This window comes from Tamandua tetradactyla, chromosome X, assembly GCF_023851605.1.
Source record: "Tamandua tetradactyla isolate mTamTet1 chromosome X, mTamTet1.pri, whole genome shotgun sequence".
Taxonomy (NCBI): Eukaryota; Metazoa; Chordata; class Mammalia; order Pilosa; family Myrmecophagidae; genus Tamandua; species Tamandua tetradactyla.
In genome coordinates this window covers 79,971,277-80,043,365 of record NC_135353.1, presented here as the reverse complement: position 1 = coordinate 80,043,365, position 72,089 = coordinate 79,971,277, and the positions used below count along the sequence as shown (strand labels likewise).

Below are 72,089 nucleotides of genomic sequence, written 5' to 3'. Positions count from 1 at the left end.
GCAATATTTCAAGTGATTTTTTCTTAATTTTTATAAACAGTAAAAATACATTACCTCTGAGATAACCTCATTTTGTCACCAATAATTTTGCCACCAATAACATGCATTTAGGAGACAGACTGATAGTCAGGGATACAATCTATTTTATTTGAGCAGAGAAATGTAACTGAACTTTCTGGAGACTGAATTCCTGAACTGGAAATGTCCTGGTTTGGTTTCTAGACATAATGGCTTCCAAATTCCAAGGACCATGGTTCTGATTAAGGTCTCTTTTTTTTTTTACTAGTCTATTGTAAAATTACAACAAGCCCCATTTTATATGGTTAGTTCAATTGTCTACAACTCTTTTTTTTCAGAGGAACTGTTGTTTATCTGCTTTACTTTTTAAATGTTAACATGTCTTCTGTCGTATGAAATGATGATGATAGTATATAGTAGCATGTGTTTTAAATAGTTTACTTTCTTGGCAAAATCAAAACCTAACAACCTAACTTCATCCCCTAAAGTTTTGAAGGATTATTTTATTTGTCTTTTAATTCCAAATTTTTAAGCACAACTAATGTCCCAATATTATAGAACACCAACTTCTATGAGATTTATAATAAACTAAATATTATTTATAATACCACTGAATAACTCTGCCTACCATTCCCAAGTCAACTAATCCCAGCAAAATACCAGATCATGTTAATGGCTAAAGTATGTTGGAATATAGAGAGGTGTCTATAATTTATCAATGAACCCAATTCCTTTCACATTAATAAGAATGCCTGCACAAAAAAAATCACTAACTTCATGGGACTTTCATTTCTGTCATTATAACCATTTAAGTACTGTGACCAGCCTTCCTCCTGCCTCCTGAAGAATGAGAAAACAAAGTAACATGACTGAGAATGAACTGAAAATAAGAATGAACAAAATATTGACCCATAAAGTCTTTAGGAACTGAAATTATTAAATGCATAATATTAAATTTTGCTTTGCACTTCAAAAAATGTGTGAGGCTTGAAAACATAGTAAATGGCAAGATTTATAAAAAAGAACACAATAGAACTTCCAGAAATTGCAAATTAATTTTAAAAAATTCTGTAATAGTTAAAATGATCAAATACAGCTAAGGAAATAGTTAGAAAACTGGAAAACAGATATAAATAAATATCTCTTTGTTACATAGAATGACAAAAAGATAAAAAATATTAAAAGGTTAAAGGATAAGGAATACAGAGTAAGAAGTTTTAATATCCATATAATTGGAGTTCCAAAAGAAGAGGGGGAAGAGAAACAGACAGAAGAAATATTTGAAGATTTAGTTACTGAGAATTTTTGAAAACTTATAAAGCACTACAATCTACAAGTTCACCAAGCACAATAAATCCTAAAGCATTCACATAGAACAAAATTCACCCTTAGGTGAATGTGAATAATACCACAGAAAATAGTAAAAACATCCAGAAAAGACAAATCACATAAAAAGGAGTATGGTTAAACTGATGACTGATTTCCAAAAACAACAATGCACACCAAAAGACATTGGACTTGTATCATTTTTGTGCTGAGAAAAAATAGATACCTACCTAGAAAACAATCCTTAGGAGAAATATATTTTGAGAATCAAGAGTGAAACCACCACTCTGTCCTCTAGAAAGGCTGCACCATTCTACTGCACTACCAATAGTGAATAAGTGCATCTCTTTTCCCTCATTTTCTCCAGCACGTGTATCTTTCTGGTTATTTTTAAACAGTTTTAGTCACACACCATACATTCCATCCCAAGTGTACCATCAATTGTTCTCACTATAATGATGTGTTTATGCATCCACCACCACAATCTGTATGAGGACATTTCCTTTTCTTCACAAACAAATAGGAAAAAATATGAAGAATAAAAAAAATAAAAGGAGAAACACCAAAAACAATGCAAAGAATCCCATATTCCCTTTCTGATATCCCCCTTATTGATATTTAGCTTTGTTACAATTAATGGAAGCATATCACAATGTTGCTGTTAACTATAGAACTTGGTTTGACTGTATTTTTCCATATCCCATCCCATTTTTCACACCTTTAGGTATTGACATTCATTTGTTCTCCCTAATGTAAAAACTTTCTTATATTTGTACATTTAATTATCATATTGCCTACTCTGTTTCACTAAGTTATGCAATCCCAGTCTTTATCCTTTGTCTTTTCTTCTGGTGTCACACATGCCCCTAGCCTTCCTCCTTCAACCATACTCACACTAGCTTTGTTCATTATATTTAGAATATTGTGCTACCATCAGATAGCATTGTAATATCCATTTCTGGATCTTTACAATCAGTTCTGTTGAACATTCTGTACTTCTTCAGCATCAAATGCCCAATCTCTACCCCCTTCCTACTGCCTGGTAACCTGCATTCTCAAGTCTAATGCTGAAAGTTTGTTCATTATTGTTAGTTCATATTAGTGAGACCATATGGTATTTGTCCTTTTGCTTCTGGCTAATTTTACTTCACATAATATCTTCAAGATTCATCCACACTGTTGCATGCATCATGAGCTTGTTCTGCTTACAGCTGCATAATATTCCATTGTTCATATATACCACAGTTTGTTAATCCATTCATCTCAGGGATGCACCTGGTCCTAGCATTATGGAATGGAGAAAACCCTCTTGACCAAAGGGGGGAAAAGAAATGGAACAAAATGATGTTTCAGTGGCTAAGACATTTCAAACAGAGTTGAGAGGGTATTCTGGAGGCTTATGCATTACAGAGATAATGCTTTTTAGTTTCCAGTGTATTAGAATAGCTAGAAGGAAATAACCGAAACTGTTGAACTGTTATTAGGTGGCCTTGATTCTTGAATATAATTATATAACGATATAGCTTTTATGGTATGACTGTGTGACTGAAAAAATTTGAGACTGACACTCTCTTTATTCAGTGTATAGACAGAAGAATAAGAAAATAAAGACAAATGAATAATAGGGTGGATAAGCCATATGGGAGGTTTTGAGTGTTCTTTTTTACTTTTCATTTTTGGAGTAATGAAAAATGTTCAAAATTTCATTGTGGTGATGAGTGCACAAATATACGATGATATCGTGAGCCATTGATTGCATATTTTGGATAATTTTATATATATGGTATGTGGATATATCTCAATAAAATTGCATAAAAAAGCAAGGGTTATTCACCCCTGTATTCCTGACACAATATTTGACACATAATAGGCTACCAACAAATGTTTGTTGAATAAAATAACAACTGATATCCAACATCTTTTTGATCCTCTGCTTTTTTGATGAGTTTCATGAAAATAGAACCTATCATTTTCAGTTGTGTAGTCAGATTTTGATGTGAAGTTTTGGCAATTGGACTAATTACAGTAAGCTGCCAAAGTTAAAAAAAATAAAGTATGAAATAAAGACAACTTCAGGCTTGTCAATATTTATTAAGGTTTCCACCAATGGCTCATCAAAGAAAGAAATGCCAAAAGGATTTCAAGGAGATGGAAAATTATCCCAGAGTGAAGGCTTGATAAGCAAGAAGGAAGGAAGGAATATCAAAGAAGGTGGTAAATACTTAACCCTATAAAAATAATGCTTCATGAGATTATAATATAGAGTTAAAACACACAATTATAACCCATGAGTGTGGGAAGGGAAATTTGTTATTAAAGTGCTCTGATTCCTTTACTGATTGGAGAAAGATAAAAATATTGTTTAATTTAGGCATTCATACATTAAGTAGGCTGATAAAATTTCTTGTGTTAGTCATTAAGGAATAGTGCAGAGTACAAAATTTCTAAAATTGTAGAGTAAAAAATTAAATGGGAAATATAAACCAAAGAAGTCAAGAAAGGAGAGAAAAACAAATATAGAAAATGTAGGGCAAGGAGAAGGCATATGTGCTGGTTTGGAGCTTCATATACCCCCAGAAAATCTGTGTTTTTTAATCCATTCTTTTGTGGGCAGATCTATTGTTGGGTGGAAACTTTTGATTAAGTTGTTTCCATGGAGATGTAACTCACCCAATTTAAGGTAGGTCTTAATACTTTTACTGGAGGCCTCTATAAAGAAAATAAAAGATATAAAGCACAGAAAGAGATACAAAGAGCAGTGAGATTAAACCAAGTGAAGGACACACACACACACAGAAATGCCCCAGAGAGGCTAAGATAAGATCCACAGGAAGCAAAGAGCTCAGATAGGTGTCCTGGGAGAAACAAGGAAGGACACATGAAACCTAAGAGCAATAGAACCTGGGAACAAAGTACCATCAGAAAACTTCCCATGTGACAGAGGAGCCCCTGGATGCCATCAGTCTTTAGTCACTGAAGATATTTTGTTGATACCTTAGTTTGGACATGTCCATGGCCTTAGAATTTTAACTTGTAATTAATAAATTCCAATTGCATAAGCCAACCCATTTCTGGTATGTTGCATTCCAACAACTTTAGCAAATCAAAACAACATAAAATAAGAAGGGATAGATAAATCCAAATATGCCAATGCTTATAATAAGTGGAAATAGACTAAATAGTTCTGTTAATGACAAAGATCAAACATTTTTCAAGTACCTATATGCTGTTCACAAGCGATACAACTAAAATATACAGAAAAAGAAGATTGAAAGTTATATCATGAGAAAAAATGACAAATACTATTCCAAATAAAATGATTTTAGCTGTATTAATATTTAAAAATATATACTTTATTGGAAAGGAATAAAAAATATAAATCCATAATGATAAAAGGTCAATTCACCAAAAAGATATTACAATTCAAAACACCATATACCAATTACACAGCTTTATATAAGCCTTGTTTATATCAAATCATAATCTGACAGACTTTTAGGGGAAATTTAAAAACCCACACTTATAATTGGAGATTTTTAATGAACATCTTTCTCATTATTTGTTAAATTGAAAACCAAGCATTCAGGTGGGAAGATGGCAGAGTAGGACACTCCAAGTGTCAGTTCCTCCACCAAAACAACTATTAAATTGGCAGGAGATATCTGAATCAACTATTTTTAATCTCTGAAGTCCAGTAGAACACTGAACAGCATCCAGGGAAGACAGGGAAGAAGAGACTGGTAAATTATAATAAATAACAGTAAGATGCTCTCTCCAAGTGGCAGTTGCCATCCATTATCCCCCACTCTCATGGAACAGCAGTGAGGTCTGGCTCCTGGGATAACATATTGATGCCAGAAAAGAACCCCAAGACTGGGGTTAGGGATGTAGACAGAGTGGGTTCGTGGGAGGGGTGGGGTGGACATTGGTTATTTCACATCACAATACTTTTCAGGGCTGGGACATTGTTTTCCTGGAGGCTGTGTATGCTCTGGCTCACTTTATGGTGGGCTTTCTCCTATAGCAAGGATTCATGGTTCCAGGAATCAAGGGGAGGAAATGGGAGTGGCACCACTCACTATTGTGACCAAGATTTGATTACTGAATCATTAGATAGATATTCCTTTTTACTTTATGGTCTATTGGAATACACAGAAAGAAATACCTGAAGTCTCTAAATTATAATCCAGCTGCCTTGATCTCTGATAATGATTGTATAGCCTTTATTTTGTGTACCTGTGATTGTAAAAGCCTTGTGATTAACATTCATTTGTCAATGAAATCTTTCAACCTTAGAATCTTTTAATCACTGAAAACAGCCCCTAATGTTTATTAAGGAAGGGTTTTGGGCTAGCCCAGAACTAACCCACCCCAAATCCAAAGTTATCTGGATAACTGGGACTGGATCTAACCAAAATGGGTCCCCCTGATATGCACAGTAGCTTGGACTTTAACATACAAGTCACCTATACTTCATTATAATATTAAAAATCACACTCAGGTGTATGGGTGGTTCAGTGGTAGAATGTTCACCTTCCATGTAGGAGACCTGGGTTCAATTCCCAGGCCATGCACCTAAAAAAAACAAAACAAAACACTGATCATCATCTTAAGGCTATCATTTTCTTATATTCTGTGATTAAATATGTAATTAATCTGTGCATACACACTAATTAGATCATATCTAATTACATTATCTGGAGCCACTGTGCTCATTAACCTAAAACCTGCCTTTCTTTTAATTATATAAAACGATCAGAATGACTGCAGTTCAGAGAAACAGATTTTGGACTGATAGGCCATCTGATCTCTTTCTACATTCCTAGCAATAAACTCTTTGTCTCTTTGAAATCCTGGTTTCTCTGGAATTGGTCACTTGAGTGGATCAAGCCAAAGAATCTATCACCTTTGATAACAACTACTACCCCTAGTGATCCATCTGAAAACCTTTTGCTTTCTGTCCCTGAAACTTAACTCTGCTGGTTTACAGATTTTAGTTCCAAAAGGAACTGTACTTCACCAGGAAACACAAAGATTCTATTGAACTGGAAGTTAAGACTGCTACCTCATCACTGTGTGCTCCTCATGCCTCTGAATCAACAGACAAAGAAGGGAGTTAATGTACTTCCTGGAGTGATTGACCCTGACTATGAAGGGGAAATAGGGTCACAACTGCACAATGGAGGTGAAGAATTTGTCTGGAATACAGGGGATAGCCTAGGGTCATATTTTAATACTACCATGCCATGTGAATAAAGTCAATGGAAAACTGCCACAACCCAATCCATGCAGGACTATCAATGATCCAGAAACTTCAGGAATGAAGATGTGATAATCCCACCAGGCATAGAATCACAGCCAGCTCAGATGTTTGCTGAGGGTAAAGGAAACATGGAATGGGTAGTGGAAAAAAGTAGTTATAGATATGAGCTATGTCAACTGACCAGCTACAGAAATGAGGACTGTAATGGGTTATGAATATTTCTTCCTTGATTTGTGATAAAGATGTTTGTATAGGTACATAAAGCAAATATTTTTATTTTCTTCCCTATCTTGTCCCTTTATCATATGGCTTGAAATTGTATTAGCTTCATGCTGTAGTGTTTAAGCTTTAGGATACCAAGTTTAAGAGTGAATATTACTGAAGGGCTTGCACCTGTTCTGGGGAGAGGATGCTTCTGGTTGTAGACAGGATAGTTGAGTATTGTTAGGTAAAAATATGACAGTTATTATTTTCTATTTAGATATTAATTATGGTTTAAGGAGATGTGTATGACTGCCAAGGTGACAAGGGGTAGACTGTGATGGCTAAGTTCAGTGTCAATTTGGCTAGGTTTTTGGTGTCCAGTTGTTTCGTCAAGCAAGCACTAGCCTGATTGTTAATCTGAGGATATTTCATGGGCTGAGATCATCATTACATCTATGGCTGATTATGTCTACAATCAACTGAGGAGATTTTCTTCAACAGTGAGTAAAATTTCATCCAAATGGTTGAAAGCTTTAAAAGGAGAAGTGATGACTTCAGCAGTCAGAAGAATTTCCATCTCTACCTCAGCCAGCCAGTTTCTCCTGAAGAAATCATCAAAAGCCTTCATTGGGGTTCCCAGCTTTCAGCCTGTCCTATGGAATTTCAAAGTGTCCATCCCTGCAGTCATGTGAGATAATTCTTATAAAAATCTCATATTTACAGACATCACCTGTGGGTTCTCATTCCCTAGAGGAACCTAACTAATACAGGTGATATATGGTAATCCTGTATTTTATGCATGATTCTTCTGTAAACACAATGTCTCCAATTTAAAAAAAAACTCAAAAAACATAAAAAGGAAAAAATCCATACAGTAGAGAATATTTGTGAAATATATTTAGCAAATCTGATTTGATGGACAAATATAGAACACTGCAGAATACATTTTTCAAACACACTTGAAAAAATATTTGCATTTAATTTAAACTTGTCTCAATAAACATAATATGTCAGTGCTGTACAGTCCAAATTCCCTAATGATGAAACAATTAAATTATAAATCAGTGACATGAAAATAAAGTAGAAGTATCCATACATTTAGAAAATAAGAACATTTGTTAAACAAAACAATAGTGAAATACTACAGACTAAAATTTGAAGGATGCAGTTTATGGTAGATTAAAGATTGCTTCTAGTTTCTTGGAATTCTGCCCATTGAGATGTGAGATTCATTTGTCTTACCCCTGAATCCTGTATAGTCTTGAATTACTTTGACCAATAGTGGTATGGTATAAGTAATGTTATGCTTGTGTTAGGCCTTAACTTTAATGTACTGGGAGTTTCTGCTTTAGTTTCTGGAAGTCCTGAACTGGAATGTAAGTCCAACTCTCCTGACTCTACTATATTGTGAAAAAGCCCAAGTAGGCAAGTTTGAGTTGTATTGTGGGTACAGATAAAGAGATGATCAGCTAGCATCCATTTGATTCAGTTGGGTTGATTTCTGAGACGTTGTGAAGCACAGACATGCCATTCCTACTATTTTTAGTGTGAATTTCTGACCCACAGAGTCATGAGATGTAATAAATATATTGATATATTGTTTAAAAACCCTAATCTTTTGGATATTTTGCTATACATAAGTAGCTAACTGTAATGCCTTTAAAACTGTACTTAGAAGGAAATTTATTCTCTTAAATGATTATATCAGAGAAGAAAAATGTTGAAATTAATAGGCTGAGCATCCAATTTAAGAAATTAGAAAAAGAATAGAGAATAAATGTAACAAAAATATAATGGAAAAGAATATAGTTGAGCAAAAATGAACTCTAAAGGAACTTTAAAAAAGGAAAATGAAAAAAATATTTATTTGAAGAGGCTAATAACATTGACCAAAAACAAATTAAAATTAAAATTAAAAATTGCAAAAGAGAAAGAATAAACACTGTTTGGGAATGAAAAAAAAACATGAGGATATGAGGAATAACTTTTTCCCCATAAATTCAAAAATTTAGGTAAAAAACTGAATAAAACTGTTTTCAGAATAAATATAATATCAAATATTAAAGAAATGGAATGAGCAGACAAAGGTATTCTCACAACATCAGTACCAAATGGTTATTATCTGTGAGAGCTTAGAAATAATCAATCAATAAATAATTGTAATTATTCACAAACTATCACAGCATATACAAAAAAGAAGGAACTCAGGCTCATTCCCTGAGACTAGCATAACTATGCTATGAGATATATACAAGGAAAAAGAAATGTATAGGCCAAAATGTCTCATGAAATTGTAGTAAAATAATAAGCACACTATCAGTAAACCCAATACAGCTCTCTACCAAAACATTATATATCATGACCAAGCAGGTCTGGTCCAAAAATATAAGGCTGACTTAACATTCCAAAACAATTAATGCGTTTGCCTTAATCTCTTTGTAAGGACTTGCATGAAATTTGAGGAAAGTAAAATTCAAAAAGAAGGAAAGCCAACATAATGAAGCATTCTCAACTTAAGTCAACACGGCTTCAATCATTCTGGGGCCATCCAAAATGCCACATAGAAATCATTTAAGACTCATGCATCCCAAGCAGAAATGATGAAAACATCTTTTGACTGGTTTTGGTTGTTTCATGGGATATTAACTTCCTCTCACTTCCATTGTGCAACTCCAAGCAGGTATCTAGAGTATTCTATAACATGCATTAGAGAAATCCCTGGGGCAATGAGTGAATGATAAGAAATACAGAATAGTGTTATGGGAAAAAGGCTATGGATTCTTCTGCCTGACACTTTCAATAACCTATTCCCAAGACTCCCAGGTTTCAAAGAGAGAAAGAGTTTATTACTAGTGGCCCAAAATCTGTCTCCCTGATTTTAGGGTATTCAGGGTTTTTAAGGATTTTATCAAGGGGAGATGAGGTCATTTTGAATACCAATTTCAAAGCAGAAAAGGAGACTGTGTTATCATTATCATTTTAATAGGAGAACAGAAGCTGAAAGGAGGGGAGGTAGGGCTACCTTTAGTACCTCAGGAGGAGTACTAAAGGTGTAAACCAAAAAGAATGAAGTAGTTAATGGCTGATTTCATTAGCATTAGGGCATTTGCCTTACAAGAGAATGACCAGATATAGGACATAACAGCTCTTACAGTCAAAAAGCATAGGATAAAGACTTTTACACTCATTTCAGATATCAGGGTAGCTGAATTATAGTTTAGGGATTTCAGGTATTCCCCTGTCTACTCCAATATCCCAGAAAGAAAAAAAAGAATATGATTCAGTATCAAAATCATCCTTTAAATCCTAATTTCTCAGTTACAATAGGTGAATGTCATCAGGCTATACCTGTGCAAAGTTATTTACCCTGCCTCCCATGGCAATGAGTCAAGTAAAACATGGACTGAAATATGTAAGAAGTGGCAAAGTGGTATCTAATATGATAAATTACTGTAGTAACAGACTAGAAAAAAAGATAAAACTTTTGGCAAACTAAAATAGAGAAAACTTCTTTAATCTGATATAGGATATATAGAAGAGTTCCTTCAGCATGCATGGTACTCAATGATAAGATATTAAAATTATTCCCTTTTGAGGTAGTTCACAAAAAGGACCTCAGTATTATTGTCATATTTCTTTACTGAAATGACTTTATGAATTTGTGTACTCTCAAGAATGTGTAAAAACATGTTTTCAGGAAAAGGTAGTGAAACAAAATGTCTGCTGTATTTGTCAAGTCATGTCTAGGAATGACTAGGAATGAATGTCCAGGCCTGCATGCATAGCAAGATGAAATATCTACTGTTCAGATAAGAAAAATCAATCCTGAGCCAGAGTTTATAGCATTGCCCCTGTCTGGTTTCCATGGTAACTCCCACCCTGCAAATTCTGCCTCTCTACTTCCTGTTTGCTGCCCTATATAATCTGGAAACAAAAGATATTTGGCACTCAGACTTTGGACAGAAGTCCTCTGAGCCTGCCAGCAATAAAAAGCTTGTCCACTTCTCAAAGACTCCAGTGCTTTCTTGTCTGTTGTTTGGAGCTTTTCCTTACTTCACTTTAAGATCAGGAGCAAGAAATGGCAACTGTTATAAAAAATGCTTTTGTGTCACAAAGTTCCAGGGAACCACCAGGTTATACACAAAGAGCTCAGCATCTCAGAATTTAGAAATTACACAACTCAGGAATAGATGTGACTACTGTAAAAGTTCACAATCTAGGAGCTTTTATAATAGGCTTTCACCTGATAACTTATGTCTCAAATGCATCTCTCGAAGTTTGCACATTATAGGTAGTCTGTATTAGTGAGGCATTAAATATTTGTCTTTTTGTTTCAGGCTTATTTCAATCAACATAAGACCTCAAGTTTCATTCACCTAGTTGTATGACCTTAATTCCTTCTTGAAATCACTCAATAGTCCATTGCATGTATATACCACCTTTCCACTCCCCTTTCCATTCCTCAATTGTTGTACTGTAGGTCACCTCCATCCATTGCAAAATGCAAACACTGCTGCCATTGTTGAAAGGGTCTTTCCCAAATCTGGTTAACAGAGGTCAAACTGAAGCAGGATATCTGTAAGTCCCTGGTTTCTTATTCAGCTCTGAAAGAATCAACAGACACCTGCAAGTCCCTTGTTTCTTATCTAGCACCAGATGAACTAATACAGAGCTTCAAACTTCAGCTGCAAACTTACTAGGACAAAGACTTCTCTAAAGCCCCCAAACCTCCCCCAAACCATTGAAACTCCCCCAAACCATAAAAGTTTGTAAATTTCTGGGCCCAAAGCAAACTCTTAGGAAGCATATGATCATAAAAATTGCTGTTTATCCAAAGACAAATTTTAAGTATGTGACAACAAACCATCTATCTCCTAGCTATCTCCTCTTAGAACAAAGACAATCATATTCACAGGTTACCATGGAAACCTGATACCAACAAAATTTTCCTGTAAAACAAGTAACCCACTTCATTCAGTGTGGGTCCCTCCCTTGGGGATGTCCATGTTAACCTCTTTAATGTGTATTCTTTATTAATAAACTTTTAATAGACTTTATTACTTATTCCTACTGACCCTCTTGTCTCTAAATTCTTTTAGTTCTGAGACTAAACAGACCTGGATTGGGGCTCAGTTTGCATCATGGTCAGCCAGGCAATGATTATAACACTAAACTACCAGGCTGAGGTGGAAACAGGTTTATTTATGTTGGCAGGTGGACTGGGGACAGTTCCCAAATCAGCCTTCCTGAAGTGATTGTTTTTATACGCATCAGAGAGAAAGATAATCATCTTTGTTAACAGTTAACAAAGGTCTGGAGAATTTCAGTAGTTTATTCTAGTTAATTCCTATTTCCTTCAGGATTGACATCCTGGACAGCTGGGAAATGTGCTTTAGGACCTAGGGGGATAAATTCATATCAGGGAGGTCTGGGGTAATACTCAGGTCTGGGTGCAGACTTTACATTTACATATTGCTCCTTTGTGAGACTAACAGCTCCCATTAACAGTCCACTTCCAGCTTTGAAGTTATATTCAAAGGTTTTAAGGGTTACATTCGCAGTTTACAATTTCCAGTTTTCTTTCAGTTTTAAGATTATATTTAAAAGTACCTATAACAATTTCCTCCTTAAAGCAGTATTTATTTCCAATCTTATAAATTTGGCTATTATTCTTTCTGGCCATTTCCTACTGGATTGGGATGTAGTTAGGGGATCACTGGTGAAACTCTTGACTTATAAACTTCAGATATTGTTGATTTTCTTTTTGAAGAGAATCTATCACTTCTGGTAGGAGTTCTGGAGGAGAAAAAGTTTCATATATGTTTGAGTTATACTTCAAACACACGGAAACAAAAGGCATTTAACTAGAACAAGAATAGATATAAATATCAGGAGCATTACAAGCATAGTTTGAAGAAAACTCCCTAACCATGACCTTATACCTGAAGGTAGCCAACTGAACAGAAACTAAAATTATTGACAGGAATAGTTATAGCTTCAACTTGAGTAAAGATATTACCAGATTCATCAGAATATAAGTACATTTTATTTTGATTATGGCACATGTTCCTTCTTGTGTAGCTGTAACTGAGAAATTAGGATTTAAAGGATGATTTTGATTGCTGAATTATTATACAGATATTCCTTTTTGCTTTCTGGTATATTGGAGTACACAGAGAGAGAGATATGACATCTTTAAATTGTAATCCAGCTGCCTTGATCTCTGACAATGACTGTATAGACTTTATCTTGTGTGCCTGCGATTCTAAAAACCTTTTCACTATTCTTTGTACCCAGTTATCCAGTTTTTCAACTTTAGAGTCTTGTGATCACCAAAGTTGCCCCCTAATGTTTATTAATAAAAGGTCTTGGGTCAGTTCAAAACTAACCCACCCCAAGTCCAAAGTAGTGTTGATAACTGAGACTGGATCTAACCAAAATCAGTCCACTTGACATGCACACTCATTTACACTTTAACCTACAATTCACCTATACCTCATTTCACTATTTTCTTACATACATTCTGTGACTAAGTGTGCAATCAATCTGTGCATACTCAATAATTGGACCATATCTAATTATATCATCTGGGACCACTGTGTTCATTTTCCTAAACCCTGCCCATCCTGTCCTCTAATAAAACTATCAGAATTACTGCAGTTCAGGGAGACAGATTTTGGGTCACTAGGCCATCTGCTGTCCTACCACATGCTTAATAATAAATTCTTTCTCTCTTTTAAACCACTGTGTCTCAGGATTAGTTATTGAGTGCATCAGGCAAAAGAATCCATGGCCTCTGTCTGGTAACAATTACATATGCTTTTTGGTGATCTAATTTTGTCCTGTCAGCTTGTTCATTTGGGTTCCAATGGGGATTATTTTTATTGAAATGGCCAGAGCTCCATAAGCACATACTGGATTTCTCTGGTTTATCACTGCTTAAAGAGTCAGCATAATCATGAGCTTTTTCCATCACAATTCTTCTTTCTTCTGAGGTTGATAGCACATTTAACAAACTTTTATATCTGTCCAATTATGATTATGCATTGCTAAAACTACATTAAAGAAATTTTTCACTTTCCTGGGGTCCTCTTGATGACTGGGAATACAGTTTTACCAATTGAACAGATCTGAGGTAGAGAAAGGAGTTTGCACAGCCATATGTCCACTAGGTTGACTCTGATTATTTTATTCCAGCTGGCATATTTCAGAAAGGACACTATCCCTGACTTTGCCCTCCAGAGTTAGAAACACCCTGCCTAAGTTCATATCACTATGGATATGAGGTGGAAAGGGCATTTCTGGGGAATTCATAGGCATGAGGAGCTCATCCTCAGGCTTCTGACAAGGTGCTGGAGGGAGAGGAAGAGAAGGTAGTGGTGAAGACATAGGCTTTAATGGGGAAGGAAAGGGGAGGGCAAAACAGTGGACTGAAGGTAGAGTGGGGAGTAGGAACAAAATCCTCAGCATAGAAATCTTGGTCATTCCTCTGCCTGGAGTTCAAAAGCCTCAAACCTCTGGGGGCTGGGAATCTTAACCACCACTTTCTTAGTATGGGGATTGGGGCTTTCCTTTGGTCCCTCTAAAGCCAAAAACTCAGTGCTTTCAGGGGCTTCACTGGTGGGCTGGTGGATAAAATGCCATGCCTGAAATATTTTTTCTGCAGGTTTTCATTCTGAGATAGAGCCATAAAACACTGCACATATGGAATTTTATCCCATTTGTTCATTCTGTTACAGAATAAATCTAGATGCAAAATAACATTGTATTATTTTGATCCCTGGCTTGACCACTTAGGGCCATCCTCTAATCCATTCTGAGGCCAAATTACCTCACATAAATCGTTCATGCTTTTCTTGGTCATGGGTTCATACCTGAATTGTCCCCAATGCTTAAGAATGAAATTTAAAGGATCATTCTTCTTATTTTCCTTAGATTTCTCATCCATGTTGTTTTCCATTTTTAAAAATACTCTTTAGACAACTTCTGAGACAAGACAGGACAAGTCAAAACATAAGCCAAAGAATTCAACCAAACTACAAGCAAAAATTAAAACAAGACCAAGAAGAGGTTAAGTCTTAGGTGATGAATTCTTAATGGCTTTAGGTGCCGCTGAGCACCTAAATAACCATATCTGAAACCTAAGCATCCAAATTCAGTGACCTTCTTAGTGCCAGGGGCTGAGCCCTTCCAAACCAAGTCTCTGTGGCTATTCCTCTATACTATGTGTCACTAAAGAAGAAAATCAAACACCAGGCTCATATAAATGCACAAGAAGTAACAAAACAAGATCAAGAAGAAAATCTAAATCTTAGGTGTCCAAGTTTCAAAAGCTTTATGTGCCATTGTGCACTCAAATAACCAAATCTGAAACCTAGACACCCAAATTCAGTGACCTGCCTTAATGCCAGGGGCTTCTCCCTTCCAAGCCTCAGAAAAACAGCTTTGGCATATGATTCATGTGCTACAGGGCACCCAAACCAAATACAGTATCCCGTTACAGCTTAGGCAGGAGTTTATGTCTCACTGAAGAAGAAAACCAAAACAGGCCTGTACAGAAACAAGAGGAACAAAACAAGACCAAGACATTCACACTCATTCACTAAACATGTTTATTTTCCTCAGTCAGTCACCATAGAAGTCCTGAATGCCCAGGACAAGAAACTCTCCTGTCTATCTCTCTGAGAAAACTCTCTCCCTTGGCCATAGAGCTAAGATTTATGAATGTCCTAACTTGGGGGTCCAGGAATCCACTGAGCAGCATATTGTTCAGAGGTTTTTCATCCCTTCATGGTCACCAAGCTGTAGAAGGGGCATTTCCTAAATCCATCTTCATTGCCTGACATGGAACAGAGGTCACACTGAACTACTAGACTGAGGAGGAAAGAGAGGTTTGTTTATGCTGGAAAATGAACTGGGGAAATTTCCTGATTCAGCCCCCCCCCAGAGTGATTGTTCAACTGGCTTTTTAAAAAATTGTATTTATTTTTTATTTTTTTGCATGAGCAGGCACCAGAAATTGAACCCAGGTCTCCAGCATGGCAGGTGAGAATTCTGTCACTGAGCCACCATCACACCCCCCTCAATTGGCTTTTATACCCTTCAGAGACAAAGAGAGATAATCATCTTGGTAAACAGGTGTGCCAGTTTGAAGCTGTGGTGTACTTCAGAAAAAACATGTTCTTTGATCCTGATTCAATATTGCTGGGTGGGATATTTCTTATTAATTTGTTTCCATGGAGATGTGATCCACACAATTGTGAGAGGGACCTGATGATTAGGTGGTTTCCATGGAGATGTGTCTCTACTCATTCAAGGTGGGTTGCTTACTGGAGTCCTTTAAGAGAGAACCATTTTAGACAGAGTTGACAGAGCCCATAAAGAGAGATATTTGGAGATGAAGAAAGAAAATGCTTCTGGGGAAGTTGTTTGAAACTAAAACCCAAAGGACCAGTAGATGCCAGCCACATGACTTCCAAGTTGACAGAAGTGTAACAGACACATTAACCTTTCTTGAAACAAAGTACCTTTCCCTTGATGCCTTAGTTTGGACATTTTAGTGGCCTTAGAACTGTGAACTTGTAGCTTAATAAATTCCTTTTTAAAAATCCATTCCATTTCTGGCATATTGTGTTCTGGCAGGTTTAACAACCCAAAGCAACAGGTAACAGGGGTCTGGAAAATTTCAGTAGTTTATCTTAGTTATTTCCTATTTCCTTCAGGGTTGACATCCTGTGAGACCTGAAAAAGGTACCTCCAAGCCTAGGAAGATAGATGAAAGGTTTATTCATATCTGGGAGGTCTGGGGCAATAAAGCTTACTCAGGTCTGGATACAGACTTTTCATATACATATTGCTGTGGACTTTATATATTGCTCCTTTGTGAGACTAGCTCACATTAACAGCCTACTATCAGCTTTCAAATTACATTCAAAGGCTGCTTTAAAAGTTACACTATAAAGTTACTTTATACTTTATAGTTTGCCTGTAGTTTTAAGATTATATTTAAAAGTTACTGTTACACCATAAGAATCAGTGAGCAAATGTCCATTCATGTCCCCTCTTTCAGTTCCTCCAAGTATACATCTAACTATGGGATTGCAGGGTCATATGGAAAGTCCACCCCAGCTTCCTTTGGAATCACCACACTGCCCTCCAGAGAATGTGCAAAACTCTACTTCCCTACCATCAGTGAACAGGTACATCTCTCTCTCCACATTTTCTCCAACACTTTCATGTCTCTGTTAATTTACAGTCATACTCACACTCATATAATCCAACCTAAGTAAAAAAATCAATGGTTCCTGGTGTAATCACATAGTTTTTGCCTTCACTACAACAATCTATATCAGGACATCTCCATTTCTTCTGCAGAGGATCCAGTACCTCTCCCTCATATCCTCTGCTTATTGATATTTAGTTTTGGCATAGTGTCTTTGTTAGAGTCAATGTACACACATAATGTTACTGTTAACAAGAGACCCTAGTTTGCATTGATTGTATCCCCATGCACATACCATCTCTTTTAGTTGGTTAATGCTACCAGAATGCAATATACCAGAAATAGATTTGCTTTTATTAAGAGGATTTATTAAGTTACAAGTTTTCAGAGCTAAGACCATAAAAATGTCCAAATTAAGGCATCCAGAAAATGTAGCTTAACTTAATAAAGTTCAATGTCTGTCACATGGGAAGGCACATGGCTGGTGCTTTCTAGTCTTTATTCCTGTTTCCATTGCTTCCAGCTTCTAATTCCAGTGGATTCCTTTCTAAATGTCTCTAGGCCTTCACTTAGCTTCTCTGGAGGAAAGCAAAAAAACTGCGTTCTGTGTTTTGGCTAGCTTACCATCTCATGGGCAGGCACATGGTGACATCTGCTGGTCTTTGGTTCCTGCCTAGCTTTTGTTGGCTCTCTCAACTCTTGACACCTCCTGGGATTTCTGCAGTTCAAAGTGTCCATGTCCCAGCAACTAAGCTTTCTCTGTCAGTACTCCAGGAATCTCCAGAGGTCTGCTTCTATGCTGCATTTATTCCTTACTAGCTTCTGTCAGGTTTCTCAGGTCCTGACATCTACTGGGGCTTCTGCATTTTCAAACGTCTGTGTATATATCTGCATATGAGGTTTTCCCAAAGTGTTTTCCCTTTTAAAGGATTCCAGTAAACTAATCAAGACCCACCTTGAATGGGCAGTCACATCACCCTCTACTCAAGAGGTCACACCCAAAATTTGGTGTGTCACATTTCCACAGAAGTACTCTAATCAAAAGGCCACACTCACAATTGAGTGGGTCAATCTCCATGGAAACAATCAAGGTGTCTGCCTTAAACAATAGGTCTGGCCTCACAAGATTGGATCATATTGAAAGAAAATGTCTTTCCTGGGGTGTAAAACAAACACACCATTCCATTTTCAATACCGTGCAATGTTACACTCATTTGCTCTCCCTCATGCAAAAACATTCTTATATTTGTACCTTTAATCATCATCATTTTCCACTCTAGGCATTGCAAGGTTATACCTCCCCAGTCCTTATCTGCTGTCTTTCCTTCTGGTTTCATACATACCACAGACTTCCTCATTCAGCTTAATTCAGTTTGCTTATAATACTGTCCTACCATCTGATACTATCCGTTTCTGTACCATCTAATCCTTGATCTTTACAATCAGTCCTACTGAACATTCTGCTCTCCTTCAGCATTAAATGCCCAATCTCTCTCCATCTTTCTATCTCTTGATACAACTTAACTTTGACCCTCTAGGTTCATTCATTATTGTGAGTTCATATTAGTGAGACCATACAATATTTGTCCTTGTGTTTCTGGTTAATTTCACTCAGCATAATGTTCTCAAGGTTCATCCATACTGCATGCTTCATGACTTTATTCTGTCTTACACTTACATGATATTCCATCATATGTATATACCACAACTTGTTTATCCACTCATCCATTGATGGACATTTAGACTGTTTGTATATCTTGGCAATCATAAATAATGCTACTACAAATATCAGTGTGTAAATGCTTGTGTCCTTGCCTTCAAATCCTCTCAATATATACCTACTAAAGGGATTGCTGGATTGTGTGGCAATTTTATACTAATATTCCTGAGGAACCACCAAACCGCCTTTCAGGGCATTTGCACCATTCTACATTCTCACTAACAGTGAATAAGTGTGCCTCTTTTTCCACACTCTCTCTATCACTTGTCATTTCCTGTTTTTTGACAATGCCTGTTCTAGTAAGTGTGAGATGATATCTCCTTTTGGTTTTAATTTACATTTCCTTACAAGCCAATCGGGTTGAGCATCTTTTAATATGTTTTTGAGCCATTTGTATCTCCTCTTCTGGTCTATGTATGTATTTGGCCCATTTTTAAATGGGGTTGTTTGTCTTTATGTTCTTGAGATTTAGGATCTCTTTATGTATTCTAATATTAAGCTCTTATCTTATATATGATTTCCAAATATTATCTCCCATTCTATATGCTGTCTTTTTACTTTCCTGAAAAGTCCTTTGTGGCAGAAGAGTGTTTAATTTTGAGGAGATCTGATTTATCTACTTCTTTTTTCATTGCTCATGGGTTTAAGGTCTAGGAAACCCCCTCTTATCACAAGATTTTTAAGATATCTCCCTACATTCTCTTCTAAAAGTTTTGTGGTCTTAGCTCTAATGCCTAAGTCTTTGATCCATGTTGAGGTAATTTTTGCATAAAGTATGAGATATGGATCCTCTTTCATTCTTTTGGATATGGATATCCACTTCTCCAAGCACCATTTATTGAAGAGGCAGCTCTGTCCCAGTTGAGTTGGCTTGACTGTCTTATCAAAGATCAGTTGTCCATCAATGAAAGGGTCCATTTCTGAACACTAAATTCAATTTCATTGGTCAGTATATCTATCGTTATGCCAGTACTACACTTTTTTAAAAGTATTTTTATTGATAAATAGCCACACACATAAAGGCCAACTATGTGATACAATTAACGGTGCACAATATAATCACATAACTGTGTATTCTTCATGTGATCATTTTTAGAACATTTGCATCACTAGAGAAAAGTAAATAAAAAGAAGATAAAGAACTCATACATCCCATGCCCTTTACTCCTCCCTTTCGTTGATGCACAATATTTCAATCTACCCAATTTATATCTTTTATCTCCACCTATTATTTATTAATCCTTATTTTTTATATAGCTGCTCTGTTTTTCTTTTGATTAGTGTTTCAATGGTATATTTTTCTTCATCCTTTTAACTTTACTCTTTTGATTTATTTGTATTTAAAGTGTGTTTCTTGGAGACAGCATATAGTTGGGTCTTGCTTTTTTATCCACTATGACAGTCTCTATTTTGCATATTTAGACTGTTTACCTTAAATCATTTAAATGGTCAAATTGAAACACAGCATTTTTCTAGCTATTTTCTATTTGCTATGTCTGTTCTCTGTTTCATTTTTCCTTATTTTTGGGGGGTTAATTGAATACTTTTTATGATTCCATTTTATCTTTCTTATTGGCTTATTGTTTATACCTCTTTAAAAAATTATTTTGGTGGTTGCTATAAGACTTACAATGTCCATGTTTAATTAATCTCAGTCTACCTCCAAATATTATTATACTGCTCCATATACTGTGTCAGAATCATACAACAGTATACTTCTAATTCTTTCCTCCCATCTTTTATGCTTTTTTGTCATACATTTTACTTTAAATATGCTGTAAACACACAATATATTGCTACTCCTGAATACATTGGGGTAGCACTTTTCTACAATCTGAAAAAATTCTCAGCCATTATTTCTTCAATTCCTCCTTCCAGAACAATAATTACAAAGTATAATACAGAAAAGACAGGAAGACAATTGCAAAGGCCCATTTTTTTCTTCTGGAACTACAATTCTAGACTCTAATTGTAAACTACAATCATAAACTACTGTAATTACAATTATAAAGACCCATTTTCTCTTTCTAGAACTACAATTACAAAATGTAACTCAGAAAAGACAGGAAGACTGTCTCTTTTCCTATATGTCTTCCTCTATATCACAAGTCTTCTTCTCTTTTCTGCATTTTCCATTCTTTTGCCTATCTCCATGCTTCTGAATATTTTCTTCTGACCTATTTTCCACCTCACTAATCATCTATTTGCCTGTGTTTAATCTGCTGTTAACCCATTTAATGAGTTTTTAATTTCAGCTTTGTATTTTTTATTTTAGAATGTTCATTTGACTATTTTTATAGATTTCAGCTTTCTGTTGAAATTGTCTATCTTTTTATTCATTTTTTCCATGTTGTCCACAGTTAAACATATCAATCAGAGCCATTTTAAAGTCCTTGTCTGCTAATTATAATATCTGGTTCACCTACAGGTTTGCTTCTGTTGTTTTTTTTTCTATTGATTATTGATTACATTTCCCTGTCACTATTCATGTCTGGTAATTGAAAAAAAATTATGTCACACTTTGTGTATAAAAGAATTACAGAGGGTCCAAGTGAAGGTTCTCCCCATTCCTGTGTTAGGCAGATAGGATGGGGGAGCTAGTGATCACTTCAGTGCAATCGGTGATTTCGCTGACTCAGGGCTCAGCTGCACTTTTAGTAATTCTCAGGCCAGCTCTAATTTGTTCTTCTTCTTGAGTATAGCCTTCCTGGGCTTTCGAGAGAGAATGGCAAATTCTCAGTCCTTTATGACTGTGAAAGATTCAGTTATCCCCTTTGGAAGTTCAAGCTTAGTCCTTTAGCCTCTTTTTTTTTTTTTGAGACTTACCCATCTCTGAAGCATTAGTTATGGCAAGAACTAATAATTGAATCTCTTCCCTTTATTTTAATTTTTAATTTTTAAAAAATATATAACAATAAACAATTGAAAACATTCTTAACTTATGATCATTCCATTCTACATACATAATCAGTAATTCACAATATCATCACATAGTTGCATATTCACCATCATGATCATTTCTTAGAACATTTGCATCAATTCAGAAAAAGAAATGAAAAGACAACAGAAAAAAATTCATACATACCATAACCCTTACCCCTCCCTTTCATTGGTCACTATTATTTCAATCTAATTTATTTTAACATTTGTTCCCCCTATTATTTATTTTTATTCCATATGTTTTACTCCTCCATTGATAAAGTAGATAAAAGGAGCATCAGACACAAGGTTTTCACAATCACACAGTCACATTGTGACAGCTGTATCTTTATACAATCATCTTCAAGAAACATGACTACTGGAACACAGCTCTACATTTTCAGGCAGTTTCCTCCAGCCTCTCCATTACATCTTGACTAACAAGGTGATATCTATTTAATGCATAAGAATAAACTCCAGGATAACCTCTTGACTCTGTCTGGAATCTCTCAGCCATTGACATTTGATTTTGTCTCATTTCGCTCTTCCCCCTTTTGGTCAAGAAGGTTTTCTCAATCCCTAGATGCTGAGTCTCAGCTCATTCTAGAATTTCTGTCCCACACTTCCAGGAATGTCCATGCTCCTGGGAGTCTGGTCCCACATTGATAGGGGGAGGGCAGTGAGTTTGCTTGTTTTGCTGGCTGGAGAGAGAAAGGCCACATCTGAGCAACAAAAGAGGTTCTCTTGGGTGTAACTCTTAAGCCTAATTTTAAGTAGGCTTAACCTATTCTTTGTGGAATTAAGTTTCATATGAACAAACCCCAAGATTGGAGGCTCAGCCTATTGCTTTGACTGTCCCCACTCCCTGTGAGAAATTTTAAAAAATTTTAAATTATTTTTTATTCATCTGTCCATACCCTAGATAAAAGGAGCATCAGACACAAGATCTTGACAATCACACAGTAACACTGTTAAAGCTATATAGTTATACAGTTGTCTTCAAGAATCAAGAATTGATTGTATAGATCTAGAAATGGATAGCACAGTAGTCTGTCATGGCAACACCATATTGTAAGCGTGCTGACCAAAGATGAATATGAGATTGTTTGAAATATGAAAGTTATGGGCATGCATAGTATCAGATGGAAAGATAGAAAATAATGATGAATTTATAACATCACAAAATCTAGAGTGTTCAATTATGGTATTACATGTACAAATATAAAAATATTTTTGCATGACAGAGAACAAATGAATGTCAACATCGCCATGTGTTGAAAATGGTATGGTATATAGGAAAAAATACAATCAGTGCAAGCTAGGGTCTGTAGTGAACAGTAACATTGTAATATACTTCCACTGAATGTAACAACAGCAATATGCCAAGGCTAAATGTCAATAAACAGGGGGCATGGGGTTGGGTATGGATTCTATGAAGAAGAAAAGGAAATGTCTTCATATAGATTATGGTGGCAAAAGTATATCCATTTACTTAAGTTGGATTGTATCATCTGCAAATAAAATTGGTTAAAAATGAACATTTCATTATTGTTGAAAAGTGACTGAGAGATTTCAAATAGAGTTGAGAGATCATTCTGGAGATTATACTTCTGCATTATATTGAATATCCCTTTTTAGTTTTCAGTGGATTAGAAAAGCTGGAAGGAAATACCTGAAACTGTTGAACTGTAATTCAGTAGCCTTGATTCTTGAAGATGATTTTATAAGTATATAGCTATTACAATGTGACCATGTGAGTATGAAAACGTGCTGACACTCCCTTTATCCTTTGTATGGACAGAGGACCAAAAAAATAAGAAAAAAAATGAACAGAGAGAAACAAATGTTAGAGAAAATGTGAAGAAAGAAATGTACCTATTCACTGTTGGTAGGGAAGTGAGAGGTACAGCCCCTCTGGAGCACAGTGTGGTGGTTCCACAGGAGGTTAGGGGTGGGGTTGCCATATAATCTTGCATCCATGTTATTTTGACTAGTATAGCTTCATAATATGCTTTAAAGTCAGGTAGTGTGAGACTTCATTCCTCATTCTAAAGATGCTTTGGCTATTTAGGGCACTCTGCCCTTCCAAATAAATGCGGTTGTTGGTTTTCCTATTTCTTCAAAGTAAGTAAGTTGTGGCTATTAATCTCAGCATTATCCTATACAGTAACTATTAAAAACACTGAAAAAGTGATCAGACTTCAATTAGAAATATGAATGAAGTTGATCTGAATAGGACTAAGGTAAATCAGACTAAAGAATAAAGGATGGTATTGACTATATTTTAAAACTTCTACTTCTGTGTAAAACTAAAGGAAGAGATGTTTATTTGGTGCAAATTTTGTATTTTTGGTAGCACACTTTCTAATTTAACTTGCATGATCAGCTTATTTGAACACTGTAATGACATGGAACCTTGAATAGGGATTGAGATCATATTTGTACAGGTTGGTGTGATGCCCTGATACATATCAGAGCAATCTGGGAAGAAGATTAAAAAGTATTTACAAAGTTCCCTTGAGGGACTGGGGTAAAAGGTGGATATATTTAACTTCTCCACCTGCAGAAGACCTGATATTCTCACAAACATTGGGAACTGCCAATCTGATAGGTCATGTTCTCGATCTTGAGGTATTTACTTAATTAAAAAATGTGGGTGAGGCCTCAATTTGGACAGGGTCAGATTCATGAGTAACACATCTCTCTTGAATTCAAGTCAGCAGCAATTTATTGATTAATATAAGAAAGACAGAAAAATAATGTAAGTTACATAATTCACCAACACCCAAAGAAGAACTCTGGGGAATTCTGGATACAGCACGTTCAGGGTGTGACTGGGAAAGTCCAGAACAGAGCATCCTCCTCTTGGATGAGATTCCAAACTCTAACTGCCTATATGCAGTTAGTTATGTATAGTGTTTTTACATAAAAGTGTCCAAATTCCAATTACCTTGCTTGACTTGGCCCAGTGGTCCTCTGGGAACTGGCTGGGAATCAGGAGGAGTTTCCTGGGTCATAAAAAAAGTATCAAAGTATGTCTCCCTCTGGATGGATAGCCAGTCCTCCCAGTTGCAGTGTGCATATTTTAATGAGTCAACACTAAGGTCAAGCAATGATCAACATCAATTGAACAGAGAAAACTCTATAAACTCAGTTTCCCCCTTTTCTATGTTTCAGCTTGCCCTTATGAAACTTATTTTTACTGAGGGGAAGCTAAGCCTACTTATGATTATGCCTAAATCACCCCCAGAGAACCTCTTTTGTTGCTCAGATGTGGCCTCTTTCTCTCTAAGCCAACCCTCAGTTGAACTCACTGCATTCCCCCCTCTATCAGATGAGACTCCTAGGGGTATAAATCTTCCTGGCAACATGTGACATGTGTACCAAGGATGAGCTTGGCCCTGGCATCATGGGATTTTGAAAGACTTCTTGACCAAAATGGGGAAGAGAACTGAAACAAAATAAAGTTTCAGTGGCTGTAAGATTTCAGAAAGAGCCAAGAGTTCATTCTGGTGGTTATTCTTATGCAGTACATAGATATCTATTTTCAGTTTTTTGGTATATTGGAGAAGCTAGAGGGAAATACCTCAACTTCTTCTCTTTTCTTTTTTTTTTTTTTGCATGGGCAGATATTGGGAAATGAACCCGGGTACTTCAGCATTTAAACTGTAATCCTATAGCCTTGATTCTTGAGGATGACTGTGACTCCCACTCCCTTTATCCAATGTATAGATAGATGAATAAGGAAAAATAAATAAATAATAGCAGTGTGGGGGTTATGTGAAGTTTGGGGTGTTCTTTTTAACTTTTATTCTTACTTTTGTTTTTTGGAATAATGAAAAAGTTCAAAAATTGATTGTGATGATAATTTCACAGCTATATGATTATAATGTGAACCACTGATTGTACAGTTTGGATGATTATATGATATGCAATCATATACTGGATCTCAACCAAATTCCATTAAAATGCTTTTGAACATTTCTGAAGGAGCCCTTGCCACCATGCGTTGCAAGAAAGCAGGAGTGAGCATAGGGGAAGGGAGTTGGTCTAATGATTGAAAAGTAAGAAATAAAATTGCTCATTATTTACAAATGATAAGATTATCCTTGTTGAAACCTAAAGTAATCAATAGATAAAAATTAGAACAAGACAGTTTAACAAGTTTGCTGAATATAAAATCAAACATCTAGATCAAATGCATCTCTTTATCCCAGCAACAAATTGTTAGAAGAATAAGAATAAATACCTTAAACAATAGTATGGAAACCATCACATTCTTAAAAATAAAACTAAAATAATCGGAGGTCATTATAAGACTTTTCAAAAGTAGCTTAAACACTTAAATAATTGAAACATACACTATGGCCACAATGAGGTACTTAATTCTGTCCATTCATTTCCAATTAAAATACATTTTAATGCAATACCAAACAAAATTGCAACATATATGCATGTAACTTGACACATGATACTAAAATTCATGCAGAAGAACAAAGGACTAAGGACAGCCATGGTAATCCTGAAGTAGAAGAACCACTTATCAACAGTTAATATAAAGGTGTAAAATTTAAGATACTGTCATATTGGCACAGAGAGACAAATTAATTAATGTAATAAATTCAGGACCCAGAAAGAGACTTACACACATATGAATGCTTGATCTATAACAAAGCTGGTACTGCAGATCATTGGGGAAAGGATGAACATCTCTTTAAGTTGCTCTTCACCTATGAACTGAATCTCTGACACCATAAGTAAACACAAAATACAAATAGACTTTAAAAACTTAAATCCAAAAGGTAACACTGTCCATTTTTACCAGTGTAGAATAACATCTTTATGAACTTAACATAGATAAGAATTCATTAAATGAAACACATATTAAAACACATTTAAATTTTTTAAATTACTTTTTAAATATAACAACATACAAACATGAACATTCTTACCATATGATAATTCCATTCTTGGTATATAATTAATAACTCACAATATCATCACATAGCTGTATATTCATCACCACAATCACCTCTCAGAACATTTGCATCAATCAGAAAAAGAAATAAAAAGAAAAAAGAAAAAAATTCTTACATACCATACTCGCTCCCCCTCCCCCTCACTGATCACCAGCATTTCAATCTATTAAATTTATTTTAACATTTGGTCCCCCTATTATTTATCTATTTTTAACCTATGTGTTTTACTCATCTGTCAATAAGGTAGATTAAAGAAGCATCAGACACAAGATTTTCACAATCACACAGTCACATTGCGAAAGCTATATCCTTATACAATCATCTTCAAGAAACATGGTACTGGAAGACAGCTCTACATTTTCAGGCAGTTCCCTGCAGCCTCTCCATTAAAACACATTTTTAAATGTTTATCAAATTTGACCCCATTTAAGTTAAAATTTCTCTTCATTGATACATATCAGGAAATGAGAAGAAATCACAAACTGTGAAGATACTTTTGCAATGCATAACTGAGAAAGGATTACTGTCCAGAGTATGTTTTAAAAATCAATTAAGTAAAAAAAACCAGACATAAATTAAAAATGGTTAAAGACCTCAACCAATCAGTTCACAGAAAAGGAAGGAAAAGAGGCTAATAAACATATTTAAAATGTTAAACTTCATTGCTAAAGGAAATGCAAAATTCACTCAAATGTGATACCATTTTATACCCACAAGATCAGCAAAGATTAAGTCTGATAGCATCAAATATTGTAAAAGATGTGTAACAGCTGGAGCACTGAGACACAATCATTTTGAAAATCAATGTGTCATTAACAAGTGAAGTAGAAGTTGCAAATACTCTATGAACCTTCATTTCCACTACAAAGTATATAGCCTAGATAGACTCTTATAGATGTATAATACCAGGAGATAGTTACATTGATGTTTATCCATCTGCAAATACAAAATTTTTGTAATTATGATAGCTTTATAGAAACTTTGATAAGTGGTTTGTGCTAGTTTGAAGCTATTATGAACTTCAGAAAAGTCATGTTTTAATTCTGATTCAATCTTGTGGGGGCAACCATTTCTTTTAATCCTGATTCAATACTGTAGGTTGTAAAGTTTTTATTACATTATCTCCACAGTGATGTGATATGTGCAAATTTGGGTGTGACCAGTTAACTAGATGGACATGTGACTCCACGCATTCCAGGTGGGTCTTCATTAGTTCACTGGAGTCCTTTAAAAGAGGAAACAATTTGGTGAGAGCCAGAAAATGACACAAATGACAGATCAGACAGGAATAAACAGAACTGGCAGAGCTGATAGGGGAACAGATACACATGCTTGGAGAATAGTTTATCAGAAAACAGAAACATGGATGTTTGGAGATGCTTAGAGTCCAGCACACATCACCAAAAGATGTTAAGAAAGCCAGAACCTGGAGAGAGTTAAGGGAAGCCATGAGATGAAAGTCAACCCCAGGGAAACAAAGTGAGGAATCCCCACAGGAACAGAGGCTAAAAGCAATGGAGCCCAGTAGTAAGGGACCAGCAGATATGAGCCACATGACTTTCCAGGTGACAGGTTTTCCAGGCCCATTGGCCTTTCTGAATTAAGGTGTTTTTCCCTGGATGCCTTATTTGGGACATTTTCATAGGCTTAGAATACTAAACTTGTAACTTTTTAATTTTTTTAATTTTTTTAATTTTTACATGAGCGGGCATCGGAAATTGAATCTGGGTCTTCTGGCACGGCAGGCAAGCATTCTTGCCTGCTGAGCCACCGTGGCCCGCCCTGAACTTGTAACTTATTAAATACCCTTTGTAGAAGCCTTTACATTTCTGGAATATTGCATTCTGGCAGCTTATAAACAAATACAGATTTTTGTACTAAAGAAGTGGCATGCTGTTGCAGTTTGCAAGTACCAAACACATTAGGATTTTAAAAATATTTTTGTTGTAAACAACAAACAAACATACAAACATTCTTGGCATTGTATACAATCAATGGCTCACAATATCATCACATAGTTATGTATTCATCACCATGATCATTTTTTAAACATTTGCATCTCTCCAGCAAAAGAATTTAAAAAAGAGAAAACTCATACATAGCATACCCCTTACCCTTCCCTCTTATTGACCACTGGTATTTCAATCTACTCAATTTATTTTAACCTTTGTTCCCCCTATTATTTGTTTATTTTTATCCATATTTTGTGCTCATCTGTCCCTACCATAGATAAAAGGAACATCAGACACAAAGTTTTCACAATCACACAGTCTCATTGCAAAAGCTATATCATTATACAATCATCTTCAAGAAACATGGCTACTGGAACACAGCTCCACAGTTTCTGGTACTTCCCTCTATCCACTCAAATACATCATAAACTAAAAATGGGATATCTATATAATGTGCAAGAATAGTCTCCAAGTTAAACTCTCAACTCTGTTTGAAATCTCTCAGCCACTGACACTTTATTTTGTCTCATTTCTCTCTTCCCTCCTTTTAGTTGAGAAGGTTTTCTCAGCCCCTTGATTCTGAGTCCCAGCCTATCCCAAGATTTCTGCCCCATGTTGTCAGAGAGGTTTACACCCCTGAGAGTTATGTCCCATGTAGAGGAGGGAGGTCAGTGAGTTTGCTTGCCATGTTGGCTTAGAGAAAGAGAGGCCACATCTGAGCAAAAATAGTCACTCTGGGGTGACTCTTAGGCATAATTTTAAGTAGGCTTAGCCTATCCTTTGCAGGGGTAAGTTTCATAAGGGCAAACTCCAAGATCAAGGGCTCAGCCTATTCATTTGGTTGTTTCCACTGCATGCAAGAGTGTCAGGAATTATTCAAATAGGGAAGGTGAATTTTTCCCTCTTTGGGATGTTTTTTCAAATGGGTGAAGGGAAGATTCTGGAAGATTGTCAACAGTTTGATAGAGAAGGCCTAGAATCCTTTGAAGAGACTGTTGGTAGAAATGTGGACTCTAGAGATACCTCTAATAAGGCTTTAGACAGAAATGATGAACATGTCATTGAAAATTGGAAGGATGGCATTCTTTGTAGATGGAAGTGAGAATTTGCAAGAAATGAACATGGATAATTAGCAGAAAAAATTTCCAAACTAAAAGTGGAAAATGCAGACTGGTTTCTCCTTGCAGCTTATAGTAAAATGTGGGAGGAAATAAGTTAAGAATTAAACTCTTAGGGCACAAAGAAAATAAAAATTGGTTTGGAAAATTCTGGAACCCCAGTGAATAGAGGCCCATGTGAAGATTTAAGCAAACATGGAGACATTTAGCCATTTAGGGAAAAAAACACAGGATTGGAGATTGGATTATCCAGAAAAGATTTGTGGAAAGTCCTATTGTCTTATTGTTATTATCCCTGCATATTACAAAGAAAACCAACAAGAGTGTTGTGGAATCTATCTAAAACAGAATCACCACCAGTCTGGACTAAAATGAACAGAAAAGAAATGAATTGAAGGAAAAATGACTCCAGAAGCAGAACCATGGAAGCTAAGGTCTGGACTCATGAAATCTCAGGTCAGGAGTGCAGATCCACCCATATATGTAGAGAGGGTGAGTTTGTCCCTGAAGCAGAGGGTGGGCCTTCTGTTTCATTGCTTCAGAAGTGTTGTGCCACCCCAGGCATTGGGGAGGGTGGGGTACATTAACCGGGAATTGTGGAAGATCCTAACTGCCATTCCACTGTTCTGGAGGGGATGAGCATATGCCCTCCAGACAGCAGAGATTCCAAGTGCTGCCCCAAAGCTTGGGGAAGGTGGAGCCAAGAAAAAGTTTGTTTCACCAGTGGCCCCAAGATTGCAACCACTCCAGTATTTGGATACAGCCCAGCCACTGCTGTGTAGGTCCTTGGAAAGGGTGGGATTGCCACTTTCTAAAACCCTGAGGAGAAATTACTCTGACTTTGAAATTTAAAGGAGTTTGTCTTGCAGATTTTCAGAAATATTTGGATTCAGTGACCCCTGTGGTCCTTCAAATTTCTCCCTCTGGAGATGGAAACATGCATTCTATGACTGTCCCTTCTTTGTATGTTGGCAGCAGATAAATTGTTCTGAATTTTACAGGTCCACAGTTGGGGAGAATTTTGCCTTAGGGCAGAACATGCCTATAGCTGATTTTGTTAAGATTTTGTACTATTTCTGACTTTGTATTGTATTTGCATTGTTACTAAAATGGTTTAAGACTTTTATGATGTTGGGATGGAGTGAATGCATTTTATATATGAAAGAAACATGTCTTTGGTAGGGTGCAGTGGGTGTAATGTGTTGCTTTGTAGCCATTGCATACCTCAGAAAAGCCATGTTTTAATCCTGATCCAATCTTGTGGGAGCAGCCATTTCTTTTAATCCTGATTCAACAGTGTAGATTGGAAACTTTTGATTAGATCATCTCCACGAGGATGTGCCATTCTCAATTGTGGGTGTGACACTTTGATTAGATGGAAATGTGACCCCACCCATTCCAAGTTGGTCTTGACTAGTTTACTGGAGACCTTTAAAAGAGGGAACATTTTGGAGAAAGCCAGAAAATGACAGAAATGACAGAGCAGACAGGAGTGAACAGAGATGGCAGAGCTGACAGAGAGAGCAGATATACTTGCTTGGAGGACAGTTGCTTCAGAGAAAAAAGACAAGGATGTTTGGAGATGTTTGTAGCCCAACAGATGTTGCTATATGTCTTCTCATGAGATGTTAAGCAAATCAGACCCAGAGAGAGCCAAGGGAAGCCAAGAGATGAAAGCCAACCCCAGAGAAGCTAAGTGAGAAATCCCCATAGGAACGGAGGCTGAAAGCAATGGAGCCAGGAATAAAGGACCAGTAGATGCCAGCCATGTGACTTTGCAGCTGACAGAAGTTTTCCAGACTCATCAGCCTTTCTTGAATTAAGGCATCTTTCTCTGGATGCCTTGGTTTGGATGAACTTAGGACTGTAAAATTGCAACTTATTAAATTCCCTTTATTGAAGGTGTTCCACTTCCAGTGTATTGCATTCTGTCAAGTTACAAACAAAAACATGGCTCTTCTACTTCAGGATGGTCATGAGTATTCATGGTCTTTTGTTTGTAACAGCAAGAAAAAATGGAAATAACTTGAATGTACAGCATCAGTAGAACTAATAAATACATTCCTGAATAATCATATACCAGGATTTTCTACACAGCAGAAAATAATGATAATGAATTACAACTTCATGAAACAACCCATGAATGTGTCTGAAAAGCATAATACATTAAAACACATTATAGAGAAATGCTTACAGTATGATTTCTTTTATATAATGATTAAGCTCACAAAACCAAAGAGATCATTGCATAGAGACCCAAAAATATATGGTAAAATTATAAAGAAAAGCAAGAGAATGATGAATGCAAAGTTCAGGATAGATACTACCTCAAAGAGAGAAGGGAAACACTGGGGGCATACAGTGGATTTTATTTTGTTTTGTTTATTTATTTATTTATTTATTTATTTATTTATTTATTTATTTATTTTTGCGTGGGCAGGCACCAGGAATCAAACCCCTGTCTCCAGTGGCAAGTAACAATTCTGCCACAAGGCCACCGTCACAGTGCCCCATATGGTGGATTTTAAATAGCTACATTTTTAAAACTGAATCATTCAGAAAAGGTTCTTTATAATTCATATCTTATGAAACAGTTGTAAATATTATTTTGCATATACTCAAATGTAATAAACAATTTTAACTCAATGGGATATCTCATTTTTTAGTGAATGTAGTAAGCTGTACAAGATCAAAACACAGCTTAGCAGCTGAAACAAAATTTCTGGGGGCAGTTTGCCATCACATATTGATGTGATGTAATGATCTCCTCTCTCTTTCAAGTGAAGCAGTGTTTGTCAAAAATATACCTGGAGAACAGTCAAATGGCAAAGCTGACTGTTAACCTAAGAAAGGTAGGACAACCTTGGTGCTAAATTTACCTTTCCCACATCATTAGTAGTTGTTGTTTCACTAATATGGAAATAATAGACAACAGACCCTGTGACCACAGACACATTGAACTTTGCTGCCTAGAATCTTCTAATATACAGTCAGTGATTCTGAAAACGACAGCAATTCCACCATAGAGTAGAAAAAATATGAGAGTTCTTATTAGGGAAGGAAATATTGAAATCTAGATTCAAATTATAATCAATGTGAATTCTCTGGAATATTTCTTAAATCATATTGCCATGTAGACGAAAATTTGCCTGACATTCCTCTATTCCTTTACATAAATGATATACGGAAGCAATACAGTGATCAAAAAGGATTAGACATGTACAAAATTATTAGATATTTATACACATATACAAATAAAATTTATAGTCCAACTTGAAATTTTGTATAGTTTTTGTAGTATTTCCTAGAAAATACAATTTTTAGAATTAAAAGTTATGTAATTTGCTATCATTCTCAGTATTTCTATAAGTTATTTTTCAGTGTTTTGATGTAGAGCTATCTCAAATTTACTCTGATTGGAATACCTCATTTGTGTACTTATGTTATATACAAATAGTAAAAACTCTAAAAAGTAATCATGGGAAAATAAATTACTTTGTTCTTTTGAAATTGTTGCTGAAGACTTTTATTGGGGTTTATGATAGAAATACATGTTTGTTAAATGGGGAAAAAAATCATGTTCAGAAACTAATAATTTAGGAAAAGGATACTGATTATTTGGGGTTCTTAAAGTACTTAAAAAAACTACTATTGTGCCAGAGACCCAGGTTCAATTTCCGGTGCCTGCCCCATGTTAAAAAAAAAAAAGAAAAGAAACAAAAACTACTATTGGCATAATGACCTGAAAGAAATAAAAAAGTATAGGTAACATTTCAAGTAGCACTAATAAAAGCTCCAACTTCTGTAGTTTCTCAAATACTTTTCATTTTTGCTTCAGAGCTTTTTTATAGGTAGGATGATACAAGTTTGCTACTCTGACAAGGTATATTAGCAATCAAGGCATCTAATAACATAAAATCCTGGGTCAGGTTGCATGGCTACAAGAATTAGTAGTCCTCTGAAAAATCAGAAAGTTAGGGAATTATCTAAATGTTTATCTATTCCCTGATTCCTTTGGGGGTATGGTGTTTTGAGAGGATTTTGCACCCTAGAAAAACCATGTTTTAATCCTGATCCATCTTGTGTAGGCAGCCATTTCTTACTCAGTACTGCAGGGTAGAAACTTGATTATATTATCTACACAGAGATGTGGCATGCCCAATTGTGGGTATTAACCTTTGATTAGAAGAAGATGTGACTCCACCCATTCAATGTGGGTCTTAATTAGTTTACTGGAATCCTTTCAAAGAGGAAACATTTTTGAGAACGCTTCAGAGCCATGAGAACCATGAGAGCCCATGCAGCCAGAGACCTTTGAAGATGAAGGAAAACACTCCTGGGGTGCTTCATGAAACAGGAAGCCTGGAAAGAAAACTAGCAAACATTGCCGTGTTCACCATGTGCCTTTCCATTTAAGAGAGATACCCTGAACGTCATCAAACTTCTTCAGTGATGGTAACCTCTTGTTGGTGCCTTAATTTGGATATTTTTATAGACGTTTTAATTTCAGCACTTTCACGGTCTTAGAACTGTACACTTGCAACATAATAAATTCTCCCTTTAAAAAGCCATTCTGTTTCTGGGTATAAGGCATCCTGGCAGCTAGCAAACCACAGCTGGGGGTAATACTAAAAATAGACACACACACACACACACATATACACACACAATTCCATTTGTCCTCATCTTAAACTCCCTTCACAAGTACTAAAGAAGTAGAGGAGAAAACAGTTGCACAAATTACAATTGTCAAGAAAGCTAACAGAATCAAGAAATGAATCCCATTTACAATTGCAACTAAAGGAATAAAATACCTAGGAATAAATTTAACTAAAGAGACAAAAAACCTATATAAAGAAAACGACAAAAAACTGTTAAAAGAAATCACAGAATACCTAAATAGATGGAAGGGCATACCATGTTCATGGATTGGAAGACTAAATATAGTTAAGATGTCAATCCTACCTAAATTGATTTACAGATTCAATGCAATACCAATCAAAATCCCAACAACTTATTTTTCAGAAATAGAAAAACCAATAAGCAAATTTATCTGGAAGGGCAGGGTGCCCCGAATTGCTAAAAACATCTTGAGGAAAAAAAACGAAGCTGGAGGTCTCGCGCTGCCAGACTTTAAGGCATATTATGAAGCCACAGTGGTCAAAACAGCATGGTATTGGCATAAAGAGAGATATATCGACCAATGGAATCGAATAGAGTGCTCAGATATAGACCCTCTCATCTATGGACATTTGATCTTTGATAAGGCAGTCAAGCCAACGCACCTGAGACAGAACAGTCTCTTCGATAAATGGTGCCTAGAGAACTGGATATCCACATGCAAAAGAATGAAAGAAGACCCATGTCTCACACCCTATACAAAAGTTAACTCAAAATGGATCAAAGATCTAAACATTAGGTCTGAGACCATAAAACAGTTAGAGGAAAATGTTGGGAGATATCTTATGAATCTTACAACTGGAGGCAGTTTTATGGACCTTAAACCTAAAGCAAGAACACTGAAGAAGGAAATAAATAAATGGGAGCTCCTCAAAATTAAACACTTTTGTTCATCAAAGAACTTCATCAAGAAAGTAGAAAGACAGCCTACACAATGGGAGACAATATTTGGAAATGACATATCAGATAAAGGTCTAGTATCCAGAATTTATAAAGAGATTGCTCAACTCAACAACAAAAAGACAGCCAACCCAATTACAAAATGGGAAAAAGACTTGAACAGACACCTATCAGAAGAGGAAATACAAATGGCCAAAAGACACATGAAGAGATGCTCAATGTCCCTGGCCATTAGAGAAATGCAAATCAAAACCACAATGAGATATCATCTCACACCCACCAGAATGGCCATTATCAACAAAACAGAAAATGACAAGTGCTGGAGAGGATGCGGAGAAAGAGGCACACTTATCCACTGTTGGTGGGAATGTCAAATGGTGCAACCACTGTGGAAGGCAGTTTGGCGGTTCCTCAAAAAGCTGAATATAGAATTGACATACGACCCAGCAATACCATTGCTGGGAATCTACTCAAAGGACTTAAGGGCAAAGACACAAACAGACATTTGCACACCAATGTTTATAGCAGCGTTATTTACAATTGCAAAGAGATGGAAACAGCCAAAATCTCCATCAACAGAAGAGTGGCTAAACAAACTGTGGTATATAAATACGATGGAGTATTATGCAGCTTTAAGACAGGATAAACTTATGAAGCATGTAATAACATGGATGGACCTAGAGAACATTATGCTGAGTGAGTCTAGCCAAAAACTAAAGGACAAATACTGTATGGTCCCACTGATGTGAACGGACATTCGAGAATAAATTTGGAATATGTCATTGGTAACAGAGTCCAGCAGGAGGTAGAAACAGGGTAAGATAATGGGTAATTGGAGCTGAAGGGATACAGACTGTGCAACAGGACTAGATAAAAAACTCAAAAATGGACAGCACAATAATACCTAATTGTAAAAATAATCATGTTAAAACACTGAATGAAGCTGCATCTGAGCTATAGGTTTTTGTTTTGTTTTGTTTTGTTTTTACTATTATTACTTTTATTTTTTTCTCTATATTAACATTCTATATCTTTTTCGGTTGTGTTGCTAGTTCTTCTAAACCGATGCAAAGGTATTAAGAAACGATGATCATGCATCTATGTGATGATGTTAAGAATTACTGATTGCATTGTAGAATGGTATGATTTCTAAATGTTGGGTTAATTTCTTTTTTTCCGTTAATTAAAAAAAAAAAGAGAAGGGGTAATTGCAGCTGAAGGGATACAGACTGTGCAACAGGACTGGATATAAAAACTCAGAAATGGACAGCACAATACTACCTAATTGTAATGCAATCATGTTAAAACATTGAATGAAGCTGCATGTGAGGTATAGGTTTTTTTTTCTCTCTATTATCGTTTTAATTCTTATTCTGTTGTCTTTTTATTTCTTTTTCTAAATCGATGCAAATGTATGAAGAAATGATGAATATGCAACTATGTGATGATATTAAGAATTACTGATTGTACATGTAGAATGGAATGATTTCTAAATGTTTTGTTAATTTTTTTAATTAATAAAAAAAAGAAAGCTAGCAGAATTCAGAAGCAGTGTTGTGTTGACTTTTGTGAATACACCATGTGTGAAAACTGGTAAAGGAAGAATATGGAATTCAAGCAGAATCTCCCTCCAAATATGGGAGTATAGAGAAACACCAAGTAAAGTTTTATCTATTAGTTTTACATGCATTTCAGAAGCATTGACCTATGCAATTGAAACAAGGGGCTAATTTTTACCAAGCTGGTTGTGCTGGTTTGAAAGGATGTATGTCCCCTAGAAAAGCCATGTTTTAATCAAAATCCCATTTCATAAAGGCAGAATAATCTCTATGCAATACTGTATGTTTGAAACTGTAATCAAGTCATCTCCCTGGAAATGTGATGTAATCAACAGTGGTTGTTAAGCTGGATTAGGTGATGACATGTCTCCACCAATTTGGGTGGGTCTTAATAAATTTCTGAAGTCCTATAAAAGAGGAAACATTTTGGAGAATGAAGTAGATTCAAAGACAGCAGAGAATGCTGCAACACCATGAAGCAGAGAATCTGTCAGCCAGTGACCTTTGGAGATGAAGAAGGAAAATGCCTCCCGGGAAGCTTCATGAAACCAGAACCCAGGAGAGAAAAGCTAGCAGATGATGCTGTGCTTGCCATTTGCCCTTCCAGCTAAGAGAGAAGCCCTGACTGTGTTCACCATGTGCCTCCTCACTTGAGAGAGAAACCCTAAGCTTCACCAGCCTTCTTGAACCAAGGTATCTTTCCCTGTATATCTTTGATTGGACATGTCTATAGACTTGTTTTAATTGGACATTTTCTCGGCCTTAGAACTGTAAACTAGCAACTTATTAAATTCCCTTTTTTAAAAGCCATTCTGTTTCTGGTATATTGCATTCCAGCAGCTAGCAAACTGGAACACTGGTCTTCAATCATCTTGGTAACTAATGTATTGAGAATATGTGGGGGACATATGGAGAAAATTGAGTATATATAAGAAAAAGGAAAATATTTAAGTAAATATGGCAATTTTTAAATTTGATTAAGTATAATATAATGAATACAGGGAATATAAAAGAAAATGGCAACATGAACTTATGAAACAATTAAACGTATGTTCTGTTGGCCTAATTAAATTTATTTTATTTTTGTCTATATTATCTCAAGTTTTTGTCATGGCATAAACATGAATAAACTTACTAAATGAAGGGTTCATTTCTTACCAAACTTTCATAAGTACCTGATTTTTTAAGAGACTACATAAGTAGAATGTAGATTTCATGATAATGTATTTCTAGCACATTATTTCAATTACTGCAGAGAGTTGGCACCAAGCAATGGACTGCAGGGTGAAGTGGTTGCTCTAATTGACTTATTGAGAAATAACTAGACCATATATACTTCTCTGGCTATTTAAGTCTAACAGAACTTAACTAATTATGAATTCAGTCATCAAAAATGTAAATAAATAAATAAATGTAAAAAATACTTTAAAAACTCAATTATGCAGGGGATAATATTTTATTCCACATGAGGTATTCAAAATTGTGGTAGGCATTTGTTTGTTTTTGCATCTTTCTCTCTCTTTCTTTCAAAAATAGGACACCTGATTTTATAAGAAAACTTTGGTGATTAATAGACATTAACCTCTGGATAGATCAAAGCAATTTTCTGACCCTTCTGCATAGCATATCTTGCCCCAGAGAAACTCTCTCAAAAGAATATCTAGAACATGTTCTTTTTGAGTGCACATGGATCAATATTCAGGATAGACCATATATTGGCTCACAAAACAAGTCTCAACAAATTCAAAAATACTGAAAACATACAATGTATATTCTCTGACTAGACCACAACAGAATGAAGCTGGAAATCAATAAAAGAAGGAGAAAAGGAAAATTCACAAATATGTGTAAAATAAACAGCATACTCTTAAACAACCAATGGGCTAAGGGGGAAATCAGAAGCAAATTTAGGAAATATCTTGAGGCAAATGAAAATTAAAATACAACATTCCAAAATGTATGGGATGGAGTGAAGGCTGTGCTGAGAGGGAAAATTATAGCTCTAAATCTTTATATTTAAAAAGAAGGAAGACTTTAAATCATCGATCTAACCTCAAAACTGAAAGAACCCCAGAAAGAGAAGAGCAAACTAAATCTAAAGTTAACAGAAAGAAGGAAATAAAGATTAGAATGCTGGTGAATGAAATAAAAAAAAAAAGTTCGTTCTTTGAAAAGATCAATAAAATTGACAAAGTTTTAGCTGGAATGACAAAGAAAAAAGAGAAAGGATAGAAATAACGAATATCAGAAATGAAAATAGGAACTTTACTACTGACCCTGTTGAAATTAAAAGAAATATAAGAAGATACTATAAACAACTGTATGCTAATAAATTAGATAACCTAAATGAAGTGGATAAATTTTTAGAAACACACAAACTGCCTACACTGACTCAAGAAAAAATAGAAAATGTCAACCAACCAATTACTAGTAAAGAGATTGAATCAGTAAATGAAAATCTCCCAAGAAAGAAAAGCCCTGGAACACATGGCTCCACTGTGGGATTCTAATACATTCCAAGAAGACTTAACTCCAATTCTGCTAAAAATCTTCCCCAAAAAAACTGAAAAGGAAGAACACTCCTTAACTAATTATAGGAGGCCAACATCACCTTCATACCAAAGCTGGATAAAGATGCCACAAGAAAAGAAAACTGCAGACCAATATCCCTTGTGAATATACATGCAAAAATCCCCAACAAAATGCTAACAAATTTAATTCAACAGCATAATTAAATTGTACACCATGATCAAGTGTAATTTAACCCTGGTATGCAAGGTTGCTTTGACATAAAGAAAAATCATTTAATGTAATACATCACATTAGCAGAATGAGGAGAAAAAAACCCATGACCATCTCAATTGATAGGGAAAAAACATTTGACAAAACCTAGCACCTTTCTTGATAAAAACACTTTAGGACACTAAGAATAGAAGGAGTCTTCCTAAATATGATAAAGGGCATATATGAAAAGCCCACAGCTAAGATCCTACTAAATGGTAAAAGACTGAAAGCTTTCCCTCTAAGTTCAGGACCAAGACAAATATGCTAACTTTCATCACTGTTATTCCACATTGTAAAGGAAGTTCTTGCCAGAGCAATTAGGCAAGAAAAAATGTATCTACATTGGAAAGGAAGAGGTACAACATTCCCTATTTGCAGATGATATGATCCTATATACAGAAAATCCTGATAAATCCACAACAAAGCTACTGAAGTTAATAAATAAATTCAGTATAGTGGTGTGGTACAAGATCAACACTCAAAAACCAGTAACATTTCTATACATAAGAAATAAACTGTTGGGAGAAGAAATCAACAAAAAATTCCATTCACAATAGCAACTAAAAGAATCAAATATCTAGGAATAAATCTAACCAAGGATGTAAAGGACTTGTACACAGAGAACTGCAAAACATTGCTAAAATAAATTAAAGAAGACCTAAATGAATGGAAGGTCATTCCATGTTCATGGCTTGAAAGACTAAATATCAGCAAAATGTCAATATTGCACAAGGCAATTTAGAGATTCATTGCATTCCCAATAAAAATTCCAACAAAGGCACATGAAGAGATGCTCAATGTCCCTGGCCATTAGAGAAATGCAAATCAAAATCACAATGAAATATCATCTCACACCCACCAGAATGGCCATTATCAACAAAACAGAAAATGACAAGTGCTGGAGAGGATGCGGAGAAAGAGGCACACTTATCCACTGTTGGTGGGAATGTCAAATGGTGCAACCACTGTGGAAGGCAGTCTGGCGGTTCCTCAAAAAACTGAATATAGAATTGCCATACGACCCAGCAATACCATTGCTGGGAATCTACTCAAAGGACTTAAGGGCAAAGACACAAACGGACATTTGCACACCAATGTTTATAGCAGCATTATTTACAATTGCAAAGAGATGGAAACAGCCAAAATGTCCATCAACAGACGAGTGGCTAAACAAACTGTGGTATATACATACGATGGACTATTATGCAGCTTTAAGACAGAATAAACTTATGAAGCATGTAATAACATGGATGGACCTAGAGAACATTATGCTGAGTGAGTCTAGCCAAACTAAAAGACAAATACTGTATGGTCCCACTGATGTGAACCGACATTCGAGAATAAACTTGGTATATGTCATTGGTAGCAGAGTCCAGCAGGAGTTAGAAACAGGGTAAGATAATGGATAATTGGAGCTGAAGGGATAGACTGTGCAGCAGGACTAGATACAAAAACTCTAAAACGAGCAACACAATAATACCTAATCGTAAAGTAATCATGTTAAAACACTGAATGAAGCTGCATCTGAGCTATAGGTTTTTTTTTTGTTGTTGTTGTTGTTTTGTTTTTTGTTTGTTTTTGTCTGTGTGGTTGTTTTTTTTTACTATTATTATTACTTTTATTTTTTCTCTATATTAACGTTCTATATCTTTTTCTGTTGTGTTGCTAGTTCTTCTAAACTGATGCAAATGTACTAAGAAATGATGATCATGCATCTATGTGATGATGTTAAGAATTACTGATTGCATATGTAGAATGGTATGATTTCTAAATGTTAATTTCTTTTTTTTCTTTTTTCCATTGGAAAAAATTCCAACAATCTTTCTTGCAGAAATGGAAAGGTTAATCATCAAATTCATATGGAAGGATAAGGGGCTGCAAATAATTAAGGCTATCTTGAAAAAGAATGAAGTAGAAGGAGTCACACTTCCTCATATTAAAACTTATTATAGAGGTCCAATAATCAAAACAGCTTGGTACTGGCACAAGGACAGATGTATATTGGGAGCTCAAAAATCATCCCTCACATTTATGACCAACTGATTTTTCACAAGGGTCAAAGACCACTCAATCGGCAAACAATAGTCTCTTCAACAAATGTTGCTGGGAAAACTGGATTTCCATTTGCAGAAAAAGAGAAGGAGGATCCCTTTCCAACATCATATACAAAAATCAACTCAAAATGGTTCAAAGACTTTAATATAAGAGCTAACTACAGCTATTCAACTCCTAAAAGAAATCTTTGGGAAGCATCCTCAGGACTTTGTGTTAGACAATGGTTTCTTAGGCTTTATCATCAACGCAAAAGCAATAATGAAAAAATAGTTAAGTGGGACCTCATCAAAATTAAAAACTTGCACCTCAAAGCACTTTATTATGAAAGTAAAATGACATTCTTCACAGTGGGGGGAAATATTTGGAAACCATATATCCAATAAGGGATTAATATCCAGAATACATAAATAAATCATTCAACTTAACAACAAAAAGACAAACAACCTAATTTAAAAATGGGCAAAAGATTTGAACAGACAACTCTCCAAAGAAGATACACATATGGCTGGAAAGCACATGAAAAGAAGTCTAACCTCATCAGCCATCAGGGAAATGCAAATTGAAACCACAATGAGATACTATTTCACTCACATTACAACAGCTGCTATTAAAATATCAGAAAATAACAAGTTTTGGAAAGGATGAGGAGAAATAGGAAGACACATTCATTGCTGGTGGCAATGTAAAATCATACAGCCACTGTGGAAATCAGTTTGGTGGTTCCTCAGAAAGCTAAGTATAAAACTACCATATGACCTGGCAATACCACTACTAAGTATATACCCCCCAAAATTGAATGCAGAGACTCAGACAGATATTTGCCCACTGATGTTCACAGTAGCATCATTCACATTTGCCAAAAGATGGAAACAACCTAAGTCCTTATTTATCCAAGTGAATAAATAAAATGTGATATATACACATTGGTATATATTGTGTAATAGAGTAGAATATTATACAGTCATAAAAAGGAATAAAGTCCTGATATATGCTACAACATGGATGAATCATGAAGACATCATGTTGAGTGAAACAAGGCAGGCACAAATGGACAAACATTGTATTATCTCACTGATTTGAAATTATTAGAATAAGCAAAATTATAGGGTTAAAATCTAGACTATAGGTAACCAGGGAACAGGATTAGGATAAGGAATGAGAGGCTCAGCCTTAAAATGCACAGGATTCCTATTTGGAATGATGGAAAAGTTCTAATAATAGATGGTGGTGATGGAAGCACCATATTATAAATGCAATTAACAGCACTGAAATTTTCCAAATAATTTTATATTGTCTGAATAATAAATGTGTGAATAATTTTAAATTTTCTGAATAATAAACATGTCTGAATAAGATTAACTAGGTAAGTGATAGATTTTATATAGCATAATAAAATTTATTTTAAAGAATCCATAGAACTACATGAACCCTAAATTAAACCATGGACTTTAATTAATAGAGCAATTATGAAAATGTGCTTTCATCAATTGTAACAAATGTTCCACACCAATGCAAAGGGTTGTTAGTGGGGTGGTATATGAGAATCCTATATTTTATGTATGATTGTTCTATAAATCTACAACTTCTCTAATAAAAAAAAGAAATATCTAGAAAACAGAGTCAAGGGACCACCATACTATGCCAACTCTTTTGTTCCCCAATTCTTTTCTTACATTTAAGAATATACCATGTACAAATTCCAGTTTGAGTTTCACCCTATTTCATTAAAGATGAAAACTAGATTAGTCTATTGTTTATAGTCAGTGTTAAATGAAATGTTTTTTTAATTCCATTAATTTTACTAAGAATCTAGTTTGCAGTCAGTTTTATTTTAATTTCTAAAAACTAGAATATTGCAGTAAATGGAATCTTCCTTCATTTGTTTTTTTTTAACATGGACAGGCACCGGGTAATGAACCTGGGTCTCCAGAATGGTATGCAAGAATTCTGCCACTGAGCCACCATCACACCACCCTTCATTCATTATTTTTCCTTTTCAAAAAAATTTTATTGAGAAATCTTTACACATCTACAGTCCATACATGGTGTACAATCAATGGCACATAAAATCATCACATAGTTAGGTATTCATCACCATGATCATTTTTAGAATGTCAACAAATATTTTTTGAAACCGCTATGTGCCAAGCACTGTTCTGGGAACTGCAGAGAATTCCGAGGTGAATAAGACTTTGTTCCTGTTCACAAGGAGCTCAAAATTTAAGTGTAGCTTTTTCTTCCTAGTTTTCTAAGGTTTCTGTGGGTTTATTTTGGGGACAGTATTTTTTTTCTTATTGTTTTTTTTTTAAGTATTTTGAATGTCTAATGGTTTGAAACTTTATTCACAATCCTAATTTAATTCATACATTAGTTACACTCTTTTTTAATACAGATAATAATATATAGGAGTTGGGTGCTTGGTGTAACAACATAATGCTGTATTTTTTAAAGAGTAAAGACAGTGATCATCCAAGATCTTGGGCAAATTTTTTTTTGCATCACATAGTTGTACATTCATCATCATGATCATTTCTTAGAATATTTGCATCAATTCAGAAAAAGAAAGAGAAAAAAAAAACAGAAACAAATTCATACATACCATACCCCTTACACTTCCCTTTCATTGATCACTAGCATTTCAATCTACTAAATTTATTTTAACATTTATTTATTTTTAATCCATATGTTTTACTCATCTGCCAGTAAGGTAGATAAAAGGAGCATTAGTTCACTGTTAAAATAAACTACAAAAGGCATGGCTTCTTACTAATCCTGTATTGATACAATGCAGTGCTGGGCTTTGCTGCAAGCTAAACAAAACTCCAGCTTTCTATATATTTCAGCTTTAAGATTCAAATGCTGTACAGCTGAATATAAATTCCAAGATAAAAACAGTAATAATCCCAATTAATTGAATATTTACTCAAATGCTTACTGTGATAGCCTGAAGTTCCTACCCCAGAAAAACATGCTCTTATTCTTAACCCATTCTGGTGGTTTTGAAACCACTATGAACAGGACCTTCTAATGAGGTTACTCGAGTGAATGTGTGGCACAGCTGAATAAGGATGGGTCTTAATCTTACCAATGGAGAGCTTATTGAGAAGGCAGCAGCGGATAAAAGCACACATAACAGCCATAAGCTGGAAGTCAATGGAATCCAGAAGAGAATGGAGAAGATACTACCATGTGCATTGCCATGTGACAGAAAAGCCAAGGCCCAAGAATGCCACAGTCTTTAGTGATAAAGTATCACCTGCCTCAGGCCTCAATTTTGTACTTCTCAACTCAAAACCATGAGCCAATAAATTACCATTGTTTAAAAAAAAACAAAAGGAGCATTAGTCACAAGGTTTTCACAGTCACACAGTCACATTGCAAAAGCTTTATCATTATACAATCATCTTCAAGAAACATGGCTACTGGAGCACAGCTCTACATATTCAGGCAGTTCCCTCCAGTTTCTACTTCATTCATTTTTAAAGTCACTATTTTTTCCTCTCAAAGTATATTCTTTATGTTCTCGTTTCTTTGTTCCAAGTTCTGAGCTGGTAATGACCAGCTGAAATCTTCCCAAAGCAGAGATGACTTAGCAGAACACTACATAACCTTACTAATGTTCAGTCAATTGGAACTACTCCATCTGGGTTTCCGTAAATCCGAAGAACCAGCTGCACTAAACAAATGCCTTATTAATCTTGCCTGTTATATCACCAGTTGAAATATGCTTCTGCCATAATTACCATTCTCAACTTCTGAATACAGCCAGCAACCAACCAACAATTTTATTGAGTGTACAGGCTGCTACTAATTGTTTGGTCATGTAATTGGGTACAGGGATTACTTTATTACTGCTGACTGTAAGCAGCTGTGTTTCCTGAAAACCCAATGTGGACAGTGTACTAGCTTACATATGGAATATTAATCTGTGAAACTGAGAAAAATACCAAAAGCTGCCAAATTTGGAAAGTGGTGAACAATCTAGGAGGTCACCTATTAGAAAAAAAGAGTGCCTGGATTAAGAATAATTACATCAAGAAGATCTAGTTTATTATTGCTTCTTGTTGCTACTTCCATCTTGATGATGCCCCTAGGAACTTTCTGCAGATTTTTCTCCATCCCCAAATTTAATTCCTTTAACAATAATATCACTAGTAAAAGAAGAAAATGCAAAATAGGAGTAATGTAGAAAGAAAGATCCATCTTTTACTCAGCCGTGTCCCTGAATAAATAAGTGCAACTGTGTAAATTGCTCTCCATGTCATCCTCTAGACTGTAAACTCCCAACTAAGATGCAATTGAGAGAGGAATTTTACTGCCTTTCTAGTGTCTAAATCAATGTCTGGCATATAGCAGATGTTCAATAAATATTTGCTTAATAAATGTGGAGCAAACTTGCGCTTAAATCAACAGCTGTTTGCGGTAATCCTTCAGTGCTGGATGGCCTCTACATTATTTAACAAAAACAATATTGGAAACTAATGGTGATTTATATATATTAAAATGTAAAATGCGCATATCCTTTGAACCAGCAATTCTATTTCTAGAAATTTATTCTAGAAATATGCTTGCAGATATACGCAAAGATAAATGTGCAAAAATATTCATTGCAACTTTGTTTATAGTACATAAAGATTGGAAACAACTCAAGTACCCATCAACAGGTTATTTGTATCATAAATTATGGTACATCCATTAATTGAAACAGTATGCAGCTGCTAATATGAATAGAAAGCTCTATTTGTATTCAAATAGAATAATAGCCAAGGTATATTTTTAGGTAAAAAGAGGAAGATGAAGAACATTTAACTCCTATTATTGTTAAAACAAATTGAGATACACAAACATAGATATGATTGTATATTAATAAAATAGTGCAGGAAGAATACCCAAGAAAGTTGTAACACACATTATCTGGGGAATAACGGACTGAAGGTATGGGGATTAGGACTGGGAGATCCATTTGTCACTGTACAACTTTTGACCATTAGAATGTTTGTTATGTACATTAATTTTCTGAAAGAAAAGTAATATTTAAAACAAAAGAGCATAATATAATTTTCACTACATAGAAATGCATATTGGAAGAAGTAACTGGTTGATGATATTCTTTCAAGTACCCACATGTTAGTATACTGGGAATAAACCTGACAACTTTCAGAGCATTTGAGAATGTAGCATAGGGATCCCATAATATCTGATTCCCATCTATTCCCTCACTGCTTATATTTTTCCAAGAGTCAGTCTTTTACTAAATTTTTGCTGAGAACTATAAAGCATATCTGATCTTAAGCAAAATTTTAGAAAGTCTAAGTTGATTTTTGCCAAAGCCTGCTCTCTCCTTTTCCCTTTCTATGCCACCTCATCCTTTCTGTACCACCTCACACTTACCTTGATTTTTGTATGGATTCCCATACAGTACTGCCCCAGAGTTAGCCTTCATGCACAGCACTCATCCCCAGCTCCTAAAAGTTTTCCTTCAGTTTCCCTTGTTTGCAGTGTTCTCTTAGGTCTTTTTAAATATTAAATTTAGCAAGTCTGAAAAACTCATTAAATGTATTACTGGCTATTAAAGACTATTATAGTTTACTTTTCTCTAGCCATCTGAGTATATCTCAAAAAGGGAAGCTTCTTTAATTAAGTACTAGACCAGGCGAGTTGGGGTCAGGAAGATCTTATGCTTTTAACCGTACACTAAACCTATATAAAGCCAGGTTGGTAGGCTGATATTTCATAACTCAGCAAATTTCTGTTCAAAGATGGAAGAAGCCATGGATCAAGAAGAGAAAATATGGTCAAAACAGAGGGAAATTGGATTTCTGCTGGTACTTTGTTTTTGTCTCTCAGAATCTGAGAATCTAGATGTTTTGGCCTAACATATAGCTTGGTCACAAATCCCTTACTGTTGAATGGGACTTGATAATTCTGGTAAAAGAGCAAGCTCTTGATATTTTTTGGTTTATCAGCGACCACTTAAGAGACCAGCATATCTGAGGAAAGGACACTCTCTTTGCATACAATACATTAGGAAGCAGTAAAGGATACTTTTAATAAAGCTTTGAAGTAGGTTCCCCAGAAAGAAAAGGAAATACATACACAGAAAACTCACAAGAATTTTCAAGATGTTTAAGGAAGAAAACACAGTCAAATTTTATACTTTCTCAACTCTGACAGTTTCTTTAAGTAGACTATTATAATTAATTAAATATATGTTGACAAAGAGAAGTGTATATTTAATCTTTATAATTTCTATCATTAGTACAATTTCACAGAGCTAAAAATTCATTATCTTTGCTGTATCACAAAATATATTATGCACAGAGTATGTCAAATATAAAAATGTTACAATTACATTAAGATAATGAGTGGAAATAGTTTGTAGTATTTTCAATCGAAGTAGAGAAGATTAGATGTTTACTTTCCTGCAACAAAAAGAACATTAATATATGTGAACATATTAAACTGAATCTGCTTTATACATGTGGAAGATGAAAACCTCATTTGAAATCATTTTCATTGATTTTAATCTTACAGATCTCTCATATGATTTATAAAATGTTAATTTTGGAAAATAAGTTTAAGCAACTGAAATCTACCTAATTGCATTCACTTTAACAAATAAAAGCCCTTCAAAAGTAGAGTCCTTCTCCCAGGGGTGTAAATTTCCCTGCAATGTGGGACCTGACTTCCAGGGATGAGCCAGGACTTAGCATCATGGGAATGAGAACGCCTTCTTGACCAAAATGCAGAAGAGAGAAATAAGACAAAATAAAGTCTCTGTGGCTGAGAGATTTCAAACAGAGTATAGAAGTTACCCTGGGGGTTATTCTTACACATTGTATAGATTTTCCTTTTTAGTTTATGGTGTATTGGAGTGGCTAGAAGGAAGTACCTCACAATGTTGAGCTGTGTTCCAGTAGCCTTGATTCCTGAAGACAATTATATAACAATAAAATGAAGAAAATTATATAATTATATGTGACTGAATGATTGTGAAAACCTTGTGTCTAATGCTTTTTTTAACCAAAAAAAAATATGGATAAAAAATAAATAAATAATGGTGGGAGGGATAAAATAAATTTGGTAGTTGAAATACTAGTGGTCAAAGAGAGGGAGGAGTAAGGGGTATGGAATATAAGCTTTCTTCTTTTTTCTTTTTGTTTCTTTTTCTGGGGTGATATAAATGTTCTAAAAATGACCATGGTGAAGAATACACAGCTATGTGATGATACTGTGAGCCACTGATTGCATAATATAGTTGGACTGTATGTGTGTGGATATTTCTCAATAAAGATACATTCTAAAAAAAAGTAGAGTCCTTATTTCAAATATATTTCATCTTTCTTAGTGCCTAACACAGTGCCTTACATATATGATATTTAATTTATGGATTTATAGTTAAACCCTGTTTGTTTCCTAAGTCATTTGAATAAATTATCAAAATAAAACAGAATGTAATTCCTCATAATTGAGGCTAAAAACAGAATAGAGATCATCAAACACATCTAGAGAAACAAACTGTTCTTAAGTACCTGTGATCCTGTGATGCTAGTTGCTATCATTGAAAGTTGAATTTTCTTGTCTTCTGGCACCTAGGACACAATAGGAAATATGCTGAATTTCATATGGCTATTTTTTTAAGCCAATGTCTTACCCGGTTTTCAAATTTTATCTGGAAGGGAAATAGCCAAGGTAGAGTGTGTGTGGAAAAGTTTGAGGAGCCAACTATGACATCAGTGGTTGTCATAGATACCATAGAAGGTGGGGCAGGTATTTGAATAACAGACATTATGAGAAAATTTCTGGCAACAATCAAATGCAGACTTCTCCCTCTTTCACTTAGAAATAGTGTAATCCTAGATGTAGTTGAATAAGCATCAACCTTTACCTTAAAGATGCCCCCAAATTCAATAATATCCTTTTACCTCTGTGCATACCTTCAGCACTTTTCTCAAAGTCACTGCTTTAGTCGTATTAACCTGAAGTTGCAGTTTAGACACGTTGTTGAGGTGTCTTTCTGGTGCAGGCACTTTTTGGATTTAATAAGGAACCATGTAATGATAGCAGTATCTTCTTAAAGCATTTTGATGTAGGGGAGGAATCCATTCATAAAATGAATGTGAGTGAAGCAACCTTAAGGATCTTCCCTTAATTCCTCTGGAGTAATACTGTACCATACTGGTCTTTGCTTTTAGCAATAAATATCAAATTAGGCTTGAGGGAACTTTGATCTTCCTAAGAATTAAAGTTGCCAAACTATTCTGATTGGCTTTTAATCTCCTTCAAGTCTTTGAATTTCATTACTAGTCATAAATAAAATGCATTAGTTGTCTGCCTTTTGCATTCCATCCTTTGCCCCATGTCTCACCCCAAACCCCAGTTTTCCATTCCCTTTCAGCAATCAACATTGAATCGATGTTGCAGGACAGAAAGCCAGTCAGACTAATTTCCTTCTCTTATTGCACTTCTCCCACTTGTCATCTTATAACTAATCATTCACAAGGCTCCTCTGAAAATGTCTCTGTGCCACAAGCACAGACCCCACTATTCCTGCCTTTGCATCTCCTCAGACAAAAGTGGAGGGTGCCTTTTGGACTCTTCTTATAGGTTGCCTCTGCATACAAGAACATAACTCAAATTTGCTTTGCTACCAAAAAGACTGATCTCATGTCAGTGCAAACTGTATTGTAAACAGTTGTTTGAAATATAAGCGGCAAGGAGGAGGTTGCATTTCAAAAGCCTGATGACTTTAGAGACAAATTAAGTGGAATTTTCACATCAAAAATTGGTTACCATTTTTGTCAGTGTCTGATGCAGCCACTTATGGCTCCTAGAACTTCCTATGCTGGGTCAATCAGGTCATATGGTGAATGCCTCACTACAAAATGACTTGTGTCCAGTGAAATCTCATTTAGGGTTAAGAACATTTCAAGATCTTTAATATTTTGGTTTTCAATTTTTGAATTTGGATTTTATTTTATCTTACAATTTCAGTTAATCTAAATTTGTGTTCTGTACATGTGATATTTGCCTTGTATGTCTCTCACTACACTGTGGTACACTTAACTTGTGGATCTTTTTATACTAAAAATGTAGAATAAAGACTATTTTGAAGATTTGAGTAAAGTGAAGTTGCATTTTAAAAAAGGATTAAAATTAACCTTCTCGGGTGGGCCATGGTGGCTCAGCAAACAGAGATTTAACCTGCCATGCCAGAAACCTGGGTTTGATTCCAGATGACTGCTCATGTAAAAAAAAAAAAAAATATATATATATATATATATATATATATATACACATTTACCTGCTCACTTAAAGCTGAAAAACCTTTTGAAAATGTTTCGTTACACAAAGAAACAACCTTAAATATTTAGGAAGAATTTTGGGCACTGATTTTAATAAAAAAATTATTTTCTTGTCTTAGTTGATACTTGGTGAACATATTTTTATGCATCTTTTAGAATTAGGATCTTGCATGCCATCAGGACCCTCATTTTGTTTGTTTGTCTGTTTTTGGTGGGTGCATGGTCCAGGAATTTAACCCGGGTCTCCTGCATGCGAGGTGAATATCCTACCACTGAACCAGAGGCCCTCATTTTGGATACTCATTTTGGGTATCAGTCACTATCATACTGACCTGTAGATGTTATAGGAGATTAGGTTGAGTGTTTAAAGGCATCAATCAGTATATACCCTGTGATTTTCTTTTTCTTTTTTTTCTTTTTTACATGGGCAGGCACTGGGAATCGAACCCAGGTCCTCTGGCACCCTGTGATTTTCTTTTTTTTATTAAATGCCTACTACTATCATCTTGCTTTCTTGTAATTTACCTTTCTTCTAAAACAAATACAGAAAAATGAATTGCAATGTTTGAGTGTTTGAGTTTAGTTATATTCCAATTAATTGATGCTTTATTGTATTGTGAGAAAGGTTATGTAGAAAAAGTACAAGGCAAACCCAAAATAACATTTTAAAATTAAAATCAGAATCTAGCTCACAATCATAAACAAATACTGCAGAGCTAAATTGAGTTTCCTTCTTTCCAAATCTTCCCAAGTATTTTCTCAGATTAATTGTCACTGTATAAAAGAAGTTGCCATGTGTACATGGTAACTATGGTATTGTCATATTATCTGCATAATGCATGTATAATTCATTTCTCTGCAAAACATAATTAGAATGTAGCATAATTCAGTCTTTCCTGCAGCATCGTTATTATATGAAATGCATATAGTCAAATCATCAATGCTGCCACAAAATTTTTTAAAAAGAGAGAAAATAATTATGTTACTGTTATTTGTAGATAACATTATCACCAAATCAGTCACAGGTTGAAACAATCTCCATGACTGGCAGAATACTAGGCAACCTATTTTTTCCCCTACCAAAAAAAGTGACCAAAAGATGGCACTGTTCCATCTATTATGAGTCCGTGGTACTATAGACTCTCTGTCATGTTCTTCACTGGAACTAGCAGCGCTCACATCATTAACCATTCTGCTTCACTGGCCCTGATATCAAGAGGATCATAGCAGCAGCTACTCTGACATAACTCATTAACATACTGTTGTAAATAAGAATCTTGTAGAAAAGCATAAGGCCAGGTTAAATCAGCTCCCCCATCTTGGAAGGAAACTAAATCCTTGTGGCTGACAAGCTGTTGGGAAGAAATAAATTACCATTTGTATCACAAAAGATGGAGGCATTCTAATAAGCAGAAAGACAGCTACAGCTAAGGCTCTATGGCATTTGATTCACTTTTCTCTCCAAGCCCCATTCAGGCAAGGTGGTTTATTCTCATGAGCAATAACTGAAATATTTACCTATTCACCTGGTCAGGCAGCCAGACACACATCTTAACAGCTATGGGAAATGATTTTAACTGACCTCAACTCCTGATTAAGAGCAAGACAGATATCTAACTTTCAGGAACAAATTAGCCAAAATGGAAAAAAATAAAATAAAAAACACAAAAACCTGCCTGTCGGCTTTAACAATTGCCTCATCAGTATTTGATAATAGTTACTTTTGGCTTTAATTGAACAGGGAAAAGAAGATTCTGAGACAAATGCAAAAGAGAGCAGTGAAAATTTCCCATCACCTATACAGTCAGCCACAGATGATAGAGATAGGGGCTTTTTAATGTCTCTTCTTTTTGGTAGAAATGTGATAGCCATTAATAAAGAAGTAAAAGGTAGCTCCCCAAACATTATGCCTTATTAAATACAAACTACACTAAATTTCATAGCATTTGATTTTTAACAGCTTGAATTTGATAGATTCTTTTGGTCTCATAAATTCATTTCACATTTTAAACCTGACTGTAACAAAGGATGGCAAAAGAGTTGTTTATATTTTAAAGATACATTTAATATTTATCATCCTGTTATCAATTTTATTATTAGATGAAAACACAATGGAATAATTACCTAGGTAATTGTAGGCACACACACACATACACACACACACACACACACAAAGACTCTGGATTAATTGTATAATTGAAATCTTTAATTCTTCACTCTTCACTCCAGCAGTTGAAATGTGACCTTTTAATGCAATGGCATAGCACAACTGAATAGCTCTTGTTGTTAGGAATGTAAAAGAGGCCAGTCAAATACAGATGATAGTGATCTCTAATTACTGAACCCTATAACAGAGCACCTGCCTACCCCCCAGCACCACCCTAAAACACATTCTAAGTGTATGGCCTTTGGTTGAACACATTGCATTTGGTATCCAGGCCACTGCTTTGGCAAATAAAAAGGAGGATGCTTTCTGAAATCACATGCCAGGGAGATTTGTAATTACACTCATTGGATAACAGGCAAAATATCACCATTATGAAAAACAGACTCAGAACTATTTTATATTGTGGTGATATTTTGTTAAAGATCCACAGGAACTGTGAAGAAAACCTGAGGCCTCTTCTTTCTCTGTTTGAATTAACAAGTGAAAGGCTGTATTTTAGACATTGATTGAGAAAAACAAAGAGGTCTTCATATGCATAGGGTATGGTAGTGAGAGGTGGCAACAAAGGTTTCCTGAAAACACCTATAGCTACCTCATCTCAGTGTCTTATCTCTGTCTCTGGAACTTGCAGATCTGTTGTTTATATGTTGTCTTATACATATGTTATTCTGGAAGGTGGTAGGAAAGTTGTGGTTTTTTTCCATATTCCTAGTGGTCAAGAATTGTACATTTGAATTATTTGAGAAGATAAAGGAGAGATCAGTAATGGCTACTAGTTAGTGGTTCAAGAAAATTGGAAAGGCCAGCTTAATTCTTCTTGTCTCCCTTCCTACTCCCATATGAGGCAAACAATGTAAAACACATACACGGGAACCTACGTTAATGGTAGCCATTTAAACAGAAATTTTCCCAAAGTAGTAATCTCATCTACAAAGAATTTCATCTAAAATAATAACACTATCACATTGCATTCAATTAAATATAGCCTTTATGGAATTGGATATACATGGGTACTTAGCATGATCAGCATCAAAGAGCACATGTTTAAGGTACCAGGTTAGTCTCTCAATAGCCTTCACATTCTGTTTGTCATTACTCCAGACTATAGTGTCTATGTAATCAGGAAGTTAGAATTTACAGGATGATTATGGATACTGAATTATTATATAGATATTCCTTTTTGCTTTCTGGTATATTAGAATACACAGAGGGAAATACCTGAAATCTCTGAACTGTAACCCAGCCACCTTGATCTCTGATAATAATTGTATAGCTTTTATTTTGTGTCTTTGTGATTATAAAAACATTGTGACTAACCTTCATTTGGACCCATTTTTTTTTTTAACCTTAGAGTCTTATGATCACTAGAGACAGTCCCCAATGTTTATTAATGAAGGGTCTTGGGTTAACCCTGAATTAACCTATCACAAATTCAAAATTAACCTACCCCAAGTTCACTTGATAAGTGAAGCTGGGTCTAACCAAAATGGGCCTGCCTGACATACACAGTAGCTTAGACTTCAACCTATAAGTCACCTGAACCTCATTTTAATACTAAAAATCATGCCCCTCATCATATTAATGCTGCCATTTTCTTATATACTTTCTGTGACCAAGCGTGTAATCATTCTACAATGCTCAATAATTAGGTCACCTCTAATTGCTTATTATCCTAAAACCTGTCTATCTTTTAATACCATAAAGCTATCAGAATTACTGCAGTTTGGGGAGACAGCTTGGGGCTGATAGGCCATCTCCAGCTTCATTCCTGCAATAAACTCTTTCTCTCATTGAAACCCTGGTGTCTCAGGAATCGGTGATTGAGTACTTTAGGCAAAGAATCTACTTGCCTTTGTCTGGTAACACTACTCTCCCACCATATTTTGCTGCTTTTCTAGGTTTGTCTTTTACCAGTTATAGTTTAATCCCCAACCTTATGTGTAGTATGTTTATATGCTTCACTAATACATACTTTGATATTTATAATCCCCTTCTACAAATGTTACATATTTCTCTGTATTGTTAGTAACCAGTAATATAGTACCATGTACATTGTAGGATTTAATAATTCTTTTGGTTTGATGTTGCTAACAGCTGACCTGATCTTTGCTGTCAAGGATTCTACCCAACATATAACTACATATCTAAACATTAGGTATGGGCAAAAGGATATTACATAACAGAAGTGGTCACTAAAAATACTGTTCTAGAAATTGCATCTTTATTCCAAGTAAGACCAAGATGAATTGTACATAGGCAGTTCATACAGGATACACAGCTATGAGCACCACTGTATAATTTGGAAATCTCATGGTAAATCATTCTTTACCATGAGCTATTAAGCTTATGTTATCAAACCTAATTGGTCTGGATAAGCATAATATCATCTTTCAGGCAAATCCAAGTATATGCAGATTTGTTAATCACAAATTTAAATGGCACATGAATGTGACTAGTGATGTAAAATGTGTTGTAACAACTCACTAGTTGAAAATACTACCCAAATCATTTTAAGACAAAGTTAAATACAAGGAAAAATCCATACATCCTTTTAATGTGGAATGCTATTACAAAATGTGGGTGTTTTTTTAGAGGGAAAGTCAATGGTGATCTCAAGCCACAGAATTTCTGCCATAGTATAAAAGTTTGAAATACATTTAACTTAATGCTCTTCAAGACATAAGATGTAAAGGCAATTTTGCATTTGTAGACAAGTCAGATGCATTTTCAGGAAATTTAATAAATTCCATTTCATTTCAAATGTAATCATGTTGCTTACTTTTAGAAAATTTTGCTCCTCCTATAATGTTTAATTCAACTATTTTTTTACTTATTATAACCAGTTTCACAATTGTGATCATAACAATAGTATGCAATTGTAAGCAACACAGATAATGCACACTCATTTCTACTTTGATTTAGAATGGAATTGATGTGGTTAATACAGCATGGTATTAAGAAGCTCCATATCATTGGGCAAATTCCTATATGGACCAGTTGGTTTCATTCATGCCTTGATTATCAAAAGTACCCTTAATTTGTTGGCTGGTTTGTAGCTGTGTGCTATGAGGTCATAGAGCAAAATGAGTGGAAGTGATTTTGTGCAGTCCCATCCTGTTTCTGTCTAAACAACTCAGTTACTGTATATTGTTCATCAACAATAATCTGAACATTATGGATACCATAAATTTCTTATCAAAGCATTTGATCTCCAGGTTGTCTACCTTTTTCAACCATGTGCAAAGAATCCACTGTTTTGATATTTACTTTATTCCATCTAAACCTTTTCACTGATTTCCAATATGGTGTTATGCACTTACGTATTGAATCAGAAAGAATTTTTGTTAATGAAGCATTATTACAGGTAGTGTTTCTAGGGCAATACTCTTTGAATTGATTATGCTAGCAACATGAAACTATAAAATCAAAAGAAATTAAATGTGAAAACATAAATTTCTTGGGGTAGAAAAACATTTTATTTATGTCCTTATATTGTTGATAAAACAAGTATGAAAGGTGTGATTATTCATCTAAGCTAGGTTTCTTTGAATGTACTTATCTCTGAAGAAGAAAAGGAGCTGTGCTACTCAGTTCACATCTTGAAAGAGGAAGAAACATCTGCCCTGAAGAAGATAGGACCAACTATCTCTGATATACTAATTAGAATAAAATAAATTTCTGACTCTGAAATATGCATAGCCAGTAGATGGAATAGTTGATAAATTCTGTCAACCATCATACAATCAGCATAATTTTTCAGGTTTTTTTGAGGTTGTTCTACTGCTCTGAAATATTTTCACTACCCTGTCCTCATGTTGAAAGAAAATCGTGGACAGTTTGGTTGCATGAAACCCTGGCCATATGGTCCATGGACAAGCATCCAAAAACAATAAACAAATTGCAGTTCCTCAGCCCACAGGGTTTGCCTGCAATACCAACTGACTGCCTTTCAGCAGTTTCTTGTCAAAAAGCATGAGTTAGCAGGTGCAGATCCACGTTTTGATATTTACAGCTTTAAAATAATTAATTCCATTATAAGTTTGGAAATTTCATTTTGCAAATGCTGACAGCTCACATATCTTTGTTTCCCTATTCTGTGTGATGATCATGAGGGGAAAATAGTTCCTCTCTTCTTCAAGTGACTGTATTGTGATCTCATTCTCATTAACAATGTCACTGATTTTGATGACATGCATTAGATGCATAAAATTAAAAAAATACTTCCTCCATACTATAAAAAGCTTGATTAGACAATTCACTCTTTTCATTACTAATAAGACATCAGTTGAAAGTACAGGGAAAGCCAGTAGAAGGCATGAATATTAATTCAAAACTCTTCTCTGAATAAAAGATGCCTATAAAGACCAAAATGAGTAGGGGATACACCAAAATATTTTAACTGCTCAGAGTAGCAGTGAAAGCATTATAGAACATAATTAGATTTACCGTGACTCTAATTAACAGTACAGCATTACATAAAGCAATGTTTTCCTATGGCTTCAAGAAATGGAATCATTGCAGAATAGATGTTACTTATTCTACTTTAGGGATATTTAAAGACCCACTCTGGTTTTTAAATTCGCAATCATCTTGTAATCCATATTGCTATTCTACGAGTCTATATAAGCGTTATTTCTAATGTTAAGTAATGAACATCACTGCTTAACTACACAGAGGTTTACATATTTGAAGTTCATATCATTAGCTGAAGATTTTATCTGTATGCTTACCCAGCCCACACTAATAACATAGTATGTGTGTCTCTTTAAGTGATTGCCTTATTTATGTTGCATATTATATACTAAAAAGAAGAGTGAATTATGTATTTGGGGAAATATCCAGTGTGTTACGTGAAGTACACAAATAATAATAATGCATATTACTTCAGGTTAGTATTACCTTCAATGATTTTTTCGGGGAAATCTCACTCCAGAAGCAGTGAACTTTTACTCAGTGAAGTTGAAATGGTTACATTTCAGTCTCTGCTGCTGCCAAATATCTCCTCTACCAACATATATATATATTGTCTTTTTGATCCTAGCATACTGCCAGAAGATGAGAAAGAGGCCCCTAAGGAAGAAACAGCAGGCAGCAAAAAGTATTCTCAATTGCTTTATAATTTTGGTGTATTTGAGTTCTGCCACACATAGCACAAATATTAGAATGAATTTACTTCAGTACACAGAATTTCAGTGAATTTGAGTATAGTGGTCTTGAAAGTCAAAGTGCTCTCCCAGATGATATCAAACAGTGACAATGCTTCCTTTATAGAAGCAGTAAAGAAAAGCCCAGTTCATTGGATGGGTGAGTTAATTCTTATGTAGTGGAAGAATGTCATGAACTGCTACTATTCTATGAACCAATACAGAACAGTTTTATTATTTACTGTATACAATATATTTTTATATTGCAAAGATCAAAATGCAATGGCCACAACAGTAAATATGCTCCATATTGAACAAAACAAATTGTTTCGATTCTTCTCATTTCAGGTAGAATGGCATACCTGAAAATGAACAAATCCACCTTCCTAGCTCCTTGAAAATCTCTGGAGCATTTATGTGATTTGGAGTAATTTTATCTTGTCTTCATTCATATTAAATACAACAGTTAGCTTATTAGAATTTTTATTGTCAGTAGTATAGAAAAACACATATTAAACAAGCTTTCTGATCCCAAATGCATTTCTACTTTAAGAAATAATTTAGGCCTTATTTCTAATTTTAGCACAGCTGATCCATGACTTGGCTATAATCTTTTTTCCTTTATTATCTACACCCAGGCTTTGCACATTAATTGAAAATTAATTACTTTTCCCTTTGTTTTGCAGAATCTTTCATGTTCATGTGTGTACTGAAAGCTTGAATTTCTCTTCTGTTAAAAGGCAAAGAAATATTTGATGCATTAATATTCTGGGTTGCTTAAGGCAAGGTCTTATAGAAGTATGCAAATCAAATAATAGCACCTTGGCTGAAGCCCTGAGTTGATTATTTAATTTTTTTCTGAGTGCAGTTTAATAATTTTTAAAAATTAGCTTAATTATCCTACTGCCAATTCTAGATTTGTATTTATCACAGTGTCAATACCCAAGAACCTCAAACCTCATTATGTCATCATTGCATGAAATGAAATGACAGGTGAATTGAGATGTTCTGTCTCTTTTTCATTCTTTCTTTCTTTTTAAAATCAGAACTCAAAATGAAATCATATTATAAAAAATTTAACTCTATCATGCATAGTGTTATAGAGGCATCTGTGTTGTGTCTTTTTCCCTAATGGATAAAATACCTAAAAACAAAGTATACAAATAAAACAGGCACTTTTTTCCAACTAATTCTCAGGAAAAATTGTTTCCTACATAGATTGCATGAAATTATATTAAGGTCACTGTTGATTTAGGATACTCTATAGAGAGAGTCTAGTAAACATGACATTAGCTTTATAACTTCAGAATGCCCATAGCATAATCTTTTGAAATACTAACTTTTAAAAAGGGGTATCATTAACCATTAGGGAAATGCAAATCAAACCATAATGAGATACCACTTCACAGCCACTATTTAGAAGACAGAAAATAATAGGTTTTGGAGAAGATGTGGAGAAATAGGAATACTCTTTCATTGTAAGTGGCCATTTAAAATGGCACAGCCTCCATGGAGAACAGTTTGGCAGTTCCTTAGAAATTTAAGTATAGATTTCCCATATGAATTGGCCATCCCATTTATATGTATATAACAGAAACAGCTGGAAGCAGGGAATCTAATATACATTTGCACACTGAGACTCATAGTGACATTACTCAGAATACACAAAAGATAGAAGCAATCCATGTGTCCATCAACCAATGAATGGATAAATAAAATGTGTTATATGCATACAATGGAATATTATTCAGCTAAAAAAATGAATGAAACCCTAATACATATGAAAACATGGATGAACCCTGAAAACATCATATTGAGTGAAATAAGCCAGACACAAAATAAGTAATATTGAATGATTTAATTGAGATGGAATATTTAGAATCAGCAAAATCATAGGGTCAGAAACTAGAATACAGATTATCAGGGGCTGGAGAGGTGCTAGGGAATAAGTGTTTATGCTTACAGAGTACAGAGTTTCTGTTTGGAGTGATGGAAGTTTTGAGAATGAATAGCAGTAATGGTAGCACAGTATCGTGAATGCAATTAACACCACTGAATTATATATTTTACTGTGGTTAAAGGGGGAAATTTGAGATAGTATAGATGTTAATAGAAAAATAAAAAAGACATAGGACTGTATAACAGAAACAGTAAACTCTTATGTACACAATGGAATGTGGTTAATAGTTTAATTTTAATAATATTGCTTCAGCAATTACAATAAAGCTGCTGCACTAATGCAAAGTTTTCTAAAGTGTTATTAATAGGGAAAATTCCATGGGGGGAGGGATATGATATATTGGAATTCTGTATTTTCTGCACGATTTTTCTATAAACCTACAATATCTTTCATAAAAAAATAAAAATATAATTTGAAAATTAAAAGAAAAAAAGGGGGGAATAGGGTGGTACAAGGGTATCTCAGTGGGAAGAATTCTCACCTGCCTAGCTGGAGCCTACCCATGCCAAAAAAAAAAATCCTTAAAAAAAATGGGGCATGGCCCAACAATTTCAAAGAAAGTGTTGCTAGATTTGTTGATTATTCATTAAAACAAGTATGTTCCAGTTTAATACTATTAGAGTTAATTAGTCACAACAGGTATCTGTTGTGCACTAGCATTTTTAGAACTTTAAACATTAAAATGGATTAGTGAAGATGATTTTCTCTAAGGTCTTAAAACTTAAAGCATGTACATGTGTGGGATAATTTGGTACCATCTTTCCTCAAGGCAACTGCATATACCACCATAATTATTTTACTATTATTTAATCATGTTTGCTTCAAATCTTATGACTATATCTTATGAGAAAGTATTTGTGGACCATTCTAAAGGCTACCATCATTTGGTTAAGGGGAAAAACCAGGGAAAAGACATAGCTTAGAATATCATCTATATGTATCTTTTCATGCTTTGAATTTATAATTACTTATTCAATGTAAAGCATAGAAGAAAAAGTTCATTATTTCCCCCATCTTATGACAAATTACAACCAGCTTGAAGTTGTCCAAATCTGCAGGGTAATTGTTAAATTTGTCTTTGGCCATATTAAGTGGCATAATGTACTGGACAACCCACAACCCAAAATGCTATTGTCCCAAAAAGAATGACTTTGAAAACTGAAGAGTTTTATAATATACATACAGCTACAATTACAACTGAAGTTACGTTTGCTACTTTCCTTGAAGATATATCAAAAAAAGCATATTTTTCACACATGTGGACATTAAACAGAATGGAATATGGAATAGTTAACTTTATGTTAACTATTGGGTCCCTATATGAATTATGGCAGTTTACAGTACTGAAAACAGCAAATAAAAGGAAATGAGGATCAACTTGCAGGAACATGTGATGTATTTTATTCTGTGATAATTATCCATTTTATCACAGCAAGGTGATGAATATTAAATTAACCTTTGCCCTGAGACTCTAGTAAACTATCTTTTCACCAATTTGGAGATAGGGGACATACCTGAAGTACTCTAAGACAACCAACAGAATCTTGCAAAACACAAGAAAATAACTAGAAACAGCCTAGATTGGGTCAGAAAGTAAGAGAATAAAGTATTTTTAGCTCATAGTGACAAGTGTGCTAATGCTTCTTCCCAGGAAGAAAAATATTAGAGAAAATAAACCTACTCTACATGAAAAATATTCATTTAATCAATTAGAGAAAGAAAGTAAAGGTAATTTCTCTAATGGATTATTGCTTAAGAAACTAATCAATTTCAAAAACTCAAAAACAAGAACTATATGTCCTTGTAAAATATGCATATATGCATTTAGGTCATGCATGCATATTTACAAGGACATAATACACACATATAATGTCTTTAAACATTCTAACAAATACAAATATCAGAGATTATTATTTTTTAATTGTCTGGAGATTGAAATGTCACACTGCCCACACCTAACAACATATGTCTTCTATTTCATAACATAGTTCACAACAGAGAAGCCAAATCCCAGGTGGGGTCACATCTAAACATGACACTGATTCCAAGCAAACTACAATTTTTATTCTAAAACAAATAGTTTCACAGTTATTCACACACAGCCAAACTAACAGAACAAAGTATGAATAATTGTGGGATTACTTCAGTATTCTTATGCTATTGGTCCTTCTGAGGAATTAAGGAAGAAGTTGCTTCACTTCTCTTCAGGTTCGTTAGAAACAATACACTGAAAAACAAATATGTTAAAAAGTCTTTTATTCTACAACAACAAAAAGCAAAGAACATTCTTCTAACCTTCTTGGAAAAAATGACTTCTTTCAACTATGGGTTTATTAATGAGATCTATGTAGCAGAGAGAGAAAAACCATTATATCAGCAGGACTTTCTTTATTGGCTATTGTTAGAATAAAAATGGCTACTTGATTAGGTTGATTGGCATCCTTGTGGAGCGATACTGGAATAAGATATCATGAGCAATTGCATCCTTAAGGGACTCAATGGAAACCCAATTTGACTATTCCACCAACTCTTTAATCATTTGATGGGCATTCTAAGACAGAATTTTGTCACTGAAATGCTTATTTCCATTTAAGTCTTTCAAAATATACACGTTTACTCTAACTTAGATTTGAAATGCTTCTCTACTATTTTCCCTAGCTCTTCTCATGTTAGAAATCCAAAAGCTTGAATGATACTTCAAATTATGACTGAAATACTGCCATCTCTCAGCGACAGTTCTCAATTACTGACGTTGGCTGCTTGGAAAAGAATGCATTTACCACGGGAGAAACAAATAAACCTAAGGCAACTAGGAGGATGTAAAAAAAAAAAAGAAAGAAATGATTCACATTTACTCTAGATAATTTTCTCCTACGATTTAGTAAAAGCCAGAATACTTGTGAAGTAATGAATATTCAATTAAGGTATTCCGCTGCTGCATTATTCTAAGTGGGATTGACCATTTTGAAACACTTTCAAAAGTGGTTGTCAAATTAAACTATATTTTCCTTCTTAAGCATTTTCAAGGCAAAATATGCCTCTTGTTTTTTCTTTGGGAAATGGTTTCATCAGCACCATTTTATGATTTTTGCTTTTTGTTCCACTAAGAAAAGGAAAGTGAGCTTATGATAATTTTCCATGCAAATCTGAAGAGAAATGAAACAAGGGCAAAGTTATAAGCAAACAACCATAAGGTTATTGTTACAAGACTTCTTTAAGAAATTTGCCTAGTCATATGATCAGGGACCTTCCCTGCTTTTTCTTACCCTCCAACCTATGGAAAAAGTTGACAAAATTCATAATCGGTAAAATATTGATTACCCACCACCCTCATTGAGGTTTAAGCTCTTCATATTACTAAAAAATATTTTTAAATTAATATATTATAGACAATATTTAAAATATATTAAATATAATTATACTCTTCCAATAATTCAGTGTCACTCTAAGGATTTCAAAGGTGTATTTAACAGAATAGGATTGTTGGTTCATATTGTAAGTGACTGCAGACTACTATGCTTTATGAGTTCTCTTCTTTCTCTTCCTGGCTATAAGAAAATTCACCATGGCTTCCTTTTGCTATCAGATAGCCTGCCCATAAAAGTATCTCTCCCCTTATTTCATTGGTAGCTTCTCTTCTGCCAGCATCATTTTAAAGAAGGCAAAGAGTCTAAATAAGGATCAGAAGAAATCATATGTTTATAAAATGCATGAGTATTACAGCATGTTAATGAACTGCAAACCCCAGATGGCCATACACTTTCTATAATGGGTAGTGGTTACCTGTTTTTGCCCCTCTGAATATCATACTCTTGACTGAAATCAGTCAGGGTCTATATGAGGACACAGTTGGTTACAATTCAAATACATTTAATTTTTTTAAAGAAAAAGACAAAATAAATCTATTTTCTTTCATTATTGAAATGGTGTTGGGCTGGCTTCAGTCAAAATTTGATCAGCTAGCAAAAAATGATGTCGCCTACAATTCATTCCTCTATTTTGCTCATGTTCCATAGTGTTTTAAATACTCAGACCCTTTGGATCTGTGAAATTCAGACTCTTGCTTTACAGCCGTAAAATCTTTGCAGCCACTGCAGTTCTCATATCCTTATTATGCTATAAAATGGCAGAGAAAAAGTCCTTTCTGAAAGAAATCTCAGTATTTCAAATTGACGTGAATTACTCTTCCTTGAACCATTCACTGCTGCCTAAGGGATTCGCATATGCAGACTGGCTTACACCAATCAGGGGACTTCTCTAAACCTTAGGTAACCCTATGCAAATCATATGGTGTATAAGGAATGGAGGTATTATTGGTGTGAGAAGCAATAAGAAAACAACATATTTCCAAGAACGAGGTTCAGACATGAATTTATGAAAAAATGTTTATAGTCTCTGAAGATATATTATTGAATAGGAAATATACACAATACTCTAAACAGTCAACTTATACTTGGATACATAAACAAAAACTAAAATTTATGCTCACTGTAATGATCAATGAAATGCTAGTAAGATTTGATGTTTTATTAAGGAACAAATAAATTTTTCAAAACCACAATGTAGAAAATTACATCATGTGATCTGATCAAAGAGCAATAAAATTAGACTGTTTAAAAAACACATCAAACTTGAATATTTGAAAATTAATTTCTTAAATAAAATAATAAAAGCACAAAATAAAATCTATGGGATTCAGTGAAAACTGTACCCAGAAGCAAATAATAATTTAATGATCATTCTTACTGAAAGAAAATTGGTTAATAAAATAAGCACTTATCTCAATTAGTCATTAAAAAAATGAAAATAAAGGATTCAAACTTCTGCTTAAAAACAATTTCCAGTATCAAGGATTGTATTTACCCTTCCAGCTGAAACAATAAAAAATAAAAGCAGACAAAATCTATGAAGCATTGGTTTTCAAAAATCTGTACATCAGACAAATAAGTATAGTGATCTCTGAAAGACAGGAAAGGTAAACAAAAAAAACAAACTATTTGAGGTCTACAGTCTACCTGGTTTATTGCCTTGGGACAGGTAGGACTCTAGCATGGGAGGGGCAACCCAGATGAGCCTGGTAGACTCCTTAAGTTTGGGAGTCATTGCAGAGTCTGGGGAGACCCAGGAATGAAAAGAAACAATGAAATACAGTTCATAATGAAAAGAAAAATATGCCCAAGGAAAGTAAACCAGAGCTGACATTAGCAGATAAGGCATGTGAATAGTTATTATTAATTCATTTCATATGTAGAAAGTTAAGTAGAATCAGAAAATTTTTAAAAGATCTAAATTCAATTTCTGGAGATGAAAACTGTAATATTTGAGATGGAAATCCACTATGTCAAAAAAGTGTTACTGTAGAGGAAAAGATTAGTAAACTTGAAGATACAGCAATAAAAACTATGCAAAAGGACACTCAAAGACAAAGACAATTAAACAAAATATCATTCATAAACAATAGTGAGCTGTGGGACAAGTTAAAAGTGTCCTAATATATGTGTAATTGTAGTCATCAAAGGGGAGGCAGAAAAAATATTTGAAGAAATGATGGAGACAAATTTTTCATAATTGATGAAAGTGATGAGCCCAGAGATCTGAAAGGTTGAATGTGCCCCAAGCAAAAAACAATCATGAAGGTAGATTATAAATATATTGCTGAAAAAGAATAAGGAGAAAATCTTAAAAGCAACCACATCAGTTTATTTTAAGACCTAATTACATGGAACCTAGAATAAGAAATGAGATTTTACTATTTTGTGTAGGTTAGTGTAATGCCTGTATACATTACAGAGTATTTTGGGCAGAAAGTAAACATGTATTTGCAAGTCACCTTTGCTGGGATAAAAGGTAAGACCACTAAATTTCCTCATCTGAGGAATTCCTGGTCTTCTCTCAGGATTAGGGACTCCAAATTTAGTAAGCCAAGCCCTCAATCTTGAGGCTTGCCTTATGAAACTTATTTCTATAATGATGAAGCTAGGCCTTCTGGAGAAATTTACCCCAACCCTACAAGGAATTGCCACCTAGTTGGCACTATAATTCAGTCTTCAAAAGGTTATTCCACTGGGTGGGCCACAGTGGCTCAGCAGGCAAGAATGCTTGCCTGCCATGCCAGAGGATCTGGGTTCAATTCCCAGTGCCTGCCCATGTGAAAAGAAAAAAAAAGAAAAAACAAAAGGTCTTTCCACTGTTCTATCAATTGAGCTGCCTCTGAATGATGGGGAACATGGTGAGACCAGAGAATTCCATGAGCATGTGTCCACTCCAAACTGCATTTGCTGTAGAGTGTGTTCCTTGATCAGAAAGCAATGCTATGTGGAAGACCATGACAATGTATAAGGCATTCTGTTAAGTCCACAGATTGTAGTTTTGGCAGAAGCATTACATGCAGGGAAAGCCAACCCATATCCAGGGTATGTGTCTATTCCAGTTAGAACAAATTGCTGCTCTTTCCACGATGGAAGTGGTCCAATGTAATGAACCTGCCACCATGTAACTGGCTGATCACCTCAGGGAGTGGTGCCATATGAGAGGCTGAGTGTGAGTTTCTGCTGCTGGCAGATTAGGTGTGCAGCCATGACTGTAGCCATATCTGCCTTGGTGAGTGGAAGTCCATGTTGCTGAGCCCATGCAAAACATCCATCCCTACCATCATGACCACTTTGTTCATGAGCCCTTTGGGAATGACAGAAAAGTTGCTGGGGAAAGAGGCTGACTGGCTGAAGCAGAAGAGTGATTGTCTCTTGTGATTCCTCCTTAAAATAATTCTGGTGATCAGATTAAACATCACTCATTGCAGAAGACATCTTAACTGATTGCAAATGCAATCTGCTGTGGTTGCAGCCAATGTGATCATGATTTAAGTTCATAAATTGTCCTCATAGCAACAGACAGGCCAGTACTTGCCCAACCAAGCACCATCATCTGGCCAAACTGATTCATGAACCTGACCATGAAACACATCTGCATGGAAATAATCTAATTCAAATGTCACACCCACATTTGAGTGTGTCACATCTCCATGGAAACAGCCCAATCAAAGGTTCCACCCTAAACAGTAGATTCCACACACACACACACACACACACACACACACACACACACTCCAACACCCCCCTGCACTGCCCTTCCCAGAACCAAACCTGAAGACTTCCATTTCCCCTGGTCCTGCAACTGGAGACCGGCACTTGGGCAGTCTGGGAGTTAGTTGATCTGGCTCCCCTTCCACTCAGGCCCCCCTAGCCTTTTATGAGTGGGCTGAAACTGATGCACCCAGGTGCTTACCAGACAGACAGGCGGTGCTCCCAGAAACCTGGTTCCAGAAACTGTCCCGGATCCATTGCCGCTCTGGCGGTGACAGGCGTCCCATCCAGGGAGTTCAGGAATCTGAGAGACAGGGAAATGCCCCGCTGCTGGCACTGGATTTCATCGGGTCTCCAGTCAGGGCGCCGCCACCACCATGGGTGAAGGAGGTGACAGTACACCTGCCTCATATCCCGGACGAGCCCCCAGAAATGTAGCGCGAAAACCAGGAACAAGGCCGCAGGCCTCCAGGAATGTTTTGCGAAGTTAGAACAGGGTGAGACTAAGGATCCATAGTTTTGGGAAGCAAGCTTTATTTGCTATGGCCATAGGGACCAGTCAAGTAACTTCTGAAAGTCTGAGCCCCGAACAAAAGGCAACCATAGCTTCTATAGACTCTTTGACATGTTAAAGACAAGGTAAACAATTGGCTGATTTAAATTGACAATGGCCCAGAGCTGAACCATTGAGGGGCCCCTACCCCAGGAATGTCTTCTCTTGCCTACCTGTATCTTCCTCAGTTCCTGAAGGCTAGGGGAGGGGCTTTCTATCCCAGGAAATGTGCCTTATCTTGCTTGCCTGCAAGGAGAGGGGGTTTGGGGATTTTTCACAGAGAGCGCAGCTAAACCAGAAAGAAGGGAAGGCCTGCCTGCTACAATATGAAAATCCCACATCCAGCATCATTGTCACTGGTGAGAGACTAGAAGACTTCCCCCTAAGATCAGGAATAAGACAAGGAGGCCCACTGTCAGCACTATAATTCAACATAATGCTAGAATTTCTAGGTAGAACAATTAGGCAAGAAAAAGAAATAAAAGGCATCCAGATCAGAAAGGAAGTAATAAAACTTTCAGTGTTTGCAGATTACATGATCCTATATTTGGAGAATCCTGTGAAATCTATGACAAAGATGCTTGAGCTAATAAATAAGTTCATTAAAGTGGTGAGATACAAGATTTATGTATAAAAATCAGTTTCTGTACACTAGTACTGACCTGAGGAGGCAATTAAGAAAAAAATCCCTTTCACAATAGCAACTGAAAGAATCCAGTATGGGGTGAAAGGGTAGTTCAGTGGTAGAATTCTCACCTGCCATGAGGAAAAGCCAGGTTTGATTGACAGATCATGCACTTCCCAAAAACAAACAAAAGAAAAACAAACAAAAATTCAACAAATGGTGCTGCAATAATGGGATTATCACATGGAAAAAGAATGAAATGTGACCCCTGCCATAAAACATACAAAAATAAAAATAAAAAAGAATCAAGTATCTAGAAATAAGCAGAACCAAGATAATATCCTCTGTTAGGTTAGAATTACTTCGGATAGTCTTAAATAATTAATCAGTTTAATTCACTGGACACATAAAAGTGAATAAATGATCTGTGACCAAATTCCAGGTCAGTGGCTGTAGAATCTGAGCTATTGCATTCTCATCTCACCCCCCACCCACCCACACACACCTATCATAATCCATTATGAATGACTTACGTCCACCATGGGTGCTATCCATTAAACAAATCAAACCCATACTTCCTATTGAAGCACTGCCTGCCCTCTTGAATTTGTCCTGTATGGGAGTTTATATTACAGAAGACAGAATGCCTTCAGATAGCTTAATAACAATGATATATAAAAATGGCAAATTCTATTCAGATCCACCCACTGTACACTATATTTTGATACAACAAAATTCCAAGATCTTTAAAAAAATAAAAATTTCCTAAGATAATAAGCTTTAATCCATAGCAGAAATCTGTTTTTATGTCTTATAATTGAAATTTTTCTAAATTTAAGAAATAATAAAATTCATATCTTGAACTAACTATATTTCTTTTAATTGTCTTTTATTTCTTTTATATTGCCCTGATAGCCTAAGTAGCCAATAAAGATAAGTCTAGATGCATATTCATATAAAATGTTACAGGTTGAAAACTATTTACTAAAAATATATTACTTTCCCAATTTTGTAATAGATAAAGCCTGAGAAAATAATTGAAATACATTAAGTGAGTAAATATTGTACACAAAGCGCTATAAACAGCAATGACATAAGGGAAGAAAATGACCATTTAATAATAATAATAAAATCAAACATGAATTTTAACTTAGAACTCATCTGGAGTGAATTCCAAGCCTCACCTTGGAAAAATTATCCAACTTCTTGAGATTTGTTTGCTTCATCAGACAGTGGTTAGAAGCCTAGATGCTAGAGTCAGTCTGCTTGGGATTGAATCTCAGCTCTGACACTTGCTAGCTATATGACCCTGAAAGAGTCATTTAATCTCTCCTTATCTATATATAGGATAATAAAGGTGTCTGTGTCATAGTAGTATAGTGAGAATTAAATAAGCCACTGTGTATAAAGTGCTTATAATATTTTCTGGCACTGTTCTTAGCTATTATACTTTGTTAAATGTATTAATTAGGACTATGCCCCAGTGTTCTGTAAGAAATAAATGGAGTAACTTACATGATAGCTCTAGACGTTTGAGTTTATGTTTTAAACATCGATGAGGCTAGTCATAATATTGAACCACTATCATCGGGGAGGTTATAGCTAAGTCTGGCTCTGATCTGCATGATGACCAGAGACCCAAACACTTTATCCCTTTCCTCCTCACAGGCACTATACCTTGAATTTGTTTCAAGTCAGAATACAATAGCTTTGGAAGTGAATAAGACATATAATGAATGATTTGACCTCAGATAAAGGGAAGAAATGAAGCAGAAAAATACTTTGTTATGACCTGATAATACTGACTGTAACTGAACATGCTTGGGGAGAGAATAAAGGAAAAAAGAAAATGAAGAAAGAAAAACTGGATTTTAAACATCTTCCAACTCAAGGCACATTACCTGAATAACAAAAACAAGAAAAAAAAAAAGGAAAGAAAAAGGCAGAAAACAATAGACTTGGGTCTTAAATTAAGTGGGATCACAAGTAACTCAGAACTTATTTTTATTTTTTTCCAGTATTTTTAAAGGACATGGGAGAAAAGGGTCAGCATGGGAAGAGTGATCAGATGCTTTTCTGTAACCAGGAAAGCCTTGGATAAGGCTTTAAAAGAAGGAGAATTTTTAAAGGTGCCACAATATTAGAGCCAATTCATATGATCCCAGTGCCTAATTACATATATATAAACATGAAAATTAATCATTAGCATGTAACATATTCCCTCTTCTCTTATAAAAAAACAAAAAATAGGGCGGGCCGCGGTGGCTCAGCGGGCAAGGGTGCTTGCCTGCCATGCCGGAGGACCCCGGTTCGATTCCCGGCCCCAGCCCATGTAAAAGAAACGGACAGGCAAACAAAATATAATAAAATAAGAAAATGTTTCCCTTTCTTCCTTCCTTCCTTCTAAAAAAAAAAAACAAAAAATACTTCACCCTTATGTGAAAATTAAGATGAGAAATGAAATACAAGTGGGAACAGGAAAAAATTAAATAAAACAGCATATGGACAAGGCATTATACAATGTTGCAAGGCAGACTGTTTCTGCACCCAGATATTTCCTGTTCATATCAAGAATATGGGCTACATCTGCTTTTTTGTTGTTTGTTTTACATTACATAGCTATTTTCAATGGACTAGCCAAATTCCTTTTTCAGTGTCTTAACTCCAAAATACAGACAGGAGAAAGAGAAGAAATTTGGTCATGCACATTAAGAAGTTTAGAAAGCTCTATCTATTCAGTCTGGGCATGCCTTGCAATTAAGTAATCAAACCAAGATGTGAAGCTGATAGTTTTTTTTCAATAAAGATAGGGAGATTATAGTTCCCCATGTTTTCCTTCATGTTATGTAAGACCCCTTCCCCCATGATGTGACTAGCCCCTAACAGATATTCCCACAGCAGTCCCATAATTGATCCTATACCCACCCTCTGGCAGCTGCATCCATCCCCCAGCAGTTGCAGCCCTGCATGATTACAGCAGTGTTTACATATTCACCCCACCCAAACCCTCAGGAATAAAGTTCCTCTAATTGCTCTCTTTGGTGAGCTGAAGGCTGACTTCAGAACCCCACCTTCCCAGTACCTGAATAAATGTCTTCACCTACAGTCAGTCTGTCTCTAAACCTAAGATTTGGGTGCTGAATCCCAAGAAGGCTTTGTTGAGACAAACTGATCAGTAGGGAGCCTCCACCTCACCATTGCCAACCAAGCAAACAATACTGGACACTAATTCTGCAGATGGATGAGTTTTGGGTCCCCTCCAGAAGTCCTTTAAATATCTCAGGGTAAGGAAAATGCTCTCCTCTTTTCTGTTTGGCACTCTCTTTCTCCATTGTTCAGGATGATGTATCTGAAATTCCTAGTGCTGGGTGAGAGCTGCCTGTACTGGGATGGAGGCTCCAGGACCCTAGAATGAGAAAGAAGGTGTGATGTCTCCATCCACTCCTCTACATACTGACTGGGAATTTAAACTCTCAGGTGAGGATGCCCTCTTGACAGTTTTTTAGTCATTTAAGAGCAAGAGCCTGTAGCAAGCAGGCAGGTCGCTCCCCCCC

The 72,089-nt window shown here is 35.3% G+C and overlaps 1 long non-coding RNA gene across 1 annotated transcript; it reads right to left on the bottom strand.

Moving 5' to 3' along the window:
- Nucleotides 1–12,509: 12,509 nt before the first annotated feature.
- Nucleotides 12,510–49,403, bottom strand: LOC143670673 (uncharacterized). Its single transcript, XR_013169428.1, has 3 exons — nt 49,232–49,403; nt 26,318–26,417; nt 12,510–12,607 (listed from the first exon to the last, which is right to left on the bottom strand). It is a non-coding gene; the product is annotated as an uncharacterized LOC143670673 (long non-coding RNA).
- Between the last annotated feature and the right edge of the window lie 22,686 nt (nt 49,404–72,089).